Raw genomic sequence first — 60,948 nt, forward strand, 5'->3', positions numbered from 1 at the left:
ATCCTTTGCTTCTATTATGGTGCCATTGTTTATTCCGGGATTCCTGGAATCATGCACAAGAAATCGATATGCACTACCGGAAGGGTATATCATATAAACACACAATCCACGGTTTTGGGTCCTATTAGTAGGCGTTTTGGTGGAGTCACCACTACCTTGGCTAGGCACCCCCACACTCGCAAGTATTTATATGGTGGTTTAATTCTCGTCCATAACTCATATGGTGTTAGATCTTTCTTCTTATTCGGTATCATGTTTAAGACATAATTAGCCGATAAGATTGCTTCCCCCCCACATGTCCGGGCTTACCCCAGAACTTATCATCATGGCAATCATCATTTCTTTCAATGTTCGGTTCTTACGTTCCGCTATGCCATTTGATTGAGGGGAGTAAGGAGGCGTGACTTCATGTATGATTACTTCCTTTTCACACAAGTCCATAAAAGGTTAAACATATTCACCTCCTCGGTCATTCCTTACTCTTTTAATTTTCCGATTTAGTTGATTCTCAACTTCGGCTTTAAATAAGATAAACTTATCAATAGCCTCGTCTTTACTCTTAAGTAAGTAAACATAGCAATATCTTGTACTATCATCAATGAACATGATGAAGTACTTGTTCCCATCATAAGTAGGAATTGCTTTTAGATTACACACATCGGTGTGAATAATCTCGAGGGGTTTGGTAAATCGTTCAATCTTTTTGAATGACGATCTCGTTTGTTTTGCTTCGACGCAAGTTTCACATTTATTATTTGAGTCGATATTGAATGTTGGTATGCATTTAAGTTTAATCAAACGTCGAATGGAATTAAAATTAAGATGACCTAGTCTACCATGCCAAACATTAGAAGACTCAAGCATATAAGCAGAACTAGTAGCATTCTCATTCATTTTGTTAAACACGGTTACATTCAACTTGAACATACCAATAAGGGCATAGCCCTTACCAACATACACACCATTTTTGGTCAACACGACCTTATCTGACTCAATCATCATTTTGAACCCAAACTTGTTCAACTGCCACCCCGACATAAGGTTCTTACGAATTTCGGGAACATACAACACATTTGACAAAGTAAGATCCTTTCCCGAAGTCATCTTCAAAACCACATTCCCCTCACCTTTGACTTCGGCTGTAGCGGAGTTTCCCATAAACACCTTTTCTCCATTAGTCACCTCTTTGAAAGTGCTAAAGAGACTTTTGTCAAAGCACACATGACGGTTAGCCCCCGTATCAACCCGCCAATCTTTGTTATTTTGCCCAACCAAGTTAACTTCGGTGACAATAATCGAGAGGTCCGTGACCACCGCAACAAGGTTCTCAACTTCATGAACCATGTTAACTTGTCGAGCATTTTCTTTCTTTGGAAGCTTGCACTCATTGGCCCTATGGCCTTGCTTCCCACAATTGTAACAAGTTCCTTGGAACTTCTTTTTCTTCCCAACTCCCCCCTTAGGACCAAGGTTGAAGCCTTTCCCATGATTTTTCTTTCCACCATTTTTACCCTTTGAAGATTGGCCATGTTATAAAACATTGGCCTTTGTTGTTCCGGGACCGTCAATTCTTTTAAGAGCAATTTTGTTATCTTCTTCAATACGAAGACGAACAACAAGATTTTCAATGGTCATCTCCTTTCGCTTATGCTTGAGATAGTTCTTGAAATCGACCAAACTTGGTGGTAGCTTTTCAATAATACAAGCAACTTGGAATGTCTCACTAAGCGACATCCCGGGCATGTATATCATGAAGAACAACTTGTAAATCTTGAACTTGACTCATAACAGTTTTTGAGTCTATCATTTTAAAATCCAAGAATTTAGCCACCACGAATTTCTTAGTACCGGCATCTTCGGTTTTGTATTTTCGGTCCAACGACTCCCATAATTCTTTGGCAGTCTTGGCCTTACAATACACATTATAAAGTGCATCAGCCAGGCCATTCAAGACATAGTTCTGGCACAATAAAGGATGATTCCAAGCCTGAACCGTGCTTAACGACAGCGCATCCGTTGCCTCTTCATCAACATGAGGAACGGTTTCAGTCAAGAACCTCGCGAGGTTCAAAGTGGTCAAATAAAAAAACATTTTTTGTTGCCACTGTTTGAAATTCACACCAGTGAACTTCTCCGGTTTCTCAGCATGAGACGTGACAGCACTCGGCAACGGAGCAACCAAACCGGTTGTCACAGCAACCGTGTTAGTCACGATGGCAGAAACAGCAGCGCTCATGGGTTGGGATTCCATTCTGAAAAGAAATACAAGTAATCTGTTTAAGTTTGTTGGAAATCTTGTATTAATAATCAACAGAAATAATGAAAAAATCAACACAGTAAACCGGGCTTATGTTTAACACAATTCCCTTAAATAGATTCTCGGTCTGTTCCCAGGGTACTCCGGTTCGAAACAGAATCGGTGCTATGCCGGAGTCGGACATTTGCCTGAAACGAGATCGGAATTAACACTGTTGCAGCAGTAGGAAGAAGATGAAGTGTGATTTTCGTTGGTGTGTCTTGGCTAAATAATGGTCATCTTATTTATAACCATAGTCATAAACATATAATCAATTCAGAGTTTATGACCATTAAAGAATAATAATATTCATCCCAAAAATTCGTCTCACGCGGGCTCGGGTTTTCGAAGTTGCATTCGTGCGGGCACGCACGAGTTCGATGGATTTCCAGTCCAAAAACCCAAATTTGCACCCCCCTGCGCGCACGTATGACTTGTGGTAAAACATGTCATAAAGAATTCAAATGGGTGTAGGGTTACTACCTTATAAACCATTCATTATTTTGTTCCCAAACCGATGTGGGACAAACCTTTACCACTTCCACCACTTCCTTCATTCACACACTTAAAACTTCCAACGATGTATTTGTCGTCAGGTGTGTGGCGATTAACTATATTTGGGAGGGGCGATTTTTGGGCTACAACAACCCCCCACCCTCCCTCGGCTACATGTCGCCCTCCTTGGCCACATGTCAAAAATCCCCTCAATTTTGTAACCCCTCCACTACACATAGCCTAAAGTTATAGGTTGCAATAGTACGGAATCCTTTATATCAATTATCGCTAGAGCTTTCTGTTCTTTTTGAAAAACACTGTTTTACCCCTGTTTAAAAGATTAAACGAATACACAACACAAAGCATTCTGTTTAGTCAACCAACATTACATGTTGGCAAACAAATCTACATTACTAGGTGATTTCGTGGTAGAATTAAAACACATAACCATCAGTTGGTTCAATTTTGTTGGAGAGTATTCCATTTTGGAAGTTGCCCATAAGCAAATTTGCATTACAAAATCACGCAAATTCTATACCCTCTGTTATTGCAACAATTTCATCATCGATCATCCAACAACATGTTTTTTCATGAAAAATGAGGAATCATTTGCCTGTCGGATACATAAACACAACCGCGTCACCAGTGTCAACACATACAATATATTGATGTTAGATTTTGACACTCATTGCATTAGATTCGGTGTCCTCCATCACAATGAGAATTATGCGACCATTAAAGATTATGAATTAAAACAGTTGGACGTACGTCTTCATCAAGATGTGGATCTATAGCACAACTAAGTAGAATATCTTTCTTATGGTCATAATCACAACATATTATTTTGTGGGTTAGTATTAAAAATTTTATAATTGTTTTGTGACAACATAGATGTTTACATTGCTAAATGCTCGTCAAAATACAACGTATACTTTGTATATGTAAATTAATAGCTACCACCAAGATATGAATGAGATGTGGACATTAGAAATATCTTTGTATAAAGATATGTACAAGAAACCATAGGTTATACTTTTCTTGTGTGGACTTAAAATTGTGTTTCGTAATAAAGTGTTGAGTGGACTGCGGTTTTTGTTTCTTTGGGTTGTCCAAATCTGTGGTTTTAGTCCAATAATTTCAAATTTGTGATTTCCGTCCCTGTGGTTTCATTCCACCTGCAATTAAGCCCAAATTCATTAACCTCGTTAAGTCTGGTTGTTAAACCCATCAACATGCCCCTCACGTGAGAGGCGTTTTTGTCCTTTATTCCCCAGATAAACCCAGTCGTAATTCGCAAGCCTACTCACGTGAGGGACTATGGTGTAGTTGGGGGGAAAAGAGACAAAACAGCCCCTCACGTGAAGGATACGCTGATGGATTTAACGACCAGACTTAACGGGGTTAATGAATTCGGGTTTAATTGCAGGTGACATGAAACCACATGGACGAAAATCACAAATTTGAAACTATTGGATTAAAACCGCGTATTTGAACAAAACACATAGACAAAAACCGCAATTTACTCTAAAGAGTGTTCCCATTTTTGGTGCCTTGTATTATACTAATTTGTGTAGCTTATTGCAATAAATAAATGTAATCTTTAAGTTTCTATCAAGTAACTTTTATGTTGGGTCATACATGTGACAGAAACTATGAGAAGATAAATAAAAGCATATAATTTATAATTAGTTGAGCTTAGTCTATATTTGTATGTAACCACCATACTTAGTTGACCAGCCAGCCAATATCAACAAGAGGGCCACATGTTCCCCTAAAATACGGGTAACGCATAAACCCTATCCAACTATAAACGCTCACAAAACGCGAAGTAGTAATTATACAACGAGATGCCAACCAATTATGTCTAGCAACTACATTCAATTCAATTTTGTCGTTACAAAATATCGTATATCTCTTTCATGTATGTCATCTTCTGCGGCTATGCCTTTTACTTCCTTGACCCACACTCCCAACCAATTTGCACACCATCCTCTATCGACATATAAACGTGATCAAGTATGGTCAATCAGATATTATAGAAATCCATCATCCATGTCGATAGTTTTTAACTAAATGTTTCGATAAAAAAATTCCCAAAAAAGGAACTCAAACAAAATCTTTGTTTTTTTCTTCTTTTATAAAATATATGTTTAGAATATATTTTTCATGATTAATTAATTATGTTCGTGGTCATGTATATTACGTCACCGCTTACTTCAAAATCTATAAATTTAAGTATATTTAAGGATAAGTCATCTATAAAAGAAAATTTTATAGTTTATACATTCAATAACAATTAAGTTAATAATAATAATGTACATATTCGATTAAGTTTCTGTTTCAAAAGTAAAAAATTGGAAAATATGTCTTTCGGTATACAATTTCACCTAAACTAGACTATTAGATCATATGTTATATCTAGCGGGGGTGAGCTATGAAGATACTATATAAACGTACAAGAGGAGTTCTCACACTCACATTCACTAGCCTTGTGTTATACTTGGTGAATGTGAGTCACTTAGACTCCAAATAAACAAGAGAGGGTGTCACACTAACACCGGTAACCATTTGTATACCTATCGAGTCTGAGTGAATCAAATTTTAAATTGTTAATACAATAAGGATTGAAATTTCAATATTTTAAACAATTACTTATTTAAAAAGACATAAAAGATTAATATTTGAACATAAAAGTTGAGTCAATGGACTTTTATGTACAAATTTAACAAGTGGAAGGACTTTTATATGCAAAAGTCAAATTGATGAACTTTTATGAGCAAAAGCAAAAAATATGTTGATTTTTTATAGCATTTGCCCATATTTTAAAATCTGTCCAATTAACCTCACTATAAAAAGGTTAAAAATAGTGTTATAGGAAAAATTTTCTTTATGTACAATGGATTATATTAAAATATTCACAAGGGTATTCAAGGGTATTCACAAAAATATTCACAAGCTTAATACTAAGGACGACTATTGGTAATTGGTAATGTAGACTCATAGTTAATACCCGATTATAAATGCATGTCCAATACTCGGACTCACAACCATCATGTACCTTGTTTACTTATTTCCTATCGACTATCGGGTGCACCTATTGTAAATCATGCTAGAGTTTACCAGTTATCCTAAAAAAATAGTTTGCTCAAACGTTAAAATTTTAATAATATCACGACTAAAAGATTAATAGTTTACATCTTGTAAAATACATTTCTTGTAGGATAAAATATCTTTGGGGTGAAGAAATGTACAAGACACCTATAGGTTATACCTTTCTTTGTGGACACGAAAATGTGTTTAGTAATCACTTATAGTCTCCCTCAATTATATGAAGTGTTCCTATTTTTTGGTGTCTTGTATTATATTTGAAGACTTACTTTAAAGAGCATTTGGTAATATCATGCTATATATGTGAGTATGTGACAGAAAATAAGAGAAGATAAAGAAAAATGAATGATTTTGTATTTAATTTATTGAGTGATAAAGAAGGTAAAATGTCTTATTTCCTATTAATTTTCATAGTCTTTAAATCAATGATTAAAAAAATATGATTTTAGTTCACAATTAAGGAAAAAGTTATGTTATTATAAAATATTTGTTTTACTAAGCCAACATTACATATAGGATAAGACGTACTGAGTTTAAATCATTGTAAGTGCAAACTTAATAGGATTTCAGATGAAATTTTTTTTTATGTTTAAAAGAAAGGGTGAGACGTTTTCGAAGCAACCTAGCCGACTATAAAATTAAGGAGTTTAAACTAGAGAGCGAACCGTTTGCGATATTGGTCAACTTGGATGAGAAGCAATCTAACATTAATTCTTTGGGCTTTGATCTAACATGTGAACACCCTACTTGGTTGAACATCCAGCCACTTTTAATATGGTCAAGTTACAAACCGTGGCCAACTGAAAACAGGATGCCAAATTGCCAACCAATTTAGTCTACCACATTCAATGCCATTGTTGCAAACCCTCAATCTCTTCTGGATATCGCCATCTTTCGTCACGCGTTATCTAGATCACTATCCAACTTGAAATCAAGCAAAAAATCGGTAATCTTTTATAAACATTACCGGGGCGGCTAGCCTTGATAGTTTTTTACTAATTATGTTTTCTATTTACCATGTTATGATTAAGAAAAGAACAAAAAGAGTCTCAATTAGGAACTTAACAAAATCTTTGTGCATGTTGTTACTTTTACTAAAATATATGGTTAAATCTTACTTTGAAAATGTATATTTCATTTAATCGTATAAATTAAACCACTTATTATTATTTTGTATAAAGCGACTTAAGAACTTTGCCTAAACTGTGTGTGTGCATTTATATGTTTTACCTTGGTGGTGTGTACGGCTGTAAACGTGCCGAGTCGAGTCGAGTCGAGCCAGGGTGTGCTCGAGCTCGAACTTAATCGAGCTGGCTCGTTTTCTTAATCGAGCTGAAAATCGAACTCGAGCTCGGCTCGAGTATAAAGCTTGAGCCGAGCTCGAGCTCGTCGAGCTGGACTTCTTTAATTTTTTTATTTTTTATTTATTTTTTTTATTTTATATTTTACAAATTTTGATATATAAAATACAAAAAAATATATTTTTAACATACATATTATATAAAATTTATAAACTAGAGAATTTATAAATTTATTTTGTTTTATTTTCGTTATTCTTTTATAAGGTTTTAGGTATCGATTGACATAATCTATGTATAATTTTTATTTATTTATTTGTTGGTATGATATTATTATTTATAGATATTAAAATTTAGGGTTTAATCTAAACGAGCCAACGAGCCGAGCTAACGAGTCGAGCCAAGACCGAGCCACGAGCCGAGCTGACCCTGGCTCGAGCTCGGCTCGTTTAGAAATCGAGCTGAGTCGAGTCGAGCTCATTTAGAATCGAGCCTTTTCGAGCCGAGCTATGTTCGAGCGAGTTTCGAGCGAGCCGCGAGCTTTTTGAACAACCCTAGTGGTGTGGTCATGAGTTTTACCTTATACTCTTCTAAAGGTTTCTTCTCTCCAACGTCTTCAAAATAATCTCACTTATGACATAGATATGAGTTTAAACCTAGATAAAACATCATTAGCTGGATTAGGTCTCACGACATAAACATCAGAACCCTTAACCAGAGTATTCCAGAGTCTTTACCAGTTTTCGTGGCTCAAATAAAAAAAAACTAGTAGTATAATAATTTGCCTTACCCATATTAATGCATTTAAAAGTTCGTTGGGGGTAGTTGCCCAACCCCCCTTATCTCCCCTTTAAACTCTCATTTCCCACCTTCTTCCATATCACAATATTTTCTTCAAATTCATCAAACACTTGCCCAAATTCAATCCAATTCCATAGTTTACCATGTCAAATTCACAAGAACAGCCCGCGTCGAACGCCACCGCAACCCTCCCTAACTTTCTCCATTCAATAAAACTAAAATATGTCAAATTAGGCTACCGTTACTTAATCTCACACGGTTTATACCTCTTACTAACCCCTCTCCTAGCCGTTATCGCGATCCATTTATCGACACTCACCACGCCCGACCTCATTAACCTATGGGACCAACTAAGGTTCAATTTAGTCACAATAACAACATGTTCAATATTAATAGTGTTTCTAGCAACAATCTACTTCATGTCCAGACCAAGAAAAATTTACCTAGTCGATTTCTCGGCTTACAAACCCGACCCAGCCAGAATGGTGACTCGGGAAATATTCGTGAACCACTCGAAAAAAACCGGAATGTTTACAGAAGAGAATTTAGCCTTTCAGAAGAAAATTCTTGAACGGTCGGGTTTGGGACAAAAGACATATTTCCCTGATGCGGTGTTGAGGGATCCTCCAAACCCGTGTATGGCGGAAGCGAGGAAAGAGGCGGAGATGGTGATGTTTGGGGCGATTGATGACTTGTTGTCGAAAACCGGAGTGAAGGCCAAGGATATTGGGATATTGGTAGTGAATTGTAGCTTGTTTTGTCCTACACCTTCATTGAGTGCTATGATTGTGAATCATTATAAGCTTAGAGGGAATGTTATGAGTTATAATCTTGGTGGAATGGGGTGTAGTGCTGGCTTGATCTCCATGGATCTTGCAAAGCAACTTCTACAGGTTAGTTTCTTGTTTCTTTATCCGGAGTAACCCTATTTTTGTTGGCAAAGCTCGGGGTCTGAAAGTAAACTTGTTTAATAAACAAGTCTGTGCTCGAGCTTTATTTATTGAGTTCGAGCTAGTTAGTAAGCGTAAACTAGTTTTTTTAGATATATTTTTTGTTTTTATGTTAAATTTTATGATTATATAGTAATCAAAATTATTTAGTTTCTTGTTTCTTAATCCGGATCAGTAACCCTATTTTTGTTGGCAAAACTAGGGTCTGAAAGTAAACTTGTTTAATAAATATGTCTGTGATCGAGCTTTATTTATTGAGTTCGAGCTAGTTCGTAAGGGTAAACGAGTTTTTTTATATATATTTTTTGGTTTTTATGTTAAATTTTATGATTATATAGTAATCAAAATTGTATATGCAAGTTTATGATAAAAATAACTAAATATTGTTTTATATGTAAAAAATATTATGAATATATATATATATATATATATCAAGTAATTATAAAGTTAATTAATTGTTAACATACGAGCTAAGCTCGAGATTAAAAATTTACTCACAATTAGCCAAGCTCTCACTCGAGTTTAAACAATACACATAAATTGGAGCTTTAATAAGTATAGCTTAAAATGAGCTAATGTGTTCATGATTTACTCGAGATTGGCTTCTTAAAAAAGAGCTTTAATGGGTCGATCCTTAAATAAGCTTATATAATAAACAAGCCCAAACTTGAGAATTAGTTAAACTAATTTATTATTTATATAACGTTTAATTAATATATTTGTATATTTATTTATTTAATAACTAATGTTATATACAAAATTACGTTATAAATATCTATATTATAATAGAAATAAATACAAAAAAAAACAATAATAAATATATAAAAATTAATTACAAATAAAAGATTCGAACTTAAGTAAACAAATTACCCATGTGTAGAGCTCAAGCTTGTATAGATTAAACAAGTCAATCTCGAGCCTAGCTAGTCAAACTTGAACTCGGCTTATATATCTACACCCTTGACTCCGCCTGGGTAACAAAAACAAATACTTAAATCTTCATAGCAAAAGATAATTGTTTGATATCTTTAAACAAAATAAAAATGATATTACAAATGCAATAACATTTTTTGTTTGTTTGTTTTCTTTAAAACAGGTGAACCCTAATTCATACGCATTAGTAGTAAGCACAGAAAACATAACTTTAAACTGGTACCATGGCAACAACCGGTCAATGCTAATGTCTAACTGCTTATTTCGAATGGGAGGAGCTGCGGTTCTTCTGTCAAACCGGTCCTCAGACCGCCGACGATCAAAGTACCAACTAATCCACACTGTCCGCACACACAAAGGCGCGGACGACAGGTGTTATAGCTGTGTGTTTCAACAAGAAGATGAAAACAAGAAAATAGGTGTTGCACTTTCAAAAGACCTCATGGCTGTTGCAGGTAATTAAAACCTTGTAAATATTAATGTTTGTATTAGATTGCGTACTTAAGGGTTAATCTTGATAAAGTTTTAAATATCTTCGGTTATTTACTATCGTTGTTCAAAGTTATTATGTTTATCGAGTTTATTATTATTTTAAAAGAATTGAGTAATAGTTGGTTTAGGTTTTTGAGTTTAGTATAAGTAAATTGGTAGGGTTAATGACAGAGCCGTCTTCAAGAATCGTGTAAATATTTTGGGCTGAAGGCAGAAAAAAAATTTGAGTCTTAAATTAGTTGAGTAAATAGGTTTAAACACTACAAATACATATATATTTTATAAAAAAATTTATATATAATTTATTTTTTAAAAAAATAAAAATTTGGGTTTATCTGGGTGTCGAACTAGGGTCGGTCGACCACCGTGGCCCTGCCTCATAGCCGGCCTTGGTTAATGATTTGTGTGTGGCCTGGTCAAGTTTACAGTACTTTTTTAATAATAAAGAAAAGAGTCGAACGGGTTGTATACATTATGTGTACATTCTCGTGTTTGATTAATGATTATCAGGGCCTGATTTCCAACAATGTATAGTTTCTATACTATCACTATTGTAACTAATGGTCTAATGTACAATGTATAGGTGAAGCATTGAAAACAAACATCACAACACTTGGACCATTAGTACTTCCTATGTCGGAACAACTCTTGTTTTTCATGACATTAGTTGGAAGAAAAGTGTTCCAAATGAAGATCAAACCCTACATACCGGATTTCAAGCTCGCATTCGAGCATTTTTGTATTCATGCGGGCGGGAGAGCGGTTCTTGATGAGTTAGAAAAAAGTCTTGACTTATCTGAGTGGCATATGGAGCCTTCAAGAATGACTCTATATAGATTTGGAAATACTTCGAGTAGTTCATTGTGGTACGAGTTAGCGTATACCGAGGCTAAGGGGAGGATCCGAAAGGGTGATAGGGCGTGGCAAATTGCTTTTGGGTCTGGGTTTAAGTGTAATAGTGCGGTTTGGAAGGCGTTGAGGACGATTGATCCGGCTAAGGAGAAGAATCCTTGGAGTGATGAGATTAATGATTTTCCTGTTCATGTTCCTAAGATTGAGAAAATTGGTTCTTGAAAAGATTCAATTTTTGTTAATTTTATGTGTAAAAAGTTGCATATTATATTGTATTGTTAATTGTTATATGCTATTGTATGAAGTTAAACCATCAATTGGCTTTTTGACTATTGTTATGATGAATTGGGTTTAAGGGAACACTTATACATTTTAATCTTAACATGAGAACGTAGAAAAGAATACTAATTTATAAAAAAATGTGAACATAAGAAACAATACTAGCTATTATATCAATATACATAAACAATGATTTGTAATAACAGAGAAAAAAAACCTAAAAAATTAAAACAAAATAATAACAACATATATCAACAAATACTTATAACAACAAAATAAAAAATCTAATAATAACAACAAAATATAAATCAGTAAATACTTATAACGTCTCTTAATCGAAAATTAACAAATACGGACAAAAAATAACAGAAAACACCTATAAAAAAACTAATAATAACAACAGGTTGGTTCTCACAGTTTTCATGTTAAAAATAAAATTTATTTGATCATGGGTTCTTAGGTTTAATACATGGGTATAAAAAATTATATAATTTGTTCAAAAGCTACAAGTTTGTTAATAAAATTTCATGACTATAAGATTAATAGTATATAACTTGTATAACACAATTCTTGTAGGATAAATTATTTAATAAATGAATAGTTGAATGAATTTAATACTATTAATTTTGGGAGTAGTATTGGATAAGGGATAAATGAATTCAGAGAAGTGAAGAGATGGTAGTTGAACAAAGAAATGACACCTAAGAGTTAAACATGATATGTTTATTTAAACATTGTGAAATATTAAAATAATTATTGATGGATTATATAAGTTTTGAAGGATATGTCATTTCAGTTAAATTGATTTTAAAGCATTCACATAGAGTTGGCAAAAATAGTTTATTTTTGTAATTTAAGTAACCAATCGTACGTTATCATAATTGACCCGAAAGAGATACTTGAAACGCAATAAATAACGTTTGGTTGGGAGGGTATTTGTTGTATGGTTGAATAATTAAAGTATACAGAGTCTATTTATCTTTTTTTTTCTCTTTTATATCCTCGTGACTCACGAGACGCGGATATACATCGGTTGAGGGTAGCTCGCCACGCTACCTCTCAACTTTCTTGTAGAAGAACTAAGTTTTTTTGTTTTTCTATCTTATGTATCGACTATCATTTAATAAGAATTTTTTAATCCGCGCTACCCTCTACTCATCTGAATCCACCATTAGTCATGGCAAAATAAAAATAATAAATAATACTACACATTTGAATTATTGTACACATGGATAATAAATAAACAAACGGTTGCAATGTATGTCAAAATTATGTCAACTCAAAATCATTTTTACCATTTAGGTAATAATTATATATAAATAAAATTTTCTATAACTTTATTAGTTTGACTTTAATCGTCCTGAGAAGTTGATCTACTGGTAAAAAGGTCTGTCTCCCAAAGTGAAGACACAGATTCGATTGTCACTTGGGCCATTTCGAATGACATCTAGGTAAAATGACAAATCAGGGCTTTAATCCCGGTACGACCCGACAAAGGGTGAGAGTTTGTTTACAAATTCCACCCGGTTCCCACGCATCAGGGAGTACAGTCTCACGACGGTCGAGAAGTTGACCTTGAACATAGCCTCGAAAGAATAAATTTACACTTGAAATCCTAAGATTCTCTGTCATCCAAAAAAAAGTTAACCAATCGAGTGTACTTCTTAGCTTTAACAAACCATTGGAAATTTCGTGATTTTTCTAAATTCTTATTACTAAATATATTAGTTTTTTATTCAACTAATGTAATACATAGAGACTTCTAACCTTATTTAGTATATACAGTCATGACATTAAAGCATAAAACATACAAATTAAATAAAATAATATACAAGTTGATTGATTACATGTTACATGTTATATACTGTTCATTGTAGATATCACATGTGAAAGAAGTCCAAATTCAAACCAAACAAGTTTAGAGTGTGACATGTTTCCATTATTCTGACTATGTTATAAAATTTAGACAAGACAAGACCATCAACCAAACATGGCAAAACAGTCCAAATATGCACAGAAACATGGATGTACATAAGTACATTTCACAAACATGGAAAATAGATCTATTTGTAATTTGTGTTTTGCTTCAATTCTTTTAGGTTAAATGAGAAACTGATCTTCGCAAAACATCTTTTTAGTTGTTTCTAGAGTCGTCTCCGAAAATCGATAAACAATTTAGGGCCAAAGGAAAGTATAATTTGGGACTTAGGTAAAATATGAATTCAATAACTCATATATAAAAAGTAAATGATACGATAATAACTGGGCTATAAAATTGATAAATTCAAAATTTCCGGGCCTCTGAAATGATCAGACCTAAGGTGATCTACCTTCATGCCTCTCCATCCCGCACGGCCCTTGTTGTTTCTTAAATGTATTAAGATATGTAGATTATCATAATAAAGAAATCTTATAATGCACTTATATATCATATTGTGTAAGGTGTGGTGTATAATTTAAGATAAAAATCAAAACTGAGATAAAGATTACAAGAGTCAAGAGCTTAGGATAGATCGAATTGGACGTTATAGCTCAAGTTTTGTTTTAGTTGTTTAACGAGTTCCTCGGTAATTAAGTTTTGGTTTCGATTAAGTTTATCGCTAATTAGATATGTAGATATATTATCATAATGAAGCAACGTGTTTGTTTTATAAAGATTTGGTAGCAATTTAAGTGTTACATGTATAAGCTCATAAGTATTATGTTTTGGATCGTGTAAAATAACCGTGTAATTCCAAGATAAAAGTTGGATGTGTGAAAACAAATAAAAGGGTAAAGATATTAACCTTTAAAAATTGTTTTATAAACATTATGTAACAATTTAAGTGCTACATGTATATGCTTATGTATTATTATTTTTGTTTCTCTTTATAAAATAACTCCACACTATATAACTATCTTTAACAGGGTGATTTATTATAATAAACCTTAAAAGAGAGACAAAATACTAGTGGGTCAAGAGCTCAACCCCATACTATTTTGGCCCAAACACTTTTTGCACACAGCAGCCCACGATAATACCACAGTCTATAGCCCATACTCAAAATATGGGTAACAAAAGTTTAATCTCAAGCCCAGCTTTGATTACAACAAAAATTAACCACCGTAAATTACAAATTTTGTTTCTTCTTATGTTTGTATCAAATTTCAACGTATGCTCTAACCTTTTTAATTTATGAGATTTACACTTAATGTTTTCAAATGTTACATGTTTTGTCTTTTAGGCCTAAACCATCTAATTTTCATTAAATCTAGTCATGTGCCCTGCACATAACCAGATTAACAAGAACTATTGGCCGAGCTAGGTTCAAAGGACAAACAAAGGACAAAACGTGCAACATTTGAAAACATTAGGTATAAATCTTGTTATTTTCAAAGGTAACAGTCATACGTTGAACTTTAATATAAACATAAAGGACAAACTTTGTAATTTACTCGATTAACTAAAAGCCGAAAAGTGAATGAAATGCACATGGAAGTTGAAGTATTGGTTTCAATCAATCGTTTTAGTAGATATATGTCGTTGTTTCAACACTATAATAGCTGCTTATAATGGTTTAAATTAATAAACAAAAGGAAGGAATTTTGTCTATAAAAACATACAACCATTTGAGACAATATGTCTTTAATCTTGTGACAATTTAGTAGATTATTTGAACATCATCAAATATTCCACTTCTGCTATCAAACAACTAGTAACATATGAAAAGTTTTAATAAAATGCGAAATCATACGCCTATGTATTCACATCATTGTGGAAACATATTGAGTTTATTGGTTGTCGTTGTTGCTAAACTAACGAGACAGCTACAGGTAGAAAGTAACAGGACTTGTAAGTCGTAAGACATGAAAGAAAACCTTTATATGTATGTGAATATGTGTTCATTATCGTGTTCCTTGATATACTTCACGCATTAATAGTTTAGTTTGTTAAGTAAAAAGTGGTGTTAATTAGATACCCCATCTTTATCCAAAAATATTTTTTTAAGGACAAAAATGGGTTGTACGTCCCTCGTGTCACGAGAGACGCCGGTGGGTGACGCCAAATTGTGGCTACACCATTCTAAAAAGATTGAAATAGCAAAATATGATTTGATGAACATCTATGCATAATTACAAGACCGAATAAGTCCATAAATTAGACGAAACAAAAAATATAACGTGGTTGATTGCTGAAGAAACACTAAGTAACCCCGGGCAGATTATAGGTAATCTGGGGGCCAGGTAATGTTTCCCACGAAGGTTAGGTCCAGCAGAGTAAGTTGTACTTCAGGGAACCTGCAAAACAGACACCGTAAGCTCGTCACTGAGAAGGGGGGGTTCCTCCTTGTGACCACCCTCCGGCGTGAGAATCAGTCTATATTGCTCTTTGAATATAAAAGTATATGAATACTATAAGAGCAGTTATCAAGTAAGTTATACGAGATTGTAGATGATCTTACCATTCCAAGATATTGGAGTATTTATAGCCGAAGGTAGGTTTTCTAGAAGGTACAGCCGGCTGAATAGTATTCCTGTTCAACCAACAGTGGATTATGCACAGGCCATACTGGTTGGTGGGTAGGTTACAGCCAACAGTAATAAAGTCGGCTGCACTATTCCACCAACTGTAGACCATGCACGTCCCACTGACTGGATTGTACGCAGGCCATGCTGGTTGGTGAATAGGTTACGGCCAACAGTAATACTATTCCACCAACTGTAGGCTGCGCCTGCTCCACAGTGAGGGTTGGTGAGTAGGCAGCGGCTAATAGTGACAAACAGTACTAGAGGGTGCTCCTCCTCGCACTGTTGTCGGTGAGCTGTCACCCTGTGATTGGCTCATGGGCTGTTCTGGTCAGATCGTCTGTCCTATCCATACCTTGGTAGGTATGGTACAAAAGATCTTTCAGAATCAGACTGGCTCATTTGGGCGGGATTGTTCCCGCCTTGCTCATGCCTTCACGTGACTGCTGAAGTAGCTAGTCTTGTACGTGTAGCCCTGCTGTCTGCGGGTAGCCTTCCCTGATGGCTTGTATCCGCAACTGCGGGAACAGGCGGGGTACTTCACCATTGGGAGGCTTTCCCTGCGTGTACAGCTTGCGTACTGCGCGTAAGATTCTATGAGCATGGTGGGTCCTGCGGGAGCAGATGGCCTTTGCGCAGACAACCCTGTTCAAGGTGAGTCTTGCGGGACCAACTGGTCTCTGCTGGGACCTACCTCTTCAAGTCCCCCCAGTCCAATGTTCTTCTCATGCGTGTTTAATAAAGTGAGGTGAACTTTTGGACTTAAGCAAAGGGTTTTGAAAAGGGTTTTGTAAGGTTTTCCATGGGAAGTCCTTGTCACTTGCAGAAATGCCCGAGTTTCCTGCTTGGTCTTTGGGTATGATGCGGGTAGGTCTGTAACCTCCTCGCAAGTCAGGAGCATTGAGTCCCAGTTGTATGTATTTTCCATGAGGTTTTGGTAGTTTCGAACATAGTGATCAATTATGTTAAGACCACCAATTCCATCTTGGAGCTTCAAACAACGTAGTTCTCGACGCTCCCGCTATGCGGGGATGTTATTTCCGTTTCCGCAAGCATTGCCCAGAAGATCCTTCTTGGTTTCAATTCCCAGCGGAGCGCTAGGTATGTGAAGGGTTTTGCCTTAACACTGTACCTGCGCTCGTCTTACGGTTACTTTACTTCCAAGGTATTCCTGGCGTCAATTCCCTGCGGGTGCTAGGTATGTGAAGGATTTTGCCTTTACACTGTACCCGCACCCGTCTTATAGTTACTTGGTTGCCGAGGAATACTTGGCTTCAATTCCCTGCGGGTGCTAGGTATGTGAAGGGTTTCGCCTTAACACTGTACCCGCATCCGTCTTATGGTTACTTGTTTGCCAAGGTTTTCTTGGCTTCAATTCCCTGCGGGTGCTAGGTGTGTGAAGGGTTTCGCCTTAACACTGTACCCGCATCCGTCTTACGGTTACTTGTTTGCCAAGGTAAGGGGGGATTTTCCCGCTTACTTTTTAATATTTTCGAATTTTGAATTTTGAAATTCGAAGAGTTGGTGAAAAGATAAGAACAGTCCAAACCTCTGAAACGTCGCGCGACAGTTTCTTCTGACTGTGTCAGGACGTGCAGGAAGTTATGGTGACGTGACAGAACATGGTCATTCCAGTCGCTTTTTCAGGCGCGTGGGCGTGATTTTTCTGGCGCGTGGCCGCGAAATTACTGGCACACGTCCTTTCAACAGCTGTTGCCAGCCTGCTTTTTGCCACGTGTCATAGTTTCATTGCACCTTTGATTTCTCTCTCCTCCGCATTAAATTCACCGCATTAATTGCGATTACTATATAAAGGGGAAGAGAGTTATCTGTAATTCACACTTTCACCTTTCTTCTTCTTCTCAAGTAATTTCCGGCAAATTTTTCTGTTCAGTAAAGCCTTACTCTGAAATCTTTTTCTTTTTTCCACCATGTCTTCTCATGATACTGATGATCAGAAGACTGCTGGCGAATGCCAGTGTTCTCTTCCTGTCGATCTGTACCAGTATATCGTCAGGAAGTTCATGCTCGAGTCTCTCGAGCCTGAGTTTCCTGAACCCCACCATACTGTGTACGATGCCCCTAGTGGCAAGATCGGGGTTTATGCTGCATTCTTTGTCTACGGAAACCTTAGGTTTTCGTTGACAAAGTTTGTGTACCGTGTCCTGGAGAGGCACGGTGTGCACCTGACAGAGGTGCACCCCATGGCCATTGCCAAGGTCCGGCACTTTGAGTGGGTGTGCCGGATACTGGGCCTTGAGCCCTTTGTTGACCGTCTGATGACCTTCTACACTTGGAGGTGCATCCAGGGGTGGTACACTCTTACAACCCGTATAAAGGGTTTAAAGATTTGTACCACCGAGCGGAGTCTTCGCTCATGGAGAAGAGAGTTCTTCTTCATATCCGCTCGCGCCGTCCCCATCGCCATGAAGTTTAAGAATGGCCAGGCGCTTCCGAACCTTCCCGCCCTTAACTACGAGGAGGCGGAATGGTTTTCGAAGATATCCCGGGTCCAGTCCCCGGTTTTCCGTTTTCCGGAGTCGGCGATGGTGATGCTGGGGATGAGCCGGGTGTGGAAGGCGGCGAATGCGGATAAGGTTCCGATCGTCCTTGAATATGGTTCGAACTCTACCCCTTATGGTATGTCTTGTTTCTTTTTTGCTGACTACGATTTTTTCTAACTTTCTTGTTGATTTCAGAGGGTAACGATCTTCAGTCGCTCCTGAATCCGCGGGAGGAAGATGGTCCTGCGCGGATGGGTACTCGTGCTCTGGACGAGAACGAGTTGCCCATCCTCGAGCAGACTGCGGGTCGGTTCGTGGAGGTTTACCCGCCAGGCCAAGAGATCCTGAGCCACCGTCGGCCAGGTAAGCCTATCTTCTACCCTGAACCTCTCAAAGCTGTGCCTGCTGCTGGAGTTCATGACATTTCTTCTTCTGAGGAATCCGCAGAAGGTCCTCCACTGGTGCGGAAGAGAAAGGCTGCCGTCGCGAAGGGCAAGGAGAAGGTGGCCTCTACGGCCGACCCGGTAGTCCTATCTGACTCGGAGTCAGATAATGCAGAGGTGGCGGGGAAGCCCGGTGGTGAAGAGACCACCGCTCCGGAGGCTGCAGGTGTCACCTCCGAGGAGGCAGCGGCAACGACGGTTACCGGTGTCAAGAGGCCGGCTCCATCGGGTTCGCCCCCGCTCGTCCGTGCGTTCAAGCTCAAGAAACCCCGTAAGTACCCCCATAATTCTTGTCTAGATTTGTTGTTTAAAATAAATTTTTCTAACACTTTTGCTTGTGTAGGTGTGGATGTTGACGCATTCCAGGGTGGAGTTGGAGCAAGTATTCCCCCGCCAATGACGGTAGGCTCGGTCAGCCTTCCCGAGGCATCGACCCAGGCGTCTACGCCTGCTTCCGCTGGTTCCAGCCTTCCTGAGGCTGTTCCAGCTGAGAAGGTGTCTCCGCCGGCCGTGAGTGCAATTTTTACAGCATCTTTCACGGAGCCGGCGGTTACTGTTGCTGAGGAGGTGGCGCCAACCATGGCTACCACAGCGGCTGCCACTATACCTGCGCCACCGGCACCGACGGCCGGACCTTCAGGTATGCGCCAGGCTTCCCGCCGATCTATGCCACCTTCCCGTCTGCCTGACCTGTTGGATGGATTTCCTTTAGGTTCAGGTGATGGGTTTGGCGGCTATCGGCCTGTTATTGACCCTACAGGTACGTAGGGTTCTTTTTCCTTTACATATTTTTATCATCTTTTCCTAACTGCCTTTGTTTCTTTTGCAGTGTCGGATTCCAATGAAGTGTATGTTCCAAGATGGAACATACGCCGAGGAACAACCCTTCGCACCCCTGTGGAGTGCGTGGACTGGGCTCGCCACGCTGCTCCTCATGGTGCGTTGGGGGAAGCCATGGCTAGCTACCAAGAGGGTAGGCTAACCAATGAGCTTCGGGTTCTCCAGGCCCGAACGCAGCCCCGCGTCGAGCTGCTTTGTCGTGAAAACGACAAGTTAAAAGCAGCTCGCGCCAAAGATATATCTGAAGCGCGGGCTCTTCGGGAGGAGAACCGGCAGTTGGCCGCTGCCGCAGCCGAGAAGGAGAAGGCATTCAAGGCCCTTGAGGTTGAAGTCCAGGCGCGACTCGAGGCCCGCTCCAAGGCTGCCCAAGCTGTGAATGAACAGCTTCGGCTGGCCAAGGAGACTGCGCGAAACTCAACTGAGAGGGCTGCCAAGGCTGAAGCTGTTGCTGAGCCACTTCGCGAAGAGAATGAGCAGCTTAAATGCAAATTAAAGGCTCTTCAGCATGCTCATGACGCCTTGGCAATGGAAGATGCCAAGAAGCTGCAGGAGATCCTTGACCAGAGGGGGGTGCTTGACCGTACTGAAAGGAAACTCAAAAGCGTCGAAGAAGCTGCCGCCAAGGAAGTTCAACTTGCCAACCTTGATAAAAGCGGAGCCGAACGTGCTTGTAAAGAAAGTCAAGCTACCCTCCAATGGTTGCTTCGAGAAGCGTTGCCTCAGGTATCCTCTTTTTCTTTACGCTTTCTGCTCGTAATTAGAAAATGTTCTAAGTATTCTTTTGTAGGTTGTGCGTCAGGTCCTCTCAGAGACCTCTTACGACGATGCAATGAGCGCAGCCCTCAACGCTTCTCATGAGGATGGGCAAAAGACTGGCTTCCTGCTTGGTCTAGGGTTTGCTGAGAGAGGCTTTCCGCCCTCCAACTTCCCTTTATTCAATGTTAATACTGAAGCTGCTTATGACCAAGCTGTGAATCAGTACGCTGCCTTCCCGCATCCAGTGGTGGAGAAGGTGAATGAAGTCGCTGCTGCTGATGATGGGCTAAACATCCTTAAGGCTTTCCTTGGGCAGCCGCGCTCTGATGGTGCTGGCCCAAGCGGAGGTGGCCCTGAAGCCTGATCCTGAAGATCCCTTCCCGCTGCTAGGATAGACTTAGCTTTGTATAGATTTCTTTTAGGCGGGTAGTTACCCAGCCATTCTTGTAATTGATTGTGAAATATTAATCTCTTTGCGTATAAGATTGTTATTTCCTTCCTTGGGTTCCTTGCTTTATAAACTTATGACTTGCATACTTAGTTTGATTTAGCAATTTTCCAAGTGTTTAGAATAAGAACCTTTGAACGTGGTTGATGATGGGTTAAAGTTTCGCCTCCTCCCTCGTGATTGTGCGGGTAAAACCGTCACTTGCACTTGGTAGGATGGCTAATCTTTACCCTCTATCTGACCTGCGTGTAGGTTTCCTTTTCGAAATTTCTAAGGCATTAAGTTAAACCTTTGAACGTGGTTGATAATGGACTAAAGTTTTCGCTTCCTCTTTCGTGATTGTGCGGGTGTAACCGTCACTTGCACTTAGTAGGATGGCTTTAACTTCAGACCTATATCTGACCTGCGTGTAGGTTTTTCTTCTTTTTTAAGTGTTCATAAGTTAACCTTTTAACGTGGTAGATGGTAAGTTAAGTTTGGCTTCCTTGTTCGTGATTGTGCGGGTAAGACCGTCACTTGCACTTACAAGGATGTCTAAACTTTACCTTCATCTGACCTGCGTGTAGGTTTTCCTTAGAACTTTTTAACATTTTGGCGTTGTGTTTATGCGGGTATTGCCGCCTTCCACACGCAACTACTTCTTCCCGTAAGGGAAGTTCATAGGTTACAAGCTATCAATACATCATGAAAGGAGAATCATTTCCATTAGAAGTGGCTCTAGGCCTTTTCTTTACAAGTTGGAATTGATCTACATATAACATTTGCGTAATTGAGCTCCATTCCATGTTCTAGGGATGGGAGTGCCATCGAGCCTTTCGAGCCGGTACGCGCCCTTTCCCAGAACTTCTTTGATGATGTATGGCCCTTCCCAAATCGGGGTCAACTTTCCTGGGCGTTGTTGGTTCGAAGCCTCGTTGTTACGCAGTATGTAGTCTCCTTCCTTGAAGTTGCAGAGTTTTACCCGCGTGTTGTAGTACTTTTGCATTTGTCGTTTGTAGTTTTCTTCACGCACGGCGGCTAAGTCTCTGCGCTCTTCGGTTAGCATAAGGTCTAACCGTCTTTCCGCATCATTGTCTTCTGGTTGGATTAAGACCCTTGGTGAGGGTAAACCGATTTCGACTGGGATCATGGCTTCAGTGCCATAAGTGAGACTGAACGGGGTTTCTCCCGTACTGGTCTTCTTCAGCGTTCTGTTTGCCCAAAAGACGTGCGGAAGCTCGTCCACCCAGCCGGATCTGTGTTCCAAGAGTCTTTTCTTGATGCCTTCGACGATGCTCTTGTTTGCTCTTTCTACCTCACCGTTACCTTGCGGGTGTGCCACTGAGGTAAAGGTGTGGGTGATTTGAAGTTCTTTCAGCCACTGCTGTAGCTTCTTGTCAGCAAAGTTGGTGCCATTGTCGCTTACCAAATTCTGTGGAAGTCCAAAACGACAAATAATAAATTCCCAAATAAATTTTTTGATATGCTTTGCGGTTGTTTGGGCTAAAGGTTTCGCTTCTATCCATTTGGTGAAGTAGTCAATGGCCACCACTAGGAACTGAACATTCCCAGCTGCTGTTGGAAATGGGCCTGTCACGTCAATGGCCCACTTCTGAAATGGCCATGAGGAAGTGACAGGAACAAGTTCATTTTTCGGGCGATGCGTGTTGGGTGCGTAAAGCTGACAAGATCTGCATTTTCTGATGTATGCCAACGCGTCCATATGCATACCCGGCCAGAAGTATCCCGCGTTGTTTAGCTTGGCTACCACAGCGCGGGGGCCTGCGTGTACTCCACAGATGCCTTCGTGAACCTCCCTTAGGAGGTAGTCAGCATCTTGGTTGTCCACGCATCTTAACAATGGGCCAAGAAAGTTACGTCTGTAAAGGGTGTCATTGACCAGCTGATAATTCAGTGCTTTACAGCGTAGTTTTCTTGCCTGTGACTTCGACTCTGGTAACGTTCCTGCTTCAAGGTATTTTATTATTGGGGTCATCCATGTTTCTGTACCGGTTTGGATGACACAAATTTCCTTGTGCGGGACTGATGGTGTTTCGAGGAGTTCCACGCGGATGTCCTTACCCAAGTGGGTGAAGGCCAGTGATGCAAGCTTGCTTAACGCATCCGCAGATTTGTTTTCGCTGCGCTTGACATGTATCACTTTACAATCGTTAAAATCGCGCATGATGGCTTTGGCCTGGGCAAGGTACAGGGCCATTGTGTCATTTACAGCCGTGTACGTCCCGTTTATTTGGTTTGCCACTAGCATGGAATCTACATGGGCTTCCAAATTTTTTACACCCATTTTACGCGCAATCCTCAATCCGGCCAGGAATGCTTCATATTCAGCTTCGTTATTCGTACTTGGGAAATCCAGCCGAATAGCATAAGTATATTCCTGGCCTGCTGGGTTTGTTAATTTTAACCCTGCGCCTGAACCCTCGTTACTAGCTGCTCCATCAGTATAGAGTCGCCAGACCTCATCGATTTCGTGTGCTGGGGAGGGTTGAACCTCCTCCTGGCACTCTTTCTCCCGCGCAGCGGGGACTTCGGCAATAAAATCAGCCAGGACCTGGCCTTTAATGGCTGGTCTCGGCTTGTATTGAATCGCATATTCTCCCAATTCAATTGCCCATTTGGCTAGGCGTCCCGATAACTCGGGTTTGCCTAGAACATTTGAGAGTTTGAAGTTGGTGAGAATAGTGATTGGGTGACCCTGGAAATATCGTCTCAACCTGCGTGAAGCGTGTATAAGTGCCAAGACCAGTTTTTCCAGGGTAGAGTACCGGGTTTCCGCGTCTGCCAGCACGCGGCTAACATAATAGATTGGCATCTGGATGCCTTTTCGTTCTACAAGCAGGACTGCCCCGGTTGCTCTATCTGTTGCGGAGAGGTATAGGATTAACTCCTCTCCCGCTTGTGGTGCTGTGAGTGTTGGGAGTTCGATCAGGCGTGATCGAATCTCCTGGAAAGCTGCTTCCGCTTCTGGTGTCCAGCGGAAGTGCGTTTTCTTTAAACAATTTCTTAGTGTTGACACAAAAGGGAACGACCTATCCGCATGGTTTGCCAAAAAGCGGTTAAGCGCGACTAGTCGTCCATTAAGTGTTTGAGCCTGTTTTATGGTGGTAGGTGATTCCATTTTGACAATGGCTTCGACCTTTTCAGGGTTCGCTCTGAAGCCATCTTTAGTAATAATGACCCCTAAGAACTTCCCTTCTTCCACCCCAAATGAACACTTGCTCGGGTTGAGCTTCATGTTTATCTTTCTGAGCGTGTTGAAAGTTTCCTCAATGTCTTTCAACATCGTCTCTGGCTCGGGGCTTTTGATGACCAAATCATCCATATAGACTTCCAAGTTTCTCCCAATTTGGGCGTGAAACTCTTTGTCCATTAGTCGTTGGTACGTGGACCCCGCGTTCTTAAGTCCGAATGGCATCATTTTATAACAAAATGTGCCATCGGGCGTCCGAAAGGCGGTTTTGTCCTGGTCATCCACAGCCATGTGGATTTGATGGTACCCCTTATACGCATCCAAGAAGCATTTAAGGCGAAATGGTGCCACCGAATCCACCTTGAGATCAATTTCTGGCAACGGATAACAATCTTTGGGGCATGCTTTATTCAAATCTTTGAAATCTATGCACATGCGCCATTGTTTGTTATTCTTCGGTACCATTACGGGATTTGCAACCCATGTTTGATATTTGCTAACGCGCACGATGCCCGCATCAAGGAGTTCCTTGACTTGGGTTCTGCACGCGTTGGTTTGCTCGGGCCCCATTACTCTGCGCTTTTGTACGATCGGCGTTACGGCCGGATCGCATTTGAGCTTATGCTCTGCCTTTCCCCGGGGTACACCAGTCATGTCGGCTGGTGTCCACGCGAAGATGTCTGCGTTTCGCTGCAGTAAGCGCTTGAGTAAGGTGCGTGTTGGATCAACAATTGTCGGGCCAATGGTAACGGCCTGATCGGGATATTTCCCATTGAATGCCCACTGTTCAGGCTCAGTGATGGTTTGTTTGGCCATCTTCGGTTTGGGTTTAGAGGAGACAGATGCGATGCATACCTGGGGAATGCCCGTGATCATCGCTACGCCTTCAGTTGTTGGCCATCCCATCATGCCGTGGACTGAGGATACCACAGCGTTGAATCTTGCCATCCCGTCTCTCCCGAATAGGATGTCATACGTATGATGTGGTTTTTTCATCACAACAAAATCCACATCCTCCGTGCGTGAATAATTCCCATCAGTGAGAGTGACGGGGAAAGATAGGATGCCCAAGGGAGTGTTCATGCTGCCGTCAAACCCTTCCATTGAAGCGTAGACCGTCTCCAGGCGTTCCTTGTCTTCATCATCGAGCTTGTCGAAGAACTGCCTGTACATCACTGTCGACGATGCGCCATTGTCAACGAGGGTGCGGGAGGTGATGTAGTGCCCCAGCTGGCTTTTAATGACAATGGGGCCTTCTTTGTTTGGGCCTCCCGGCACTCGCGGGAAGCGCACTTCTGCTTCCTTCCACGCGCATGGTTCGGTCATTGGTCTCTTTCTTCCTCTGACCTTACCATGGACCATGTTGATGCTAATGTCGACGGGCTTCCGTCCGTTACCCCTGTACCTGTTGTCGTTCCTTCCTCCCTTCTTGATAGATGCCACGAGGTGTGCGAGCCTCCCATCCTTGACGAATGTCTCGACGATGTCCCTCAAGGATGTGCACTCCTCAGTGCTATGGCCCTTTGTCCCATGGAAGTCACAAGACTTGCTTTGATCCGCATTGGGTTTCTGTCGGATCACTGGAGCTTTTGGCCATGGCAGTTTTTCCGTGGCAAATATCTCCGTGACGCTCTTGGTGAGTGGCGTCCAGCGGTTTTTCCGGTTCAAAGGGTGCGTTTTGTCCCTTCCGCCAACCAGAGGGCGAGAGCTTGAGGGGGCGTCAAAGTTTATCCTTGACTGCCAAATACCTTGCCGCCTCTTTTTGTTTAGCCGGGCGGTTCTTACATTATTCTCCCTTGTCCTCTGCGTGTAGAGGTTTGTATTGTGGGGGAGATCTCTTCCCAGCTGTTTCTCTGTTTCGGCAAAGCGCTTGGCTGCCGTCATTATGGCATCCCACGTGAATGGCATACCGTCTTTACCCGTCAGAGTGCGGATGAGTTCTGGGTATTCAGCGCCCTGAATGAAAGCGGCGCGAACGAGGTCTTCACTGATGTTGCCCAGACTCACCTTCTTGGAGTTGAAGCGGGTGATGAAGTCCAGTAAGGATTCATCCTCTTCTCTGACACAGTTGAGGATCGTCCACTGCTCCTCAGTGTGTTTCCTCTGTTGACTAAACTGTTGACTGAACTTGTTCTGGAAGTCTGCCCAGTCATAAATGTGGTGGACCGGTAAACGGTCGAACCATGCTCTGGCTGCTCCTACCAGAGTCATCTGGAACATGTAGCACCACGTGGGTTCCGTCCAGTTACTGACGGTTGCCCCCGCAATGAACCTGTTCAGATGGTCATCTGGGTCGGATAGACCATCGTATGTGCCAATATTGGACATTTGTTTGGCACTCCTCGGGGCGATTGCTTCTGCAATGTCCCTTGCAAATTTTGACCTTCCTGCGTTTGTAGCAGTAGGTCTAAAGGCCTTGGAGAAGTCACGCTCGCTTTTTTCTGTGACTGGTTGGAATGCTTCCCCAAAATTCCTTTTTGGCTGGGGATCCGTTTCCTTACGCTTCCCTTTCGTCCTATGGCGAGGGTTCGCGTCGGTGTCGGAGTCTTCCCCCTCGCCGTCTGAGTACTCGTACTCACTACTCATGTTGAGGTGCTGGCGAGTACTACCGAATTCCTCAGCTTGTTGGACTGAACGCAAGCGTTCGTCCAACTCAGCCTGAAATTCTCTTTGACGTGCCTCGGCCCATGCCTTCACTTGATCAAGTGTTTGGCGAGGGGCTCGAGGTCGTTTTTCCAGCTGGGCATCAGTGAATCCCAGTGGAATATTTACTCCACTTGCCCCTACATGAGTGACTGGGGTAGTGTTCGTAAAATGTATTTCACTTGCCCCAGCTTGGGTGGCTGGGGTAGTGTTTGTAAACATTGTGTTGCCGGTGTTTACCCCAGTGGCTGGGGTTGTGGTTACCGGAATTTCTCTAGTCATCTTGGAAGTTTTGAAAAACTGGAGAAGGATGTAGTTCTAGCTTTATGCACGGATGGCGCCAATGAAGAAACACTAAGTAACCCCGGGCAGATTATAGGTAATCTGGGGGCCAGGTAATGTTTCCCACGAAGGTTAGGTCCAGCAGAGTAAGTTGTACTTCAGGGAACCTGCAAAACAGACACCGTAAGCTCGTCACTGAGAAGGGGGGGTTCCTCCTTGTGACCACCCTCCGGCGTGAGAATCAGTCTATATTGCTCTTTGAATATAAAAGTATATGAATACTATAAGAGCAGTTATCAAGTAAGTTATACGAGATTGTAGATGATCTTACCATTCCAAGATATTGGAGTATTTATAGCCGAAGGTAGGTTTTCTAGAAGGTACAGCCGGCTGAATAGTATTCCTGTTCAACCAACAGTGGATTACGCACAGGCCATACTGGTTGGTGGGTAGGTTACAGCCAACAGTAATAAAGTCGGCTGCACTATTCCACCAACTGTAGACCATGCACGTCCCACTGACTGGATTGTACGCAGGCCATGCTGGTTGGTGAATAGGTTACGGCCAACAGTAATACTATTCCACCAACTGTAGGCTGCGCCTGCTCCACAGTGAGGGTTGGTGAGTAGGCAGCGGCTAATAGTGACAAACAGTACTAGAGGGTGCTCCTCCTCGCACTGTTGTCGGTGAGCTGTCACCCTGTGATTGGCTCATGGGCTGTTCTGGTCAGATCGTCTGTCCTATCCATACCTTGGTAGGTATGGTACAAAAGATCTTTCAGAATCAGACTGGCTCATTTGGGCGGGATTGTTCCCGCCTTGCTCATGCCTTCACGTGACTGCTGAAGTAGCTAGTCTTGTACGTGTAGCCCTGCTGTCTGCGGGTAGCCTTCCCTGATGGCTTGTATCCGCAACTGCGGGAACAGGCGGGGTACTTCACCATTGGGAGGCTTTCCCTGCGTGTACAGCTTGCGTACTGCGCGTAAGATTCTATGAGCATGGTGGGTCCTGCGGGAGCAGATGGCCTTTGCGCAGACAACCCTGTTCAAGGTGAGTCTTGCGGGACCAACTGGTCTCTGCTGGGACCTACCTCTTCAATTGCCTATATATGCAGTTGAACTCGAGAAATTTATTTAATCGATTTTGATTTGTTACACTTTACATTTACACATAGAGGATCCTAAAATGGTATAAGTTTCACACAACCTAAACCAATAAATCTAACCTTTTTGTTCCATGAGTGTCGTAGATTAACCCCGACCTGTCAACTGGACCCCAACTTAGGGGTTGCACCCTTGGACTCCCGTCATCATAACCGACAACGATTAGACTTCATAACTTCCCAAAAAATGCATACAAATTTGTTAAATTGCACATAATTAATTGTTGAATTTATTTTATTTATATCTTCAAACATTGTTATGTTAAATAATAATCATGCATGAAACTTGCCACTATGACTTATGTGTGTCATTGATAAAGTTAGGTTGATTAGTAGTTTTTCTTTTTATAAAAAGCAGTTTGTCTTTTTTTCTTCTTTTTTCTTTTTTTGGGCATAATATATTAATATCTATCCTACTGTGAGGTCCATCACATGTGCACCCTTTTTCCTGTCTAATTGCCATGATGTCCCATGTAGAGGACAATTTTGGACATGTGTGTATGTATAACAACACAAATTTTGGCGCAACCTATATTCTAATGAACTAAACCTAATTAAGAAAAAAAAAAGAAAATCAAACCCAACACCCGAATCTGCTAACCCAAATAATAAACGAGCCGAGCCCTTTAACTGCGTTGTTCAAACAACAAACTCCGCCAATTAAAAAACTTGTTTCTTTGTAGCGCGCGACTTGTCATGAGCATGGTTGTGACTTGTGGTCCATGAAGAGTAGGAACTTGGAATAAATGAATAATGCTTTTTTGATGCCTAATGGAGAAGGCCTTATAAGTAATTTACGATATATTAATGGTATATTGGTTTTTATTAATCCCGATTATTATTTTTTGGTCGTTGTCGGTCCCAACTAACGAATTGGATGCTGATGATTCCAACTTTTAACGTATTTGTTCCCAACGGTCCGCGACTAACAGAATTCTAACACCGTTAGTTGCAACTCGCCGGAAAAACGTTTTTGGCCGGAAAAGTCATGTTTATTTCCGGAAAACACCACCTGAACACCGTCACCACCAATTGACTCACCACCAACCAACCACCACCACTTGAGCACCACCAACCGTTTCGACGACGATGTTTCTAGGGTTCCAGCGACCTCAATAATTGGGGCTTTTACTAAAAAAATATTCCTAAAAAGGTCCGATACAAAGTTACAAAGATGTTTGGGACGAAAATGTTGAGTTTTTCAAAAAAAAAAAGAATGTGAGTTTTCCGGCCAAAACCGTTTTTCGGACGACCTGCAACTAACTGCATTAGGATTTCGTTAGTCGTGGATCGTTAGGAACAAATACGTTAAAAGATGGGACCGTCATGAGCCAATTCGTTAGTTTGGACCGACAACGACCAAAAAATAATAGTTGAGATTAATAAAAACCAATATACATGTATTAAGATAACATCACTTGCATATATGAGATATCATATATATGTGTTATTGCATATATAAATCAATAATATGGACGTGGTTTCATATCTACCTTTGAAACAAGTTTTTAGCGGTTAACCAAACTGGTCCAATCCAAGCATACATACGTAAACAGTACTTTTTAATTATGTCTGTTTCAATGAAACAAGTGTTGCTGGGACCATACATGCATATACATTTTAATACCAAGAAAAATAAATGTTTTTTTTTTATCTTTTTTTTACCTTTATACTTTTATTATATATTATAGATATTTTTCTTAATTAATTAATCTGACTATAACAAAAAAAACTTTCAAAACAAAAATAAAAATACCAAGTACCATAAAGAAAAACTAAGTTGGAGCATTCAAAATTCTCCTTCAGACGTTAAAAGACCTTTAAAAGGGCCAGTTATTTTAATTCAGATCTTTATAAGTGTAACGTTAGATGAAAGTAATACCTTATAAGGATATTGCCTTCTGTATATGTTTCGACATTTTCTCTTAAGTAATCTCACTCGTTCAAAACCTGATATGACATTCGTGTTTCCTAATGAATAATTAGCTGGTGAACTTGTTTTCGTGTACATGGACCACTTTTTTCACCTCCATGGACCACCTTTGTACACCCCTCTAATATTTCGGGAACATAAACGTTATCTTCTTGCTAAAAATCTTGTTTTCCAAACGCTCATTTATGATGGATTGTTGATCGATAATGAGTGATGTATATGCGCTGAATCTGGTTTATGTTGTTCGCTTGTTAATATCCGTATTTCTATTATCTGAAAGGATACAAAAGTTCTTTAGGTGTTTTCTTAATGTATGTTATTATACAAAAAAAAGATCATATGGGCTATTTTTCTCCATCACTTCAATTTCCCTACTTGTTTCCACCACTTGTTTGTAATTCAAACCCTATCTATAGTCAATCCTTCTCACAACAATAATAATATTGGACAAACATAGATCACACAATACTTGGTGTCCATGGTTTGGATAAAAAGCGCGTCATCAATCCTCATCTAATCCTTAAAACTCGTCTTTTTGTCAACAGCTCATTATATTGTTTTCACAAAAATACCGACTCAAGGAACAGTTTAGTCATTTTACCATGACTTAAACTCATTTCCTCCCACAACGACGGTCTTTATTCATGTTGATTTGGGTTTAGTCGTTAAATGTAAATTTTTTATGAGTTTATATCCTTAAAGAAAGAATATAAAAAATGATTACTAACATTACCTCAAATATCATGTGATATAAATATATAATAAATACCATTCTAACAAAGTAATAATGCATATACATGGTAAATCACTAAATCTAGACAATAATTCTCTGATACCTAAAACTGATTATGTGATGTATCATTTTACAACATTTAAGGATTTGCATGTGACAACATGCACATGATTAATGCACACTCTTATTCTATTTTTTCTTTTTTAGCAAGCTTCAAATCCCTAAACTTAAGTTTTGAAATCATAAATAAAATCTAACTTTTTTATTTTTATTTTTATTTTTTAAAACATTTTGACTATGCGGTAAGCCATAAATGATAATACCTAGCAATCGCAAATACCTAAGTTCGATCCCTCGAACGAAACTTCAACCGTTCATTATTAGTCTGACGTCCAGATATCCGAACCCAGAACCTTCTAAAAAAACCCTAAAGGGAAAATCTCTTGATCATCTAATAATAAATTTAACTTTCTCCATACTAATATAGTCCTATCCCATTTATTTTTTTCCAAAATCAGAAAAAAAATAGCAATCATTTCATTGATATTAACTCTTTAAATTAAATGATTTTCTCTTTTTGCGACCATATTTAAGAACTTCTTTTACTTTAAGACGTGCGATGGTGAAATCTTAATTATAATACTTTTGAATTATTTATCACATTGTATTAAGCTTATATTTTTTTTTTCTCTTTCATTCGCTATAACAACTACATCAAAACAACATAATTCTTGCCCGTCAAAAATAGAAGTAATTCTTTTTTTATAAAAAACTGCAACATCACGCAAGTAACAATACTCGTTCATTTACGAGATGGAATAGAAACCATCATTTCCTGTAATGAAACCCAAGAACACAACTATTCATTTCCATCCATTCCTTTCCTTTCCTTAAATAAAACTCGGAACACTACCATAATGTAAATATTGTGAGTTGCAAGTATTCAAACTTTAAATGATTTTCCCATTTTGGGACCATATAAAGTTATAAACAGAAAAACAAAAAAAATAAGTATCCTTCCTTATATTGATTAAAAATATAATAATAATAATAATAATAATAATAATAATAATAATAAAAACGTTTTTTATGCTCTAAAAAATCAAATCAAAATAAGATATAAAGACACCATATATACATATATACACACACACACAAAGTGTATGTAATAATAATAATAATCAGAGTGTAACACACCACCAATTCTCCCCCAATTTTGATCAATTATCATCAGGTAAATTCCTAATAATCCAACTCATTCACTAATCAATTGATACACTGCATCTTACAGCTTCACAATCCGCATCTATTGCGATTCACGCCGTAATCTAATTCAATCATTTGCGTTCTTCCTCTGTTTCTAGGGTTTGCATGCTCAATTCAACGCTTTTTTGTTAAATTCGTTGTGTAATTATCGGATTCAAGTTCTAATTAGATGAAATTCGTGTTCAATTGCTTTAATTAGGTTCTAATTTTAGTTAATTTCACTAATTAGTCAAATAGTCAATTGTACACTTTTTAATCAATTTTGTAAAGTTAATTGTTGATGTTATGCTAATTAGGCTTAACTTATCTCAGATCTTATATGTAATGTTATTTATAATTGTTTTTGTATATGGATTTTTAGTATTAATTTTTATATATTTTATTTAGTGATTTTTAATTTTTTTATCATAATTTTATGCATGATAATTTTTTTTTAAAAAAAAATCTGATTAATATGTTGTATAATATTTAAATAATTATAGGCTTGTATAGGTAAATTATCATTATTATGATTTTACTATTTTGGATAGTGATAAATAGTCAAAGAGTAAATTATTCACTTTTTAATCAATTTTGTAAAGTTAATTGTTGATATGTTGGTGAATTGGCATTATTATGATTTTAATTATGTTTATTTGGCTTATGTGGTTTACAGATTGGTTGATTTTGTTAATTAGGTTTAACTTATCTCAGATCCTATATTTATAATTGTTTTCATATTTACATTTTAAGTATAAATTTTTATATATGCTATTTAGTGATTTTTATTTTTTTTTCATAATTTTATACATGATAATTTATTTTATAAAAATATATGATTAGTATGTTATATAATATTTATATAAATTATAGGCTTGTTAAGGCTCGCAAGCCAGCTCGATTAATATCAGTGATAAGTTATAATTAGTTAATTTTGTTGTATGTTGGTGAATTGTCATTATTAGCATTTCAGTAATGTTTGTTTGGCTTATATGTGATATAGATTGGTTAATCTTTCTAATTAGGTTATCTCAGATCTTATACTTGTCATGTTTGGTATTTATTAATTTATTGTTATAAGATAATAATTGTTTTCATATACATTTTAGGTATAAATCTTTATATGTATGTTATTTAGTGATTTTTATCATAATTTTATACATAATATTTTTTTATTAAAATATCTGATTAATATATTATATTATACGAAATTTATATATAGCAGGCTTGTTTAGGCTTGCAAGCCAGCTCGAGCTCGATTATAACTAGTGATAAATAGTCAGATAGTCAAATAGTCAATTATCCTCTTTAGAATCAATTTGTAAACTTATTTGTTCATATGATGGTGAATTGTTGTTATTATCATTTTAATTATGTTTATTTGGTTTATATGGTTTACGGATTGATTAGTTTTGGTAATTAGGTTTAACTGTTATTTGTTATATGATAACTTATCTCAGATGTTAATATCTTATATTTGTCTTGTTTATAGAATGGGGACAGCTAATGAAACTAAATACGGGTCGTTCACGTATGAAAACCTCGAGAGGGAACTGTACTGGCCATCTGAGAAGCTTCGGGTTTCCATAACCGGTGCTGGTGGGTTCATTGCATCGCACATTGCTAGACGCTTGAAAACCGAGGGGCATTACATTATTGCTTCTGACTGGAAGAAAAACGAGCACATGCCGGAAGACATGTTTTGTCACGAGTTTCATCTTGCTGATCTTCGTGTGATGGATAATTGTTTGAAAGTGACGGAAAACGTTGATCATTTGTTTAATTTGGCTGCTGATATGGGCGGTATGGGGTTCATTCAGTCAAACCATTCGGTTATTATGTATAATAACACCATGATTAGCTTTAACATGCTTGAAGCTGCCCGAATCAGCGGAGTCAAAAGGTCGGTCAACGTGATATTTAATCATTTATATTTCCATATTTATTACTTGGTAATGTTTATTAAAATCTCGTGTTGATTGTTGCATGTAACAGGTTTTTCTACGCGTCTAGTGCGTGCATTTACCCCGAGTTTAAGCAGTTGGAAACTAACGTGAGCTTGAAAGAGTCAGACGCGTGGCCTGCTGAGGTTATTTATTAATTCCTGATAAACTAGCCAAGCCTGAGCTCATTTAGGCTCGGGCTCGGCTCGTTTTGAATTCTATTTCTAAAGCTCGAGCTTAGCTAGGGTTCAGCTCGTTTATTAGTCATTGAGTTTTTTATATATAAATTACTTAGTGATTTAGATCATAGTTTTATACATAACAATATTTTTTTATAAAAATATTTGATTGATATAGAAAATAAAATTTATATAAATAATAGGCTTGTTTAGGCTCCTCAGCTCGATAAGTGAAGCTCAGGATTGTTTATTAAACAAGCTTATTTGTAAGCTCGAGCTCGATTCAAGCTTTTAACGAGCCTATCTCGAATAGCTGACGGGGCTGCTTGGCTCGTTTACACTCCTAGTTTTAATTACGTTATTATTTAATGAATTGTGTTTTAGCCTCAAGATGCTTATGGTTTGGAGAAACTAGCAACCGAGGAGTTGTGCAAGCATTACACGAAAGATTTTGGAATTGAGTGCCGAATTGGACGGTTTCATAACATTTATGGACCGTTTGGCACATGGAAAGGTAAACTTGAAACAAATTTAATTCATAGCATTTAAGAAACAAAGGGCAGTTTGGGACTTTGGGGATATTGAATTTTTATTATTGCAGGCGGTAGAGAGAAAGCACCTGCTGCTTTTTGCAGAAAAGCCCTTACGGCGACTGATAAGTTTGAAATGTGGGGAGACGGGCTACAAACCCGATCGTTTACTTTCATTGATGAGTGTGTTGAAGGTGTTTTAAGGTACTCTTTTGTGTTATTGTTAACTTGTACTTTGTGCTTTGAAAGTTGTACTTTGCTAACCGTTGGAATATGTTTAACAGATTGACGAAATCTGACTTTCGCGAGCCCGTGAATATTGGAAGTGATGAGATGGTAAGCATGAATGAAATGGCTGAAATTGTTCTCGGTTTTGAGGATAGGAAGCTTCCGATTCATCACATTCCGGGACCCGAAGGTGTTCGTGGTAGAAACTCGGATAACACTTTGATCAAAGAGAAACTTGGGTGGGCCCCTACCATGAGATTAAAGGTAATTTTTTAAATACGTTATTTTGGTACACATAATTTTCGTTCATAATTATGTGTAATTGACGGTACCTTTTATGGATGCAGGATGGATTGAGGATCACATATTTCTGGATCAAGGAGCAAATTGAGAAAGAAAAAAGCGAAGGTTTTGATCTTTCGGTTTACGGGTCGTCTAAAGTGGTTGGGACCCAAGCACCGGTTCAGCTCGGGTCACTCAGGGCCGCTGATGGCAAAGAATAAAGTGTGAGATTCTCTCTGTCTTAATTTCAAGGTTATGATTTATGTTTTGTTGATGGTGCTACATACGTGTAATCCTTTTAGCTACTTCTGCATGATCTCTTATTGTTTGTTTGAACCGTTTGTTATTTTGATTTAGCGTCTATTTTTGGTACGAATTATGTCGTTTTTGTCATAAATCTTAAATGGTTAGATCGTACTCATAAATTTAATCGTTAAACCGGGTGGATCTTGCAAGTTTACAGCCCGCCTATATATCATGATTTCCCGTTGCTTGGTTCTTCAAAGCAATGCTTGATCTGCGGTCAGGTCGTGTATTCAATACCTTCTATGTTTTTCCATATTCCGGGTACCGTCTTCATAATCGGTATAGTTTTATATAGGAATCGGCTTCTTTGAATTGCCACTGCCACTTCGTTAGTAGGAATTTTTTGTTAGTTATTATTTGAGCATCTGTGATTGAATAATAATAATTTTGTGATATAATAAAATGAACGTTCTCGGGTATGTTTTGCGCGTGCATTTTTTTGTTCTTATTAAGTTAATTTAAAACATAATAATAATTTGTGATATAAATAAAATCAATTTATATACACATAGTATAAATACAAGTATAGATTTAAGAAATATTTCAATATACGTTTTGTAACTATTCGCTTTACTTTTTGTAACTTTATAATGTTAAATCATCTTGTGTCTAAAGCTAGTAAAAAAATAAATAAATAATACACTCGGAAACATAGTGGAACTAGGGATGAGCTTGGCCCATTTTAGCTTCAAGAGATCGAGCTCAGCTCGTTTGGAATTCTTTTTCTATAGCTCGAGCTCGGCTCATGAGTCTTTTTTTCAAAGTCGGACTTAGCTCATGTAAGTCCCACCGGGGCGTCGCCGATCGATACGAGATCCGCACGAGGTCTAGGAGTGCGGAATCCTCCTAGACTCGTTTAATGGTGTAGAAGACGAAGAACACAATTACACACAAACACATACACGAACAAACACACGAATGGGATAAACACATCTGCAGATCCTTTCATATAATAATCATAACTCGTTACATACCAAACAAGAAAACAAAGACACGGCCGACCCGAGGTGAGCTCTACCTCGGGCCGTCCCACACGACTCTCCCTCTCGGTTTCTCTCTAGACAATTAAACTGATCACACACAACTCTAACTTTCTGGATACTCAAACCTAACCAAAACACACACACATATATATATATATATATATATATATATATATATATAAACAACTTCACGGGCTTGGGCCTGTAGGCGAAGTTGCTATAACTTCTCCTAATGCGAAGTTGTTCTAACTTCGCCTATGGCAGAAGTTGTTACAACTTCGCCTATGGCGAAGTTGTTCTAACTTCGTACTTCATTTCCGCTGATCAGAATTGCATAGTGACGGTCACAAAATGCACCAACAGACTTCCCTTTGACCGTTGCTCTCAATTCTAACAAACACAAAAGATCATCTGTTACAAAACATGCACCAACAGACTCCCTCTTAACTGATGATCTTCTGTTTGCTCTTCAACCAGCCGTGTCTGAAATTGTCTTGTAGCTTCACAAATCTACCAATCACCCAGCGTCTTCCATATCTGATCTCCCCTTCAGTGTAAGCTTCTCCGACTATAATGATTGAGGTCTTTGAAATGCATGCATCCCCGTGCCTAATTGATCATCTCAACCAATCACGTGAAGTCCTTCTGACTTCACAACACGTGAAGTTCTTCTAACTTCACCAACACGTCGGCATACGATAAGGTTTAATCTTCAACTACTCAACATCAAGTGATCAATTTCATCACAAAACCACCTTGACAGAATCTAACACACATGACCATTAATTAATCCGAAGCATCTTCAATCACCAGGGATAACGATCTAGAACATAAACACTTTAATTCCCGATTAAATCCAACTTGTTCCAGAATTTTCACTTTAATAAATAAGCATCACGTTTCAGGATCCAATTCTCGAACGCCTTGAAAATAACATAAATAATATGCTCTGACCGCAATCCAGTAATGACGAAAACCTTCAGTTCAATTTGACTTTCTTCAGTTGGTCAACCTCGAACAACAACAATTTCATTGCCCACAAACACCCAAATATGTGTCAATATCCAGTTTCAATCAATATCCCATTCACAACCTCAACTCCATATCCAGAGTTGACATGTATTTGTCACACGTAAGACCAAGAGATAACAAGTTTCACTCGTTGACGGAACAACGTCTTCGGTCTCACAATAATCGCGTACACCTGGCCATACAGACAAAAACTCTTTTTTTTTTAACTTCGCCTAAAGTCAACTTCGCCTAAAAGCCAACTTCGCCTAAAGGTCAACTTCGCCTAAAAGTCAACTTCGCCCCTCCTTAACTTCGCATGTCCATAACTTCGCTTGTCCATAACTTCGCATGTCCATAACTTCGCTTAACCTTATATCTTGGCCTAAACCCTAAAATTTAAGCGACAACTTCGCCTGAACCCCATAACTTCGCCTGCGGCGGCTGTTCGGCCAAAAACGCATCAGAAACGTGCCAGAAACACCAAAACGCAGATCTCGAACCATAGCATAAGAGCCTAAGGCTCTGATACCACTTGTAAGTCCCACCGGGGCGTCGCCGATCGATACAAGATCCGCACGAGGTCTAGGAGTGCGGAATCCTCCTAGACTCGTTTAATGGTGTAGAAGACGAAGAACACAATTACACACAAACACATACACGAACAAACACACGAATGGGATAAACAAATCTGCAGATCCTTTCATATAATAATCATAACTCGTTACATACCAAACACGAAAACAAAGACACGGCCGACCCGAGGTGAGCTCTGCCTCGGGCCGTCCCACACGACTCTCCCTCTCGGTTTCTCTCTAGACAAATAAACTGATCACACACAACTCTAACTTTCTGGATACTCAAACCTAACCAAAACACACACACACACACACACACATATATATATATATATATATAAACAACTTCACGGGCTTGGGCCTGTAGGCGAAGTTGCTATAACTTCGCCTAAGGCGAAGTTGTTACAACTTCGCCTATGGCGAAGTTGTTCTAACTTCGTACTTCGTTTCCGCTGATCAGAATTGCATAGCGACGGTCACAAAATGCACCAACAGCTCATTTATTATCTTAATTAATCTATATACATTTTTAATGTATATATTTTGAGAAACCTTAAATGAGCCTAAACCAAGCTCATGTAGTACCTTAAACGAGCGAAAACTCGTTAGCTCGGCCGTGGTATGAAATTAATACAATGATGTCCAAAATGGGTCAAACTTAAAAATACACAAGGCTCTTTAAGACAAGACGAACCACAAAGATCTTCCAATACAAGGCTTGAGCTTGGGCTCGATAACTAAATGAGCTTTATTAAAGGCTCAACTTCGGCTCAAGCTTTTAGAATCTCTTCTGCTTATTGGCCTTGGGTCATTTGGACTAGGTGTTGCAAACAGTCTTTGGTCACCGTTATTCGGGTTGGGTATAAGGATAGTTGGGCAAACGGGTTGGACCGAAACCAAAAGTTTTGGGTTGCAATCCTTAAATTGTCAATACTTATACTTTGATAGTTTGATGGGCTACAAAAAAGTGATGGTTTACAAATTTTCAATACTCAAGTAAACAAACTTAATAATGTAATTTTCATACTAACCATTCATTAAATAATAAACCTTCTCCTTAAATTTATGTTAGTTATTATTAGAGCATAAACTCGGAACCAGAACCAGACCGGTATTTTCTGACTCGTAGATACGAACTAGGTTCTAGTTTTTCCCCGGAACCATACCTGGATCCGGAACTGACATGGACCCGTCGGAACCGGTCCCAACTATACCCGGTCAAAGCCCGGAACCAATTAGGCCAAAACCTGATAACTACCTGGCCAAAACCAATCAAAAACCTGACCATACCAGAAACCAGTTCCTTCCTGGGCTGATTCTTGACTTTTGTTACCAAACTCTAAATCAGTTCCTACCCGATTCCAATTCCTGAAAAAGCCAAATTTGTCCACCTTAACTCTATGTGAGTTCAATGAAAGCCCAAAAGAAGCCTCTTATAAGTATTAACATGTTCAACCTATTAGTCTAAGTCAAGCTTCATTTATAAGTCATATGTTAACATGTTCAACCTATTATTCAAGGACTGGACTAGGCTTAAAAGTCACAACCAACTATAAGGTACTTTACTTTGTCAATAAATAATTATTTAAGAGGTTGTTTCAAAATCTTAGTTGATAAGTTAAATAAAAAGGTGATGACATATTGGCATATCCTCTTATCTTAATCTTATAGATAATGGTGTAGACATTAGTGATAATAGATGGAAAATTGGTAACAGAGAGACACGTATCATGGGTAATTTTTTATAGAATAATTTTTTATTTTATTATTTATATAAAGAGAAAAACATCACATAATAAAAGTCACATAGAAAAAGAGTTTGATTGATATATTTAAGACAATTTAAAAGATGTATTTAAGTAGTTATTATATTTATATAGATATTGTGGAAAAAGGCATAAAGAAAGAGTACTTTTTAAAATATATTTAATTTCTAAAAAGAAGTAAGAGAATTTGGTTAAAGGGGGGTTTGAGAAAGAAGGAAAAAGTAATTATGTTTTAAAATTATTTATTTTTTATTATATGTGTTTTTTCATATGTGAACTAAAATGAAAGTTTATGAAAGGGTATTCTGTTTTATTTAACTATGAAGAATTTTATAGTAAAATAATATTAAAATCTAAGTAATTTCTATAAAATAAAAAGATAAGTTAGTTTAATAAACAATAATGACACTTAATTAGCCCTTAGCATTATTGAAATTTATTTTTTATTATATTTAATCTCCTATAAACATAATTTATTAGTTTGATAGGTTATGTCATCAAATATATAGGTAAGTATTATAAGAAAACATATAATAGAGGAGAGTTGGTAGCAGGTTACTTTCAAAGGCATTATTATCTTCAAACACTTTAGAGAAATGCTTTTATTATTTGCATTGTGAAAGAAGTGGACCCACTCTCATTATTTTTTTAAATGGGAAAGCTTAAAATTATATTATATTATAATTATAAAAAAATAAATACAGAAATAAATTTAAAGCAAGCAATCCCATAGGTGTCATTTTCATTTTAGTTTACCCTACTTGTATAGTTCTATTTCTCTTTCTATCTTACAAAGAAGGATTTAAACCATTTATGATAAAATATATATATATATATATATATATATTGATAAAGCTTAAAATGACAAAGTAAATAAAAGAAACCTAAATTCTTCTTGATGTGCAAATAGTTTCATGATAATATCATGTGATAATAAACATTTGAAAGTCTCCTTTTGAAAAAGAAAATATAATAATAAATTTATTGGTTTGTGGTAATGTTGCTAATGACTTATTTTGTTAGTTCTCACGGCACTCGATTTGTTATGCCAATAATGTTACTAATGTTATGCGTGGAATCCATCTCGGCAACAACTTGTTGGATGATATAGAAAGCTAGAAACGACGTAATATAATGTGTCTTTTCATATGCCCAAAATGGTCAACGATATCAAGTCCCCTTCTTTCTTGTGGGTGAAACATCGTGACAAGGTTTCGAGCCTTGACTAGAGAAATGGTGCGAGTTTAGCTTCAACAATCTTCCATTATAGGACGTTTTGTAATCGGGTATGTCGTATTCTATAGTATGTTTTTGCTTCTTGATTTTTTGCTTGTTGTCCCTTTTTTGTTTTTAATTATATTGGCATTTTAAAAAAGAAAATTTAAGAAACGGGAAGTTTTAAAAATCATTATAATATTTGTAAACTGTATTTTACTAGTCCTGATAAATTTTTTTTCAAAGTTATGTGACGTGACGTGACGTGACGTGACATGCTCAATATGGTTGAAGGACTATAATACTCTTCACATTATTTGATTTATTATATCAACTTATTATTTTTCAGGGGTGTAAATGAGCTGAACCCGAAGTTGAACTCGGCTTGTTTTAACTTACGAGAGCTTGAAATTGGCTCGTGAGTTGTTTTTTTAAAGTTGGGCTTGACTAGTTTATTATTTATTATTCAATTTATATACATTTTTTATTGTTATATATTTGAATAAACCTTGAACTAGCCTAAATTAAGCTTGGATGTATCAAGCCTAAATTAAGCTTGGATGTACAATATGAAACTAACACGTGAAATTCCGAAAAGAAGTAAAACAATGCTCGAGCTTAGCTCAACTAAACGAGCCATACTAGAGGTTTGAGGCGGGGCTCGGATCGAGTAGAGTTTGAAAACACTCAATTCATTTTGAGTTTTCTATTGATCTAATCTGTAGTAGCTCAGATGTTAGCACCCCTACATTTATACATTAAAACATCCTACTTATATCTATAATATATATAAACGAAAACCCAAAAATCCTAGGTGTCGCGATGTGGTCGTTCCCCCCTTTTTTGGAGTCACCAGATTTGCTTGATTTTTAAATGGAGACTTCTCATAACTTTGACCCGAATTCATGGGTATGGGTCTTATCAAACCCATATATTTCTTAAACGGGTTATAGCATCTCATTAAATTAAAAACTAATCTCACCAAATATTTGATGTAAAAATCCTATAAAATAGGAATATATAAAAAATTAATATATGATTTTTTTAAAATACATTATTATAAATAAAAAACAATTTTACGGTAAAAGAACAAACGGGTCTTGAGTCTCACCAAACTCATATAACTTTTAAACTGAGTTATAACATCTCATTTATTTATGAAACCTTTTATCATCAAAGCATAAGTATATTCTTAACTTACATACAATAAATAAAATTAAAATTCAAAAAATATATAAATACTAAAAACAAATAATATAAAACAACCCCCGTAATACGGGGGATAAAAACTAAAAATTAATATATGATTTATTAAAAAAAATATATATATTATTTATAATTACAAAACCAATTTGTAGTAAAAAAAATAAACGGGTCTTTGGTCTCATCGAACCCATATAGCTTTTAAACCGGGTTATAATATCTCATTTATTTGTGAAACAATTTATCATCAAACCATAAATATATTATTAACTTTCATACAATAAAAAAGATAAAAATTCAAAAAATAAATAAATATTAAAAACAAATAATATAAAACAACCCCCGTAATACAGGGAATAAAAACTAGTATTATATATACAAATATACAAATTAACCACACGTTTGAGTAGTTAAATAATAATAATAATCATGCATGGGACAAGGCAAACAAGTAGTCAAAACAAAGTAAAGTTAAATTTACATTAACCCAAACACAGAATATTACATTATCCAAGTGCTCCGATACCACCGTGCATGGCAGTCGAGACTGCACGAGAGCCACCGCCCAATAAAAGGCAATAAAACAACAAGTACTTGAGAATCTTTATATTTTGTTTTGAGATTGTACATACAAATACAATACAATAAATATATGAATGTGCCACGAATCATGTTCTAAGACGGTTCCATAATAATTTAATATAAAGGTTTAGGAATTCGATAACCCGACATATGGTAAGGTAAAGATCTTGTCGATCGATAACATTTAGTAATCAAATGAAACAATCGACAAACAAATTATATTGGTTTGAAAGTGACCTATGATCATCGGTTTAATTTCTTAATTTGTTCTTTTAGACAAATAGTAAAGTCCGTGAATTAATTATTAATCATTTAACATAAGATATGAACTAATAAAAATAAGTTTTTAAGAATTTTCTTTTTAGCAAGGAGTGTCTAAATATAGATAAAAAGCTCGCGGCTTGCACGCTTGTTGGCTTGTTGTGTCGTTCGTTTGACTTGTTTATGGTAAAGCTAAATCTTGATATACATAAGAGCATTCACTTCACGCCAATTCTCTATGCCCATATATATCTCTAAAAAAGTGAAAATATTTGTGAGTGTATAAAAAGAGAAAAATTAATAAAATATATGTTTGTGAGCGGGATAAAAATAGATATAGATAACATGAAGTGATAAGTCAAATAAAATTTAAAGATAAATTTAAAGAAATATTATATTTGGGTAAATTATAGAAATCGAGATAGAGAAACTAACATGAATACTATAAACTAGAACCAAAAGACAATTTTATATATGTACACTTAAAAATTTTAAAGTTTATAAATTTTTTGTCTTTTGTGTATGTTAAGAATAATTATTTTTTTTTTGTTTTATATATTAGATTGTAATTTATATATACATATACAAAAATCTAAAATATTTTCAGTATAAACGAGTTGACTTGAGCTTTTACGAGCCGAGTTCAAGCTAAACATTTCGACTTGTATAGATAAGCTAGCCTTCAACCCAAAATTGCTCAACATGACTTGTTTACGGTCCTAATTTAATTTAATTTAATTTATTAGAAAGATTACTAGAGTAAAATTTCACTACTAAACTAATTATTAAGTATTAAATAGACAAGTATAAAGTACTTAAGATTTTATAAATTCTACAATATTTAATGATACTATTAATAGTACTGTGTGATGAGTCATGAGAAGTGGCGATAAGATCAACTTTTATAGTTTATTTGTGAAGAAGCGTGTATCGACTTACTTGTATACGATCAACGTTCCTCGGGTATGAGTGTGCTATATCACCGATGGTTTTCCGAGACACGAGTTCTTCCACCTACAAAACAAACAGCACCGTGAGCTTACCCCTCAGAAAGGGACAGAGGGGTCCTCTTTGGGGTAACCCTCCGGTGTGAGAATCAGATATTGTAGGAGAGGATAATCAGGATGTGAAAATGAGTAAAGGACTAAGAATATATTTTCTTGCCTGCCTCCAACTGTGGAGGTGGTGTGGTATTTATAGTATTAGGGTTTCCAATGATTGGGCTCAGACCCAATTAGGGTCTTTTTGGCTTCTTCCTATTGCTTCGCGCCACGTGTACTTAGGACACCTGGTGCTTTTTCATTGATTATTCTCTGACCAAGGTATTTCACCTGACCCATGTGCCATCACGAGGTGGCACATGGGCTTTGCTGAGTTGTCCACCCTTCATTGGCAGCTGTCAATATCAGCACATTCTTTATTCCTTAAAAGATACCTTCTGGAAGGTTGTCTGATGAGTACAATCATGGTTGTCCTTATCCTGATTTGGATTAGACTATTGTCTCATTTGTTGTGTGTCGCTTACGCGCGGCCTTTATGCGCCTATCCCGGGGATGCGCAAGGTCTTCTCTTTATTCTCACACTAAATGTGTGTGTTGTGTGCATATGTGATATGCGCCACGCGCAGATGTTTCATGCGCTTGCGCATAGGTTTTGGCTTTGTGTCTTCATGACATCCTGATTTCAAGCCTCTTGTCTATATCTTGTGGGTTGACCCGCCCCGCTCGATGTTAAGGCGGGTGCATACCCCTTCAAGCCCCCCCAGTCTAATGTGTGTCTTGTCTCGCGCGAGCGAGGTAAGATAGATATTAGACTTAATAGTTTGCTTTTTCAATAGGGCTTGTTTTTTCTTTTTCTTTTCTTGTACGCGCGTTGCGCGAAATTCCATCCCTTTGGTTAAAACGAATCGTCAATGCACATGGTTGGTTGGTGTTGACATGCATCAGAGATGGAGACGTTATGTGTCAGACCTTTCGTGTGCTCGAGGTTCTACAGTGGCTTTTCGCGTCTCCTCATACAGTGTCAGGAACACGTGTCGCGCTTATGTTGACCTACGCCTGCGAGTGGGGGCGCGTGAGCGTAGATCTGATTATTACTTGTTTCTCTCTCTCTCTCCTGGGCCTATAAAACCAAACCTTTTGAACGGTTTTTTCTTCATCTCCACTGTCATTTTCAGAGCTTTTGCCTATCATATACATTCCGATTAAGAGCTTTCGTCTTTGTCCTTGAATTCCGTGCTTAAAGTAATCATATTGTTCGATTCGCAATTGTATGTCTGATAACCCAGACACCACAATTTCCCCTAGTAAAGGCCGTGTAAAATCAGTGGTTATGTCGACTTTGAAGAAAACCGGCAAGGGTACTCGGGTTGCCGAGGCCTCGTCGGAGGAGGGAAGGAAGAACAAGGCGGTGAAGAGATGGGATGAGATTCCCTGCAAGTTGAAACAACCTGATTTTGATAATCTCGTCGCCTCTCAGGGTTTTCTCCCTGAGTATGGTTGTCTGCTCCCGGCGACCGGGCAAACGGCGGCGGATCCTCCCGCCGGCTATATCTCCTTTATATTCTCACTTTTTCACCCACTGTAATCTTCGTCTTCCGATGACGAGGTTTATAGGTGCGCTCCTCCGATTTTACGGGATTCATATAACTCAAGTCCATCCCTGTGGATTAGTGCGCATGACTCATTTTGAGTTCATGTGCAAAGCTCAGCGCGAGGAGCCCACCCCTCGGCGCTTTCAATATTTTTATAAGCCGAAAATCCAAGATTCTTGGTTCTCATTCACACCGCGCAGTCAGAAGGTTAAGTGCTGCACTGTTACCTTCAAAAGCCTTCATGACTGGGCTGAAAAATTCTTTTATATCAAGGCTGGTGTTATTCCCATTCGTATGACCATGCGCGCGATTACTTCCGCGCCCGCGGATGATGACGTTCTTAAGAATCCATCTGGCGCGTGGGTTAAAAAATTAACTGCTGAACCATCCCCCGCCAAGAATATTTGCGAGGAAGCGTTGGTGGGGGTTGGTATGAGCAAGAGGTGGACTGGCAGCGACACTGAGCCTGTCATCCATGTTGATGGCTCAGGTGGGTTGTTTGTTCATTGCATTAATTTTGAGCAAGTATAATTCGTTTTGCTGATATCACTTGTCTTGTTTTATGCAGAAAGCAAGGAATACATCCACGCCGCCTATGACGAGCATACAGAAAGTGGCTCTGTCGCCCTGAATGCTGGGGAAGTTGCTTTCCCTGATCGCTTCGATGATATGTTCATCCCTGTCGACTTAGAATTTTGCTTTGACAGCGACGCGCCTGGTAAGCCCTTGTATTTGTGTTTAGGCCCTTAGAATACCAAATTTGGTTTTAACATTTTTGTTGCGCGTATTGTAGATGCGCTTGATAATTATGAGTTGGAGCCTGTGGAAGAGGGGGGGAGGAGGAAGAAGCTGAAGCGCAAAAACTCAAGCGCAAGGCTAAAGGCAAAACTGGCGCAGGGGCCAGTAAAAAACAGAAAAAAGATGATGCCTCTGTTGCCCAGAATCTTCCTCCTACTCAAGTGAAGGAACCTGAGAAAACCAAGGGTTTTACTTCCAAGTTTTCCTTGTCTTCTTTGCCTCAAGGTGTGGGCAATCCTCCAGTCCACACGAGGTATGGTGCTGCTACCTCATCTCTGCGCGCGGCGGACAAAGGAAGCAGTGCTGCGCCTGCTGTTTCGTCTTCTCCAACAGGTATACTTTGTTTATATTTTGTGGTTTTATGAGTGTGATTCCAATGGAGTTATTAATGAAGCTTTGTTCACTCAAATGTTTGTAGAGCCGGCAACATTGGTGGCTCAACCTCAGGCGCAGCAAGGTGCCCAGGCTATGCCGAAAATTGTTTTGAAGTCCTCTGTTTTGCCCTCAAAAAGGGGGAAAATGGACTTCATGGCGATGCTTAATTCGCGGACTGCGGTGCGCCAAGGTATATATTGCGCTTTGATTGTCTGATTTTTTCCTTTAGTTCAAGTCATGAATCATTTTTCCTTGTTGGTTTTTTCATAAGAATTATAGCTGGCACACAAGCTGCTGGTGGTACTGCTGGCGCTGGCGCCGTTAGTTCTGCTCTTGCTCCAACAAGTACTGAATCTCCCTTCATTGGGATTACTAAGGAGCAGGAGACTATTTTCGCGCTGCTCTAACAGCGTCAAGACCTCCCTCACCTCCTCGTGAGACTATTTTTGATTCTTCCAAGTCGCAGGAGAAGAGACCTGTTATTGAGGATGATGAGGAGGTTAATTTTGAAAATTCTGATGGTGGCCGCGTAAGCCCTATAGCGCCACGAGATTTCGTGGCGCAGCCTTTTTCTCATGGGGCAGGTAGGAGCTCATCAGCTGGCGCTAATCTTTCTGCCGGTTCTCCTCAGGTATAAGTTTATTTTGCTCCGCTGTGCAGACTTCCAAATTAGTGTTTAGATAACTAAAACGTTTCTTTGCGTTGCTTTGTGTTTGTAGGGAGCCGATCACATATACCGCCCAAGCTGGAGTATCACTGAAGAGAGCTCATTCCAATCCTTGGGTGTATGTGAAGACTTTTGGGCTCACTCTGTTCCTCCAGCTGAAAGGAGGTTTCAAGAGGACCGCGCTCGTGTGGATTTGCTTAATGACCACCTTTTTGCTGGGTCTGCGTTTTTTGCTGCCTCCCAAGAGCTTCTCAATGATTATATAAAGGTACGCGATGCCCTTGCGGAGGCCAAGCAAGAGGCTGAGATTTCTGCTTGGAATCTTTCTGATGCCCGAGAGAAAGCTGAGAAACTCCAAGCAGAACTTAGCGAGAACCGGGCAAGTTCCAACGCTGCTTTTGTGAAGCGCGGGCTTGAGCTGCAAGCTGCGCGGGAGAAACTGCAAGTGGCAGAGGCAGATGCGGCCAAGTACGCGCGTCGAGCGCGTGACCTGGAGTTGGCAGTGGAGGCGCATGACCAAACTATCGCGCAGGTTAATACTGAAAAATCTTTATTGGAGAGTGAGGTTGCGCGCCTGAAGAAAGAGCTCGATGCTGCGCGAGCGGAAAAGAATGAAGCCTTGGCGGCAGCAGCGTCTGACAAAGAAGAGCTAAAACAAGCCAAGGAAACTGTTAAGTTGTTAAACTCTCAAATCCCTGCTCTTGAGACGTCTGTTTCTTCCCTCGCGCAGGACCGTCAATGGCTGATTTCACAGGGTGTGACTCGTTGCGCTTATGCCATGAAATACTCAGACGAGTTTCAGACCCTTGTGATGGACTGTAATGCGGCGTCGCGCTTGGTGGGTCGAGCTGAGGGGTTTAAGGATGGTTATGAATATGGCATGCTAAAGAAGAATCCATCCGACTACCCTTATCAGCTCGACGCTGTCTGCGCTGACATGGCTAAGGTGGGGGAGAAGTACTTGAATACTCCAATTCCCATCCTTGAGCAGGTATTTTAACCTTAATGAGTTTACTTAACTTATTTTCATAATCTTTTGTACTTATACTGTTCCTTGTGACTTGCAGATAGCCGCGCTTGCTGACGAGCCCGATCTTGGCGCTTTAAAGAAATTACTTGATGAATGTGAAGGGACTGATGGCAATGATGATGGCGCGGGCAACGCTACCTCTGCCAGCGGCTCTGGCGTGGCCAAAGGACCTACTCCTAACGCTATCATGACAGAAGACGACTATATTCAAGACGAACAGCTTGATTATGGTAAGTTTGGAGATGACGAGGAGCGGGCTGCGCCAGATGCTGAGGGAGGAAATAATGATGAGGAAGATGAAGAGGCTGATATTAACATAGAGACTTGAAAAGCCCTTCTTGTTTTTTTTTTTTTTTTTTTTTTTGTGTTTGTAGTTTTTACCTCATCATTTGTAAATTTGTAAACTTCTATGTTTCGGAATGAAATTTTGTTTTTCTCTTATTCGCATCTTTCGCATTCGCAATTCATCTCTTTATATTGCATGTGTGTGCTTGTTGAATATAAGGTATGCTTACACATTGAAACTTGAACAAGGTTGTAAGGAAATTATTTTTACTTAATCCTTAACAGTTGTCATATTTGAAGTTATTTTGCGATATTCTGAATATGCTGACACGTGCCTTGGCATTTCATTATTCCTCTTTTGCGCAACGTTATCGTGCATTTATTATAGGGAATTATGAATGAGTTTTTTAGCCTTTACGTGTCAGTATGTGTTACTCTGCCTATATCCATTATAATCCCATGCGCGGCCCCGACCTGAGACCTTAACAACTATGCTTTGGCATGTGCTTTGCCTTAGTTGTGCTTAGGTATTTTTATGGTCCAGCTGCGCAATACGTAGGATGGATGCTATGAGTAATTTGAGCTAAGGCTCATATTATTGGACTAAGGCCCTGACGTTTTAGAGTTAAGACTCGTTAACGCGTCTGAGCTTGAAGCTCGCGCATGTATGTTTTACTTCGTTTTATTTTTAGTTTGATGTCAATACAATGTTGTCGTATTGCTCAAAATTAATAAAGGGAAGTGTGAAACATGTATGCAAAAGGTAATAGAACGCATATTAAGAAAAAATAGAGCGTATCATTATTCATAATGGCTTAAAAAGCCTTGATTACAAACTTGACAACTTTTACATGAAACATTTTCTAAGTTGTGCTGCGTTCCATGTGTGCGGGATCTTCTTTCCATTTAAATCTTTTAAAGCGTATGCGCCTTTTCCCAATTCTTCCGAGACTTGATAAAGTCCCTCCCAGTTGGGAGACATCTTTCCCGGGGGTATTGCGCGACTAGCTTCATTGTTCCGAAGGACAAAATCATTCTTCTTGAAATGACATTCTTTCACGCGCTGATTGTAGTATTTTTCTAGCTTTTTCTTGTATTTGGCTTCACTGATGATAGCCGCCTCTCTGCGTCCCTCAAGTAAATTGAGATCCAACCTCCTTTCTTGCTCGTTATCCGTCTTACTCATCATGAGCACTCTATAGGATGGGCATCCAATCTCTGCTGGAATCATAGCCTCCGTTCCATAGGTTAGGCTGAACGGGGACTCGCCATTGCTGGTTTTGCTTAATGTCCTGTGCGCCCACAGGACATTAGGTAACTCCTCGACCCATGCATGGGACTCTCCCACTAACCTTTTCTTCAGTCCATTCAGCAAGCTTTGGTTCGCGCGTTCCACTTGGCCATTCCCTTGAGGGTGGTATACTGAAGTGAAGACCTGATTGATGTGCAATTCCTTGAACCAACTGGATATCTTCCTGTCAGTGAATTGTTTGGCATTGTCGCTCACAATTTCCATGGGCAGGCCAAAACGACATACGATGTGACTCCATATAAATTGCTTCATTGCCTCGGCTGTGATTTTTGCCAGTGGCTTGGCTTCAACCCATTTTGTGAAATAGTCTACTGCCACTACCAAAAACTTTACTCGCCCTGGCGCTTGTGGTAAGGGACCCACAATATCGATCGCCCACTTGTGGAAAAGCCATGCAGAGGTCACCGGAATCAAGTTGTTCTTTGGCCGCATGGTATTTGGCGCATATCTCTGACACGCTTTGCATTTTTGGATCTCTTTTAACGCGTCCAAGTACATGCCTGGCCAATAGTAACCTGCGTTCATTGCCTTGGCGATCACCATGCGCGAGCTAGCATGTATTCCACAGATTCCTTCGTGTATCTCTCTGATCACATAGCTTGCTTCCTCAGCGTCTAGGCATTTCATGAGTGGTCCAAGATAAGAGAGTCGATATAACGTACCATCGAGCATTTCGTAGTTCTTCGACTTGTGTCTTATCTTCCTCGCCTGTGCGCGATCGTCTGGTACCTTTACCTCCTTCAAGAATTCCATTATTGGAGTTATCCATGATGAAGGTGTTGTATGAATTACAAGAACAGACTTCGCTCCCACTGACGGGTTGCTCATTACTTCCACCCTGACATCTTTGCCAAAATGATCGAAGTTGGTTGATGCCATCTTGCTTAGCGCGTCAGCAGACTTATTTTCACTGCGCGGAATGTGTATGATTCTGAATAAGTCAAATTGTTCGGTGAGTTTCTTCGCCTGCTCTAGATACAGAGGCATGGTGTTTTTCTTGGCATCATAAAGGCCATTGACTTGTGCTGCTACCAGGTATGAATCTACATGAGCCTCTAGCTTTTTAACTCCGAACTTGTGCGCGATGCGCAAACCAGCCAGCAGGGCTTCATACTCAGCTTCATTGTTGGTGCTCTTGAAATCCAACCTGATTGCGTAAGTATACTCATGATTTTCTAGATCCACCAGTTTGATGCCTGCGCCGGACCCTTCGTTGTTTGAAGCTCCATCAGTGAATAATCTCCAAACGTTTTCTTCATTATTGTCTTGCGGAGGGTCTACTTCGCGCTGAGCCTCTTCTACTTTTCCTTCAAGGATTTCTGCGATGAAATCAGCTAAGACTTGTCCCTTGATTGCTGGACGAGGCTTATAGGTGATCGTGTGCTCCCCTAATTCCAGCGCCCATTTTGTCAGCCTTCCTGAGAGCGCGGGACGTCGCAAGACTTGCTGGATGTTGTAATCAGTCAGGACTTCAATAGGATGACCATTGAAATATCTGTGAAGCTTGCGCGACGCATGCGTTAGTGATAAAACTAACTTTTCTATGATGGTGTAGCGCGTCTCAGGATCTGTCAGCACCCGACTTACATAATAAATTGGTGTTTGGATTCCCTTGCGATCCACCAATAATACTGCGCCAATGGCGCGCTCTCCTGCTGACAGGTACAACGTTAAAGTTTCACCAGGTAGTGGAGCTGTGAGCGCAGGCAGATTTATCAGACATTCTGTTATCTCACCGAAAGCTTGCTCGGCCTCAGGCGTCCACTTGAATTGGCTTTTCTTTAAGCAATTTCTCAATGTGTTAATGAATGGGGTAGATTTGCTTGCGTGGTTTGCTAGGAACCTGTTAATTGATACCAATCTACCATTCAACTTTTAAACTTCCTTTATGGTGGATGGTGAGGGCATGCCGAGGATAGCCTCCACATTCTCTTGGTTCACCTTGAAACCATCCTTGGAGACCATTACGCCGAGAAATTTCCCTTCTTCTACGCCGAATGTGCATTTGCTCGGGTTGAGCTTCATGTTTACTTCCTTTAGGCGCCGAAGGGTTTCTTCGATGTCTTTGAGCATTTGTTTTTCCTCCCTGCTTTTAATCACCAAATCATCCACGTAGACTTCTAAGTTTTTTCCAATCTGCTCGTTGAAAATTGCATCCATGAGTCTTTGGTAAGTGGCTCCTACATTCTTCAAACCAAAGGGCATTTTTGTGTAACAGAAAACACCCTTGTCAGTTCTGAAAGCAGTCTTGTCTTCATCCTGTGGTGCCATTTGAATTTGGTGATAGCCCTTATAGGCATCCAGTAAACATTTGAGCTTAAATGGCACCACAGAGTCCACTTTCATGTCAATGTTTGGGAGGGGGTAACAATCTTTTGGACACGCCTTGTTGAGGTCCTTGAAATCAATGCACATTCTCCATGACCCATTGCTCTTCTTTACCATCACAGGATTGGCTACCCATATTTGATATCGTATTGGGCGAATGATATTCGCGCGCAGTAGATCTTCTACTTGCTCATTCATGGCCTCTGTCTTCTCGTCTCCCATGACTCTTTTCTTTTGAGCAATTGGCTCCACGGACTTGAATGTGTTGAGAGAGTGCTGCGCCAGGTCTCGCGGAACCCCAGTCATATCAGAATGTTGCCACGCGAAGACTGACATATACGTTGTGAGCAATCTTTTCATTCTCACTCTTGTGTCATCTGATATCGTAGCTCCGATTGTGATTGTTTGTTCTGGGAATTTTGGGTTGAGAATCCATTCCTCTGGCGCGTTGTTTGCCACTGGAAGCTTCATTCTCCCCTCTCGAGGTATACTTATTGCTGCGCATAAATGATCTCGGTACACAAATGTTACTCCTGTTGGTGTTGGGAACCCCAATGCGCCATGCGCTGGTGACGGTATGGCGTTGAATTGGGCAATCGTTCCTCTACCCAAGATCATACTATGGCATGAAGTGGTGGGCAAGACCAGGAAGTTGACAATTTCAGCTCGCTTGTGCTTCTCATCCCCCATAGTTAGTTCGAATTGTATCTGACCTAGGGGGTGAATAATTTCGTTTGAGACACCCGAGATTGGTGCACTCACAACTTCGAGCCTTGCTTGGTCTGCTGGATCCAACTTCCTGAAACATTGCTCATACATGATGTCTGACTCACTACCGGTGTCCACCAGGACTCTTGACACCTCATAATGGGCGATGTGTGCAGTGATGACTATAGGACTGCAGATAGACGGGCCTCCTCTGATTCTTGGAAAAATTACTTGTTGCTCGCGCCAATCCCCTTGGATTTGCGCGCTTCTCTTCCTCGATCATTGCCCTTGCCTTCTTCCTTCAGCTACATAGATTCTTTTGAATTTTTTACTGGCTGAGGCTCCGTCTGGTTGTTCGTTCTCTGGTCTTGGATTTTTTACCAGGTGAGCCAACTTGCCTGATTTCACATCTTTTTCGATCGCATCCTTCAAATGATGGCATGCATCGGTGTTGTGCCCTGTGGATTTGTGAAACTCACAATATTTTCCACTGTTCGGTGGTCCCTTATGGAGTAATGGCCTGGGGTTTTTAAACTGGACATTCTCTGTGCTTAACACTTGCGAGGGCGTTTTGGTGAGGGGAGTCCATATTCTTGGTAGAGGTCTGTTAGGCTCTCTGCCGCCTTCCTTCTTGTCACCTTCTCCGCGATTAAGAATGTCTTTTTGGGGTTGGGGTGAACTTTGTTGCGCTTGCTTTTCTGCAGGAGAATAATTGGTTTGTTGCAACCTGGACCATACGGAGTTTTGTTTGCCCCTCCTTTCATTGTTGCGTGGTGCTTCTGTTTGATGCCCTTTATCTCTTGCTCTGTCTTGGGCAATTTGTTTTTCATTTCGCGCGAAGACTCGCGATGCTTCCATAAGCTTAGCCCAAGTGGTTGGCATGCCCTCTCTGCTCACGAGAGCTCTGCGGAGTTGATCACTGCGCGCACCTTGTATAAAGGCCACGCGCAAGAGTTGTTCAGTGATGCCTCCAATTGCAAGAGATTCCTGATTGAAACGAGTTATGTAGTCTTCAATGGTTTCATCATTCCTGGGTACGCAGTGCATGATGTCATCGGGGTCGCGCGTGTGTCTGCGCTGCTGTACAAAGTGAGCCTGGAACTTTTCCAATAGCTCTTCGAACCCATCGATTTGTCCTGTCGGCAAGCTTTCGAACCAGACACGCGCTGCACCCGTGAGGCAGCGAGCAAACATGTGACACCATGTTGGCATCGTCCAGCTTTCTAAGTTTCCAGTGTTATAAAAACCTTGTAAGAAATCATCTGGATCTGTTGTACCATCGTACTTGCCTAAACCACTTGGCATCTTGGTTTTGTGTTGAATGGGAGCCTTCACAATGCGCTCAGCGAATTTTGAATGTTTTACCAAGATGGCTGGCTTATATGGTGTGGTTACGTCCACTTGCCCTTTCGCTTGTGGGTTGTATGGTGTGTATAAATCCATATCAGCTTTGGCTCCAGGTGCTATGTGCATGTGTGCGCGAAGCTGTGAACCTCCGGCATGAGTATCTCGCGTCTTCTTCATGCTGTGCACCTCTTCCTCATCACTAATATCAGCTTGTTCGGTCTGAACAGAATGACCGTCTTCCAGCGCGCACGTCTTTTTTGTTGTTCCCTGAATGGTTTGTTTATCAAATGCGAGCCTTTGTGTTAAATCGGCTAACTTTTTGTGTTTTACCAACTCATTGTATTTGTCCATTAAACGCCGTTGTTCGTTTATGAGCCATTCTTTAGGGTCATTGGTTTCAACTTCCGGGCCCATTGGTCCTTTTTGTTTTGTACCAGTCAGATTTTGGAACGTGAGATCGTCTGGGGGAGTTTCAGTTTGACTATGAGGTGTTGTGTTGAAGAGATGGTTACTGGTGGTGCGCGCAGTGTCACGCGGCGCCCTCAGAACATGATGTCCCTCATTAACATCCTCAAGCTCATTATCCTCCAGAACCTGATCGTTGTTTCGAACACCGGAAACCATGGTGAAGATTTTCAGAGAGAAAATTGATGAAATAGTGGTTTTGTTGCCGTTGTAACAGGTGATGGCGCCAATGAAGAAGCGTGTATCGACTTACTTGTATACGATCAACGTTCCTCGGGTACGAGTGTGCTATATCACCGATGGTTTTCCGAGACACGAGTTCTTCCATCTACAAAACGAACAGCACCGTGAGCTTACCCCTCAGAAAGGGACAGAGGGGTCCTCTTTGGGGTAACCCTCCGGTGTGAGAATCAGATATTGTAGGAGAGGATAATCAGGATGTGAAAATGAGTAAAGAACTTAGAATATATTTTCTTGCCTGCCTCCAACTGTGGAGGTGGTGTGGTATTTATAGTATTAGGGTTTCCAATGATTGGGCTCAGACCCAATTAGGGCCTTTTTGGCCTCTTCCTATTGCTTCGCGCCACGTGTACTTAGGACACCTGGTGCTTTTTCATTGATTATTCTCTGACCAAGGTATTTCACCTAACCCATGTGCCATCACGAGGTGGCACATGGGCTTTGCTGAGTTGTCCACCCTTCATTGGCAGCTGTCAACATCAGCACATTCTTTATTCCTTAAAAGATATCTTCTGGAAGGTTGTCTGATGAGTACAATCATGGTTGTCCTTATCCTGATTTGGATTAGACTATTGTCTCATTTGTTGTGTGTCGCTTACGTGCGGCCTTTATGCGCCTATCCCGGGGATGCGCAAGGTCTTCTCTTTATTCTCACACTAAATGTGTGTGTTGTGTGCATATGTGATATGCGCCACGCGCAGATGTTTCATGCGCTTGCGCATAGGTTTTGGCTTTGTGTCTTCATGACATCCTGATTTCAAGCCTCTTGTCTATATCTTGTGGGTTGACCCGCCCCGCTCGATGTTAAAGCGGGTGCATACCCCTTCAATTTGTTTATATGGAAATACAAGGCTTCACCAATAATTATCCTAGTCAGAATAAACAATGTTTATCAAGAACAACTACATTTGTATGCTTCTGTTATTTTAGTAAAATTTAGTATATGACAATTAGGTTTTTCACAACTAACTACAAAGTTTATTTTCTTAAAATATATATTAAGGATTATTATTCAAACAACTGTCGTTAAAAGCAATAAAATGACAATGTTTCTGTGTTGTGTCAACGTCCCATGAAACATTATATTATACGTAACATGTTATAGTGCTCTAGGCCTCTAGTTTCAATAATTTATGGCTTTATTTTGTATAAATATTTGACTGTATTTTCACCCATTAATGTTCAACACTAAAATAACTTAAACTAAGGATGTTTACGATCTGTTTTCAGGGCCGTTTCGTGAATAAGCTAAATGAGGTCATGACTTTAGGCCTCCAATTTTATAAGGTTTCCATCTTAAATAGGAGTTATGTATTATGATATTTTGAAAGTAAAGTTTTTAGAATTAGTAAACTCATTGATGTGTCATAAGCTAAGGATAATTGCTTCCTATCAATTATCACTACATATCATCCATATTCTATAATTATTGTATATACTCTCTAACGCTATACGCATAAAGATAAAGAAAAAAGCCTCAACATTTAAGTTAGTTTTAGGTTTCCGAGAATGTTGAGCCGGCCATGTCCGCTTCGACATGCTATGATAAAAGGGTCTATATCGAACCTCTATTTTCGGTTCGGGAAGTGACAAATTAAACCAATCGGTTTTATCCATAACCACCATTTTCATCAATAACAACAAATCACCACAAACCATATTACAAAATATTAAACATAAACATATAATATTGTTTGTGAGAGAATGGTCCCACCTTAGCTGCCCGCTTGCCCGTCTGAAGTCCTAGACCTCCCAGTCGAACTCCAGGCCTACAACGGGGTACATCCGTTTCCCTTGAGTCCGCCGATGCCACATAAACTACGAACATTAATTTTGTTTTGATACACATTGTAGGTGCTCTTAAAACCGAAAACTTTTAAATCTAAGCACGGCTAAATTGATGACTATAGCTTCCTTTTAAACGGTTTGTAACTTTATAATAACCTCAAAACAGTGTGGTTTTTGGAATCTTTATAGAAAAAAATAATAATAAAAAATACTGACAATGCCTTATTCCATCCATCACCTGAGAACTTTCACATTACTATTTGGTTTCTGAGCACAACACAACTCGGTCCACTAAGTAGTGAGTACATTGGATTTCTCTTTAACTTATTTCAAAAACATATATATATTTTTTAATACAATCTATCAACTTCTCGTTTCATCTTCTCCCAAAACCACATTAATTATATTATATATTTTTAATATATTGCAAGGGCCCATTGTGCAAATCAAGTCATGTTTATCACCAAGTATTTAAAATAATTGTAATAAATCAACAAGTCTCGGTTCTTTCATGAAGACTCGGGTTTGATTTCTACGGACAACATTTGTGCGCGGGGGGAGGGGTGCTCAATGAAGGAAGATCGGATCTTTGTGATCTTCGACTTGATTTGAGGGTGTCTAGGTTTTACCATCAGTGGCCCTTCGGGTCCCAAAACTGGAGATAACTTAGAGGCGTTTAAAGGCTCTGTAGGTTGAGGTTGGGTCAGTTGGCGGTGACCTTTGACATCATTTCATCGCGTTCAGAATACCTAGGCAAGTGTGTGTTTGCTAGTCGTTCAAAGAAATTACAGAGAATTTTAACCAATAAATTGAGGGATTTTATGTATCGACAGCAACTCATAATGTTTGTTAGGACATATACAAGCCAAATAGACATGCGTGCACAACAATAATACGAAAGTGTCAGACCTGCAATTTAATAATCCTATTTAACTCTTATAAGCTCGAGCATCTCGTACTGTATGAGAGGCATAAAGTTCATCACAAAAGAACTATACACATCGCATAGTCTCTATATAACTCCTATAGTACTTCATGGAATCGTAGATGAACCATATGTCTCGTATAGGCCTTACAAACCTCATCTAGAACATATAGTTTTTTCACCTTCACTAATCACTCGTATACACACTATATTACTCGTTTAGGTTTTCGTCAACGCCTTTGATACCATCTTACATCTATACGACCTACAGATATCGATTAAATATCTCAAAGACATAAAATAAATACGAAAAAAAAAACAAAATTTTCTTTATAATACATGCATTGATTTTTATATATATTATAAAAACTATATAAAAACTTTTCTTTTTTCACTCTGTAACTTAGTAAAAAAAAAGAAAAGTAAAAAAAAAAAAAGTAAATAATTCCAAAATTTTTTTATTTCTCTCTAAACAAAGAAGCCAATCCAGTCACCACTAACTTACTCCTCGGTTTCACCGCCGGCGGCTCCCACTTTCCGGCCACCGGCGTTTCACAACCGTCATCGGACTTTCTCTCCGGCGACTCCACCTCCGGCGTCGGCGGCGGCGTAGGCGGTGTAACAGAATTCAACGATGACGTCATCCTGACGTGTGACGACAGCCATTTAGATCTCATGTACTCGTACTTCCGCCATGGAGGCACATGCATACCTCTCTTCTTCAAGCTAAGTTTTGCTGCTTCGGTTACGATTAATAATATCTGCTGTAATCGATCGGATTCACCGACGAATATGTACGGTAACGAGTGAAGGATTGCTTTGTAGTTCGCGGTAGGTCTTGCGATCTCGAACTCGGATCGGAAGTCAACGTCGACTAGTGCTCGTTCATTGCTTTCGGTTATCACGTCGATGTATTCGTATTCGCCTGCTGGATATAATGGTGATTTCTCCCAGTGTGATTGGCAGATTGATGAATTATAACCTAATGACAGCAGCTGTTCCGCAACGGCTTTGATTAGTTCGTCTTTTCGCTTCCAGGTTTTGTGGTTTTCGACGATTTTCGATGTGTCCGCTAAGAGGTTTCGTTGGGTAATGCTCGCGCAGGCAGTTAGGTTCTGCGAATTATTAACGAATTTACGTTTCGTTAGGTGAAAATCAAACTAACTGAATAGTTGGATAAGTAACTTTTGATCTGTAAAACCGAACACTCTTAGTCTCATGCAAGAGGTTGGTTACTGACTAACCTCTTGCGTGAGAATTAGTTTTGTGAGATTAACGATGTTCAGTTTTATAGATCAAAAGTTACTAGCAGTTTTGCGAGACTGGTAATGTTTGGTTTTAGATGATATGTTTGGTCAACGGCTAGTAACTTCTAATATGCAAAACTGAACATTGTTAGTCTCGTCACACGTGTGACCAATCTCTTGCGAGAGAAATCTCATAGTTTTGCGAGTTTTGCTAGACTAACTACGTTCATTTTGATTATTAGAATTTACTAGCAGTTTTGCGAGACTAACAGTGTTCAGTTTTAGATAATTTGTTATGCCAATGGCAAGTAACTTTTGGTTGGTAAAACTGAACACTGCTAGTCTCGTCACATGTGTGACCAACCTCTTGTGTGAGAATCAGTTTTGCGAGACTAACAAGCGATCAAGATCTACAACTTCAAACCGACTTTCGATTAAATAAACGAAAACTTCTATTACAAACGATTTACCTTGAGTGATTCGGACGAATCTCCGAAGAATCCAGCAGCCGAGTGATCGAATTCGTCATCCGAAATATCATTAACATTTCCATTAAAACAATTACTTCTATTCCGGCCACATTTCGGCTTCTCAGGAGCATCTTCAATAAAATTCTGCACCATTTTCGCCAAACAAACCGAGCTCGGCTCGAATTCGACATCCTTAACTTCTCCTCCAACATTCACATTCACCTTCTCCGAATTATTCTTCAAAACACTAGGAAACTGCCTGTCAAAAAGCCTCTTAAACCGTGACTTCACAACCGGCTTCACCGTTGACTCGAGGTTAACCGATTCTTCATTAATCGTATTATTGATATCGATCGGTTGAATCTTCATCTGGAAATGCATAAATTTTGTTTCCTAACCGTAGTCAATATTAATATCAAAACTTACGGTAAACGGGCAACAGACTGCGTAGTCGGTATTAATATCAAAACTTTTGGTAAACAACAGACTGCGTACAAAGATTCACTAAATGTTTTTTTTCTTTTGTATTAATAAACTCTCGGTAAACAGACAACAAACGGTGTCACAAGTCACAAGTCAAACCCCTTTTGGACAGCAAACCCGATCAGTGTTTTTCGTGGAGAATGTGACGGCGATGAACGGAGACTCGGTTATTCGGAAGGCGGTTGGAGGAGTAGAACTTTGTTGCCGGAATATTCATTTTCCGGTAGTGTTTAATGGTGGTGATAAACTGATAATAATAACTGATATAAGTAATAAGATGGTGGTTAATATTTTTATAAAAAAAATTAATTATGGGGTGAGTGAAAATAATGGAATAAGTTGAGTGTTTATATATACAAGAGTAGTGTGGTGACGTGGATAATAAGACAAATGAATGTTGACGTGGCATGGGTTATCCAATAATTTGAGGGTGGGTCACGTGCTACATAGGCATTTGAGATGTGTGGGTTTTTGTGTCAGTAGGATTGGACACGTGGATTGTTTTTATAGGATAATGAAGGCATAATTATCTTGGTTTAAGTTACACATTACCCCTTGAAGTTTTAACATATTGTCAGGTTTTACTTGAATTGAACGGGTTTTGTTTTACTAGTTGGATACTTGAATTGAACGAG

The 60,948-nt window shown here is 39.3% G+C and overlaps 3 protein-coding genes across 3 annotated transcripts; 2 read left to right on the top strand and 1 right to left on the bottom strand.

Moving 5' to 3' along the window:
* The first annotated feature begins 8,131 nt into the window (after nucleotides 1-8,131).
* On the top strand, nucleotides 8,132-11,554 carry LOC143591154 (3-ketoacyl-CoA synthase 11-like). Its single transcript, XM_077071449.1, has 3 exons — nucleotides 8,132-8,891; nucleotides 10,045-10,336; nucleotides 10,957-11,554. Exons 1-3 carry the CDS (start codon nucleotides 8,142-8,144, stop codon nucleotides 11,445-11,447), a joined length of 1,533 nt encoding a protein of 510 aa, XP_076927564.1. The 5' UTR covers nucleotides 8,132-8,141; the 3' UTR covers nucleotides 11,448-11,554.
* A 20,527-nt stretch (nucleotides 11,555-32,081) lies between these two features.
* LOC143591155 (GDP-mannose 3,5-epimerase 1) lies at nucleotides 32,082-35,747 on the top strand. Its single transcript, XM_077071450.1, has 7 exons — nucleotides 32,082-32,177; nucleotides 33,681-34,091; nucleotides 34,184-34,277; nucleotides 34,695-34,824; nucleotides 34,912-35,044; nucleotides 35,125-35,332; nucleotides 35,416-35,747. The coding sequence occupies exons 2-7, from the start codon at nucleotides 33,682-33,684 to the stop codon at nucleotides 35,569-35,571; spliced, it is 1,131 nt and encodes a 376-aa protein (XP_076927565.1). The 5' UTR covers nucleotides 32,082-32,177; nucleotide 33,681; the 3' UTR covers nucleotides 35,572-35,747.
* A 22,796-nt stretch (nucleotides 35,748-58,543) lies between these two features.
* LOC143591159 (uncharacterized) lies at nucleotides 58,544-60,247 on the bottom strand. The gene is made up of 2 exons (XM_077071453.1): nucleotides 59,831-60,247; nucleotides 58,544-59,228 (listed from the first exon to the last, which is right to left on the bottom strand). Exons 1-2 carry the CDS (start codon nucleotides 60,209-60,211, stop codon nucleotides 58,572-58,574), a joined length of 1,038 nt encoding a protein of 345 aa, XP_076927568.1. The 5' UTR covers nucleotides 60,212-60,247; the 3' UTR covers nucleotides 58,544-58,571.
* Between the last annotated feature and the right edge of the window lie 701 nt (nucleotides 60,248-60,948).

Source organism: Bidens hawaiensis, unplaced genomic scaffold, assembly GCF_021521415.1.
Source record: "Bidens hawaiensis isolate Kalapana, Puna unplaced genomic scaffold, B.hawaiensis_p1.1 tig00039350_1, whole genome shotgun sequence".
NCBI lineage: Eukaryota > Viridiplantae > Streptophyta > Magnoliopsida > Asterales > Asteraceae > Bidens > Bidens hawaiensis.

Coding starts and splice junctions, on each gene's coding strand:
- LOC143591154 (XM_077071449.1), top strand. CDS start 8,142: ATGTCAAATTCACAAGAACAGCCCGCGTCGAACGCCACCGCAACCCTC. Junction 8,892..10,044: donor TTGCAAAGCAACTTCTACAG/GTTAGTTTCTTG, acceptor TCTTTAAAACAG/GTGAACCCTAATTCATACGC. Junction 10,337..10,956: donor AGACCTCATGGCTGTTGCAG/GTAATTAAAACC, acceptor TACAATGTATAG/GTGAAGCATTGAAAACAAAC.
- LOC143591155 (XM_077071450.1), top strand. CDS start 33,682: ATGGGGACAGCTAATGAAACTAAATACGGGTCGTTCACGTATGAAAAC. Junction 34,278..34,694: donor CAGACGCGTGGCCTGCTGAG/GTTATTTATTAA, acceptor ATTGTGTTTTAG/CCTCAAGATGCTTATGGTTT. Junction 35,333..35,415: donor CCCCTACCATGAGATTAAAG/GTAATTTTTTAA, acceptor TTATGGATGCAG/GATGGATTGAGGATCACATA.
- LOC143591159 (XM_077071453.1), bottom strand. CDS start 60,211: ATGCATTTCCAGATGAAGATTCAACCGATCGATATCAATAATACGATT. Junction 59,229..59,830: donor ATTCGTCCGAATCACTCAAG/GTAAATCGTTTG, acceptor AATAATTCGCAG/AACCTAACTGCCTGCGCGAG.